Raw genomic sequence first — 61,806 nt, forward strand, 5'->3', positions numbered from 1 at the left:
AGTGAGGTGCACAAGTTCCTCTGTTAGCAGCATCTGAGTTAATGACTCATCAGTTTAGAGTAATTATTCTTTGCTTTAACATGTTCTAATTAATCAAACTATCCCCAGTGTGTGTGTGTGTGTGTGTGTGTGTGTGTGTGTGTGTGTGTGTGTGTGTGTGTGTGTGTGTGTGTGTGTGTGTGTGTGTGTTTACCGAGTTTTTGAGCCATTTTGAGCGAGGACACGTTGGAAAATGAGGTCAAACGAAGGCAGTTTTCATTTCTACTAAGGGTCAGTTTAAGATTGTGACTCTGCTTTCGGGTTAATTAGTTTAAAGGGTTTAAGAGTTAATTGTTGGGCTGAAACAATTACTGGAGTAACTCGAGTTACTCGATTACAAAAATTCAATGACAAAATCTCCGCCTCAATGATTCGTTTGATTCCTATCTGGTGCGTTCTGCGTCCTGTTCAGCGCAGGAACATCTCACACTTAGAAAAGCAGCCAAATAGGTGAACGTGTCCACTGTGAACTACAGCTGTTCCACCACAACAGCGTCACGGATGACTCAGCGTCTGGGCCGAAAGCCACTTCATCTTGAATCTTGAATCTGATCTACAAATGTCATGGAACAAATACACGGAGTGGATTTGTTTTTCATATAACAACAAATTCAATCCATGCTGGCAGCCTGGCTCTAGGTGTATCAGTGTCAGTTATTGGATGGATTACCACGACATACCGACATCGGTGAGCCCCTGACTTTTCTTCTGGCGTTACTAGAAGGACAGAGATTTCACTACGTCAGCAACAGCAACTAAAATCTGGCACAAAAGTGCAGTAACTTCAGGGCGCCCTCCCACTGTTCCTCCGTCCCGTGCCCCGTGCTTTAGGGTCCTTGTCCCCCCCTCCAGGCCCGTTTGTACTCACACCACCTGGGCCTCGGAGAATGCTTCTTGCTGCCTATACGTCATCACGCCGTAACACGTCACACGCATTGATGACGTCATGGCGATGCGTGGCTTTGTTTCCAGATCTTTCCGTAGACCTCGGAGTTTTTGTGCGTCTTGTCGACTGTTTTTGAATCTTTTCATCGACCAAATCTGCAGTAAACACTCCACCTCCGCATCACACCAACGTGAACCTTTCACCGCCATTGTTTTAAATGTCCGCGCATGGTCCCTCCTTCTTTTTTCTATGTCCCAACAGGCGCACAGGAAATGACCTCAGAACCGCAGTAGGCCTCGTGCTCGTGCACGTGTGCACGCTCGTGCTCGTACATGTGCAAACGTGCTTTACTAAAGCCCACCTCTCCCACACGGGCCGTGGACGGCAAGCGTGCCGCTCCTAGACGCGGTACAGAGTCATAGAATAACACAAACAAAGTAACTGATCGAGGCAGTGATGGACCAGCAACTTCCATGTTTTACGACGTGAAATGACTTGTATATATATATATATTTGTATATACTGTTGCTCTATTAACTATTCATTAAATGCATGAATAAAGCACGTGTTTTTACAGAAGTTGGCCACAAAGAAGCTCGATGAATGCTCAGATCAATCAGCTTCCTGTTAATATTTCAGGATATATCTTGACGGTTCAAAGTGCAAAGTCAGACTCATTGTCACGCAAACATCGGCAGCGTTTGGTTTTGTGTTCACACTCTGGGTTCAGATCAGTGTCATCGTGGTGATTGCACTTATCCAAGGTCATATTTAGGATCTGACTGTCTGCAGATGCCTCATCGTTCGTTCACAGGGAGGAGGAAGAGACACCAGAGGAAAGAGAAAGGGGCTCACATCCTCCACTTCTCTGTCTGGTTTCAACTCTCCTGCAGCAGCCCAGCTAAAAATAGACACATCCATCAGACAGCTGACACTCGGCCGATCAGATGGGAATACCATCAATAGTTTCATATTAGTTACATATTTCTGTTATATAAAAGATGCATTGGCACGTTTTCTCATTAGTTGGCATGACATTAGTGAGAACATCCATGTTTGCAGGACTGTAACGAGCGGTCTCCACTCGCCAAATGCGACTAAAATCTTCCCCTGGCGACTTCATTTTGGAGGCTCCACGCCACGGGGCGGGTAAATGTTTGTCCTCATGGTCGTGCTCGAGCAATACATTATGCAAGATATAGCAAAACATTGTAGTCGCTATAAAATGATAAATTATGACGGTAGCGAAATCGATCTACCGGTCAGTGCTGGTTCCTACCCTCACCTGTGGTCATGAAAGCTGGGTCAGGACCCAAAGAACCAGGTCCAGGTCCAAGCGTCTGAAATGTGTTTCCTCAGGAGGGGGTCTGGAGTCTCCCTTAGAGAGAGGGGGAGAAGTTCAGCATCCGTGAGGAACTCGGAGTGGAGCCGCTGCTCCTTTGCGTTGAAAGGAGCCAGTTGAGGTGGTTCAGGATCATCTGGTAAGGATGAACCCTGGGCGCCTCCCTAGGGAGGTGTTCCAGGCACGTCCAGCTGGGAGGAGGCCTCGGGGAAGACCCAGGACAAGGTGGAGAGATTCGATCTTCACACTGGCCTGGGAACGCCTCAGGATCCCCCAGTTAGAGCTGGTTAATGTGGCCCGGGAAAGGGAAGTTTGGGGTCCCCTGCTGGAGCTGCTGCCCCTGCGACCTGATCCAGGATAAGAGGCTGAAGATGAGATGACGATAGCAAAGTCTAAACCAGTGATTTGTTGCGTATCGCACTGAAGTAGGTGGTTTGGGCTACTTGACTCCACTGGGCTGAGAAAAAGACATTTGGCCACATTAGAGATAAAAAACCAAACTCGTATTGTTTTAATGTGAGGAATATGTGATTGGCATGAGGTGTATTCAGTTGTCATGAGGGGTAAGAGAGGACCTACTGACCCTGACCCCACCATCATCGACACTGGTTCTGTGGTTCCAGTTTTTACATAGGTTGTTTTGTTGTGTCTTATGCTTCATGGCAGTATTCGATCTGTTTTTTGTGTTTGTGCTGCGAAACCAGAGAAACATTTCAAAGTTTGTGTCATTGGTAGTCTGACAGCACTCTTTGTGGGTAGCTGTAACCTGTTTATATAACAAGGTTAACATTTAGCAAGGTCAGGATTTGGGCGTGTTTTATTGAATCGGGCAGTTTCTAAATTGTTATTGAGCTGGAAACTGTCAGTCTGATCTGGAAACCCCGCCCTGGGTTAAACATTGGAGATAAACTATTGTAAAAAAAGTGATTTATCAACAAAGAGAATCAACGCAAAAGGAACAAACAGACGGGAGCAATCTGTAAAGTCAGTAGTGAAGTGAGTGGATGAGTGAAACCATGTTGTCGGGGTATCGAGCTTTGCAAATAAAGGAAAAGGAAACTAAAAAGACACGGCCCAAAGGTGGTGGAGGAGTCTGCTGCAGCTGCTGCTCTGCCTCATGCAGCACGGAGCACACTGTGCACAGGTGTGTGTCCCCCGGAGAGAGAGAGAGACACACACACACCAGAGGAACTGTCACATCACTAAATATTGTGTATCTCAGGTCCCGTTTACACGTACACAGCTATTTTTAAAAACAGAGACATTTCCCTGCGTTTGTGCCCTTCGAAGCACGCAAACAGAAACAGTTCTTCCTGAATTCACCTCTGAAAACAGTTCTTTCTAAAACCTTGTGTGTGAGTGGAGATTTTGAAAAACTCTGGATGCATGTTTGCATGTAAACAGAGAAGAACAGACGTCACACTCCGCCTCAGAGCTTGCACTTGCGTCTGAGGCGTATGTTTACATTTTCACTGGGCTGTGGTGATCATGGATCATTGGCCAACGTGGTCTTGAGACACCTACAGGTTTGGTTTGCTCTTGACGGCACACAGGTTAGTGTAAACGTAAATGTTTCTGGAAAAGGGGACAGGTGTGCACGATGTTATATTTGAAAACAGACAGAGAGACGGGTCAGGACCCAAAGAACCAGGTCCAGGTCCAAGTGTCTGAAATGTGTTTCCTCAGGAGGGGGGCTGGAGTCTCCCTTAGAGAGAGGGGGAGAAGTTCAGCATCCGTGAGGAACTCGGAGTAGAGCCGCTGCTCCTTTGTGTTGAAAGGAGCCAGTTGAGGTGGTTCAGGATCATCTGGTAAGGATGAACCCTGGGCGCCTCCCTAGGGAGGTGTTCCAGGCACGTCCAGCTGGGAGGAGGCCTCGGGGAAGACCCAGGACCAGGTGGAGAGATTAGATCTCCACACTGGCCTGGGAACGCCTCAGGATCCCCCAGTTAGAGCTGGTTAATGTGGCCCGGGAAAGGGAAGAACCTCGGAGTGAGAGTCCTAGAGAAAGGTGATACAATTAGAAGAGGAAGAAAGAGAAAAAGAGGAACAGAGATTAATAAAAGGAGGATGTGAGGATGGAGAGAATCAGCAGAGGACAACTGTGTCGAAGCTTCAGTTTGTCACACGCGTGTTTTTCTACTCTTCTTGCTCCGCCTCCTCACTTCTCCTGCTTTCTCTCTACAGTTTGACATCAACCAGCTGATGACCTCAGTGAATGTAAGCCAAAGCCTCAGTCCCATCCACAAGCCGCTGGAGTCTCCCAGCAGCGTCGGCGGCAGCAGCAGCCACAGCGGTGGGAGCGCGGGCGGGGCCAGCGGCGTGGGCGTGGAGCAGTCGCCGGTGGACCGCACAAAAGGCTTCTTCCCCGACGAATCGGAGCCCCTCCTTCGCTGTGACTCCACCTCCAGCAAAGACTCCGCCCTCAGCAGGAACGGCTCCTTCATTACCAAAGGTGAGCGAGTCCGTAAAACAGCGTCCGTGGCCAGAAACCACGGTGGACTTTGATCCGACTCCACTGTCAGCATGGTGTGACAGAGTTTAACAAGAACACCTTTCATTAGTGTGAATAAACATTATCTCTCAGGGCGCACTCACACTGTGCCTCCGTACCGTGCCCGAGCACGTTCCACGGCTAAAGTCTGGTTCCTTTGACCAGTGTGAGTGCAACCGTACCGCGTCTAGGAGCGGCACGCTTGCCGTCCACGGCCCGTTTGGGAGAGGTGGGCTTTAGTAAAGCACGTTTGCACATGTACGAGCACGAGCGTGCGCACGTGTACGAGGCCTACGGCGGTTCTGAGGTCATTTCCTGTGCGCCTGTTGGGACATAGAAAAAAGAAGGAGGGACCATGCGCGGACATTTCAAACAATGGCGGTGAAAGGTTCACGTTGGTGTGATGCGGAGGTGGAGTGTTTACTGCAGATTTGGTCGATGAAAAGTCATTAAATATGAAGCAAAAACAAATGATGTTAAGCGTGAAGTTAGAGGTTAAAGGTTGAATGGGGTCTAATTGACCCTAAGGAGAAGAGGAGGGTTAAGTGAATGCTTCAGGTGTCAGTAAGAAAACTGTCTGCATACACGCGTTCTTCAGTTTTAGTACTCACAACATTTAGAGCGAGTCACACTTCGTAAGAGGTTCCCAGGTGTGACTTTAATTAAGCATCTCACATCTCCACTAAAGGCCTCTCTGGTACCCAAGAACAGTGACTGTTGAATGACTCCGACACTCACTAATGTGTCTCACACTCACTGAACATGATGATACAACAGTGCACTCAGTTTAAACGTGTGAGTGGATGCCCTCATGTGGTCACTCTGGGTATTGCTGCTACATCAAAACCACCTTCGGCCTTTCCTCACATCTGATATTTCATTAGCAGTATAGCTTTATGTAAAGTTTTGGTTAGCAAGCTTTAAGATCATCACAGTAACACTTTACCTTCTCTGTTTCCCCTCCAGAAAAGAAAGACACCGTTCTGCGGCAGGTGCGTCTGGACCCGTGCGACCTTCAGCCCATCTTCGACGACATGCTGCACATCCTGAACCCAGAGGAGCTGCACGTCATCGAGGAGATCCCGGCCGCCGAGGACCGGCTGGACCAGCTGTTTGAGATCGCAGGGGTCAAGAGTCAGGAGGCCAGCCAGACGCTTCTGGACTCGGTCTACAGCCACCTCCCGGACCTGTTATAGTGGAAGGAACAACACGGATGAGAACCGGGACGGGGCCTCAGCAGGAGGGATGACTCGGATCGTTCGGATGAAGCTCGGGTCGATGTTTGATCTCTGACTCATCACGTTACATGATTTGAGCTCGATGTTGGAGATGGTGGTTATCTGCACCGCCTCATTCAAATCATTATTGGTACTTTACTCCTCTTTACCTTCCAATCTGTGTCTCGTGTATATACACTATTACTCCATCCTCTGCCACGATACAGGGTCAACGCTCAATGTGACGTAAGCATTCCCAGTGTCGCACCAGGGAGTGATTCTTCACCTTTCCTCGAGTACGTTCAGCCTTTTTTAAGGTGGTATTTTAAGGGTGTCGTGACCTTTACAACTTAGAAAAGGCTGGTTTGAAGAAGAGCTGACTATATGTTGGAAACATAAAACGCACTTTCTTTATCTCACCTGGCCAATGCCTTCGTTTTTAAAGGGTAATTCCGGTGTTTTTTGTCGACTGTGCCAATCACCCAAAGGCTTCCCTCGCCTTTAAAGTGAGATTACGGCGTAAAATCATCCTAGCGTCTTTTTCAACGTATGCACTCATCAAATAATCCATCGAGACAGTTTTAGTGTAACAACTATTAACGGAGAAATCCAGGTGAGTGGCTAACAGGCGGACGTGGCTAACAGTGGTTAGCTCAGGGCAGTACGGTGAAGGCATTCAAAGGTCTTTTTTAACCACTAATGCTGCTGAAAATAACAGTAAACCTCTGCAGCAGCATGAGAAGAGTCCCTACACACACAACAAAGCACCAATGCGCTCCTTCCTTTGGGATTGACTTTGGTAATCCACTGTAATGGACTTTACTATGAGAGGAGCTGGTACAGGGGTCAGTAGGTAAGTCTTTAAAACACTCTTTAATAAACTCTGGCTTCACTAACTACGCTGTTGGTGCTTTGTTGTGTGTGTAGGGACTCTTCTCATGCTGCTGCAGAGGTTTGCTGTTATTTTCAGCAGCATTAGTGGTTAAAAAAGACCTTTGAATGCCTTCACTGTACTGCCCCGAGCTAATCACTGTTAGCCTCTCTCGTGGATTTCTCCGTTAATAGTTGTTACACACAAAAAATTGTCTAAATTTCTTATCTGATGAGTGTATTCGCCGTAAAAGACCCTGGGATGACTTTACTCCAGAATTACACTTTAACATGATTTCAGTATTTAAAGGAAATATAGTTTAAAATGGTGGTAACCGCTAAATGATTGCAAGAAAGGAAACTACACACAGACAATAGTAAATAAGCTATCACTCTAAATGACACTGGTATTATTCTGAGGGTTTTAAGGTGTTTTAGACTCATGTAATCCACATTCACTGATGTTTTGCCCAGGGATGCTGAACCCGGGAGTTGTGCCTGAGCTGGTCCCTTTTCTCAGCCCCTCGTTTTTTTATTTTTCCATCTCCTCCGGTTGTACCTGGAGCGGCTCATCGGTGGGTTTTAGCACTTGTTTAAGTCAGCAGCGCTCTACCAGACCAGCAGGGGGCAGTGTTAGATTAGAGGCTCGACCTGCTGCTCTGGAACCAAAGCCATATATCAAGGATACCTAATCTATGACCCTGATATATGGCTTAGCCTTTCCACTGTTTGCTTTTGGACGATGGCTCCAAAACAAACAATGAACCGAACAGGAAGGGTGCGACGTTTTTCACGCCCCTCCCTGCGTCTCTGGAACCAAAGCCATATATCTAAGACGGTTTGGATACGTCGCTTTGGGCTCTCCGTCACTGTTGGACTCACGGACAGTATCAAATAAATACTCCTTCAACTACGCACATTCAGATCTCTGCTAGCTAGCTAACCCCCGTTCGCCTCAGCAAATGTAGCGTTGATAAAGTGTTCTCGGTACATTTTGGAGCTTCATGTGTGGCCGTCTGAGTGTTTTATAGTTAAAATGATAGATACAAGATTTGTTTCCCCATGCAGTGGTACGTTGCGTCGTGCTCTGTGTGGTTATTAAAACGTAATAACGATGCACTAATTTGATTTTGTACTGGAGGCGCAGACGTGTATTCTCTGTCGTTTTCACTTCTTTTCTGAAATGCTAACGTTTGATTTCGTCGTCATGTTTTCTACATTTAGTTTGATTTACTCTGTTATTGTAGCATCTCTGTGTTATTATTATTATTTGGACTTCTTTGTCTCTCGTGTTCTTATGGGCATTCAGACGTATCCCCCCCCCCACGCTTGGTGCGACGCGATGACCTGGCTGGGATGTAACATATGCATACTCCATACTCTACTTGAAGTCTGTCTACACGCGTTACTTGATTTGAACCAAGAAGAAATAATGTATTCTCTGCGTTCCTTCCAAGTCAACGATCTTAAAGTACTTATAAAACTGAAAAGCACCAAAAACTCATCACCGGTGGGAGAGGGTTTGACAGGCGCCGTGAGAGCAGCCGACCACGGACTCTCAAAGCCTCTGTGGTGCTACATGTGAACTCTCACCAGTTGGCCTGACGCAGGGGGAGCGAACCCCAGACGAAGGACTATTTCCAGTGAAATAGATCGAGGGTTGTGCTGCTTTGCACCGTGGGATGTTGACGATGACGATGATGTTGATGGCGATGATGAGAATGTGTGAGCTTGCTCTCCGCGACGCTGTGGAGACTCAGACTGCAGGATGTGAGCTTTTTATTTTCTAAGGAAGTCCGTCAGGATGAAGGTGAGGTGTGAAATGCACATGTGGGTGGATGAGTGGATGATTTCATCAAATTTCACGTGTGTAACCAGTATGTTTACTACTATGTAACCTCTTAAAATCAACCAATTAAAGCTCAAAGCATTTGTCATAACTTTGTGTGTAGTTGTCACTCATTCAGACAGGTTTCGTACCTTTTCCAAGGTAAAGGTCAAACACTACAAGGTCCATTTTCAAGCTTTTCTAGCACCTTAGGGCAAATCTCTACAAATACATATTGAAAATTATTATTTCACCCTTTTTTATCCCATTAAAAGAGACGTTATTGTGCTGTAAACAACTATAATTGTGTTTTGTAACACCAGAAGGATAAGAAAGCAAATTACATTTCTATCCTATAGCTGTTTGTTGTGAATGAAATGCAATTAAAGCTCTTTTCACACCTTGAAACACATCAAAATTCAAGCATTTTCAAGGATTTCAAGCACCGGTACGAACCCTGTTTAGATCTTTGTATGTGATTAATACCGGAACACTTGCTTTAAACATTTAAAGTTTGTATATTAACATAAATCTGCACAGAAGAAGAAGAAGATACGATTCATTTCTGGATAACAGAGCAAACATACTGTAAATAAGATTTGCATTTTTACCTGAAGGTTTGAATCACAGAGACATGTTTGGATTGCTCAGGTCACAAAATAGGTCGACAATGAGCTGCACAACAAATGCAACAGGATCCAACTGTTTTGGATTTCCTTATGTTGCCTAGATGCCTTTTTTTTATGTCAAATTTCCTTTTAAATGTCCACCCTTTTATGTTGGATATGCCCGATTTGGTGGTTCCAACTATTACTTAAGGTGTTCACCATGGTAATACCGACTTCCTGCCCCGTTCCTGGGGTGGGAATCTTTGGGTGCCTCACGATTCAATTCCAATTCTTGGAGTCACGGATTCGATTCAGGGTAAATTTTTGGTTCAAACGATTCTCGAGTCCATGCTTCAGGATCCACTCCAGTCCTACACATTAGATTAGACTTTAATTGTTGAAAGAGGAATCAACTTACTGCAATAATGTAAACACACAAAGGCAAATCTGACCAAAGTTAATTTATTCATGCTTAACTTTCTCAATTCTCAGTGACTAAAAAAACAAAAGTGCTATTAACATACCGACTATAAGTCTCTCTCGAGTCTAAGTTGCGGCAGCTAAAAAATGCATAATGAAGAAGAAAAAAACATGTATAAGTCGCATTTTGGGGGGAAATTAATTTTATAAAATCAGACCAAGAACAGACATTTCATCTTGAAAGGCAAGTTACAGTAATAATAGAATAGAGAACAACAGGCTGAATATGTGTCTGTTATGTTAACATAACATTCATTCATCTTCAACCGCTTGTCCCTGTCGGGGTCGTGGGGGGCTGGAGCCGATCCCAGCTGACATCGGGCGTGAGGCGGGGTCCACCCTGGACAGGACGCCAGTCTATCACAGGACACATAGAGACGAACAGAGACAGACAACCATTCACACCTACGGGTGATTTAGAGTCATCAATGAACCGAACACCTGCACGTCTTTGGACTGTGGGAGGAAACCGGAGAACCCGGAGAAAACCCACGCAGACACGGGGACAACATGCAAACTCCACACAGAAGGGCCCCAGCAGGGATTCAAACCAGGAACCTTCTAGCTGTGAGGCGACAGTGCTGACCACTAATCCACCGTGCCGCCCATTTATTCAGAAAACTAAGCGTGAACGACATAAACTCTCGATCTCACTCTAAATCACTAAATCCATTCAGTTCTTCATCCTCGGAACCTCCAAAAATGTTTTATATACAAATCAAAGGGCTCATAATTATCTTCAGACTACAGAGAAAGTATGTTTTCATCGTTTAGACCCGACCTAAATGGAGTCATGTGCAGGAGAAGGAGGGTGCGCGGCTAAAAAGAGCTGTAGTGAAACACCTGCAGCAGCTTAGGTCCCGTCTCCGTAAAGGTCCAGTCCACAACTCTGCTGCTCACACTTTAAAACACTGTGCCTGATGTTTTTTCTATTGTTTTTCATGCTTGTTTCGTGTTTGGCGCTCGGGCATGGACTCTTGAACGCATCCGTTAGTCCTTCCAAGTTCTCGCGAACCAAAAATGGCGGCGACCTTAAAGAAGATTGGTCTGCTGTCCATGAGGTAACCCCATGCTGCCACTTGATGAACTGTTGTGTTTGTCACTTCCACGCTGGCTTGCAGGTTGGGTCGCTCACTGTTCTGCACCTCACACAGTGACAACAAGATAACGTTCATCCTCTGTGTGCATGTTTTATGAAGAATACCAGGACCCTGAACCTGAAGCAAGTGGAATTCCCCCATACGTTTTCCCGTCAGTCTTCACTTCTCTTCCTCATTCCTATCCAATGCATTCATGTTGTAACGTTTGTGACGTATCAGGACTTTCTATCAAATCTATTCTATGTGAAGCTCCTTCACAAACGCATGTGACTCACTTTTCTTCAAGTGTCCTCATCGTAAATCCCTCACTTTCTTATTTAACGACATAATTGGCCGCAGAGAAGGTCGCTGTGGCTCCAGTTACACAAACCCAGGTGGGTGTAGACTGTTGTGTGTCGGTGTGTGAGTGCACAGTAATAGGCCAAGGATCTGCAGAGAGCTGGAGTCACAAAGACATCTCAGATCCCCAGCGATCCACAAAAGGACGTCATTTGACAAAGAAGAATAGAGGGCGTGCAGGGGATGTAACAGATCCTCTGTCAGCCATATTGCAGGTCTCACAGTGTCCAAGGAAAGTTGATATGTGCTCCTGTTTGTACAACGTGTCCGTCTCAGGTGAATTAAATAGACCCAGACAATCGTCTCCGACAAATCCACTGTGCGAAGGCGAATCAGGTGATGGAGTGAGGCGAGTCAGGTGTGTTCTTGCTAGGTTGGACTGAAAACCTGCAGCCACCGCGGCCCTTTACTGGATCACTTTGACACTGATCATTGGGTCAATGTGGACGTTTGGGCCAAATTTGAAGAAATTCCCACCAGGTGTCCCTGAGATATGGAGATGGACGGACAGACAACCGGAAAACAAAGCCCCAGCCATGATAATAATACATTTTATTTGCATTGTACTTTACATTCAACTGCCTCAAAGTGCTACAAACAGAATAGAAACAATATAAAAGTTAAAGGTAAAATGAAAACAAGTATAAGTTAAAAGGAGAAGGATGCACAATAAAGGTTAAAGAGAGGCGCCCGTCCCCGTCCGCTGTCTTCCATGGGACCTAATGTTCAGAACAAGTATGTTTGATAGTGAGTGTGGAGAGGCAAGGCAAGGCAACTTTATATGTGTAGCACTTTTCATACACAAGGCAGACTCCAAGTGCTTCACCGCATAATGTCATGAATTCAAATGCATTACAGAAAGACAAAGAGAGACAATAATAACAATTCAACAGTGCGGACGTTAAGAGTGCAAAGGTTTAGCAGAAAGCTACGGTGAACATAGAAGTGTTCAGTCTAGTTTTAGAGGTGGTCAGAGTGAAAGTCTCACATCTTCAGGAAGTTGATTCCAGCTGTTTGTTGCATAATGACTGAAAGACGCTTTCCCATGATTTGAGTTTACTCTGCGAACCACTAACAGATTGGCGTCAGAGGATCTTAGTGATGTAGAAGGCTTATGTAGTGGGAGCATAGCAGTGATATACTTCGGCCCTAGACCATGAAGTGATTTATATGTGAGCAGGAGGATTTTGAAATCAACTCTCGGACGTAGAACTGGTTTAATGTGTTCACATGTTCTGGTCTTTGTCAGAACTCTTGCAGCAGCGTCCTGAACGAGCTGCAGGAGACCATGACAGTAGTCCGGCCTGCTGGTGATAAAGGCACGGACAAGTGTTTCTAAGTCTTGAGCTGACGTGAGCCCTCTAAGTCTTAGGTAGGCTGATGTTGTTACTGATTTGATGCGACTGTCGAAATGTAAATCAGAATCCATAATAACCCCAAGATTTCTGGCTTTATTTGAGGTTTTCAGGGACAGTGATTGAAGGTGTTGGATGACTTTAAACTCTTTCTTTCTTAGCACCAAAAACAATTATCTCAGTTTTATCCTCATTTAGTTGAAGGAAATTTTGGGAGGATAAATCATGTTGACGTTTGTGGATCCATCAAAGTCAGTTTGTCATAGTAACACACATACGACGGGGTATGATTACATAACATAACCTGCTCTACAGACAGCATCTCAGCGTCTTTACTTCCTCATGTCTCGAACGTCTACAAACTAGTTTGGCTCTCATTAGCAACGCTGATATTATCTTCACCTACTGAGTGTGTGTGTGTGTGTGTGTGTGCAACCATAGCATCCCAACCGTGCAGTCACGAAACTTAGGTGTGTAGTTGGGAACCACATGAAGCCCCCCCTCTCATAAGCGATTGTTTATTTCTCTGTTGGTCGTGTGCTTTGACTTCATGACTTGCAGGTGAAACCTTTTGTTCACATATTACTGTGGCAAACTGCTTTGATCTGGTTTCAACCGCCGGCTTGTGTTTGAATCAAACGAGAAAGCTTGCCAAATTTGTCACCGCGGACATATTTACAGTTCACTTCCTTATTTATCAAACAATTCACCTGCAGTGAAATGTGTCCAGCCCTATCCAGTCAGCCACCAGAGCTTCATTACTGTAGACAGGGGGGGAGCACAAAATTCTGGAGCCTGTACATAGGCAAGCTCCCTGGACCCCTCCCCACACCCAAAGCTATTCACAGTCTTATCTCTGTGGGCCCTCCTTACATGAGGACCCCGTATACTCAGTCACCCCACAGCCCTACGCCCTCCAACAATGACGCAATGGGAAGTCTTGTCATTGGTGCACAGTCTGGAGAATGTCCCAAACAAGTCGAAAGTGCTGATGCACTGTGTTATCATACTGTACTTTCCAGAGCTGCTTTCTGTATTTTACAAGCTCTGTTTCAGGAGAAGGGCTGGACCGTGTGATGTCATATTTCACTTTCAGATGTCAGTTACAGCCGTGGAAGTATTATAACGGGCGATGATACGGCCCTCAGCCACATCGGCTCGTCTGGCTTCCAACTTAGAATAATCTGCTTTCTGTTGTCTGATCGGCTCAGCCTGACCCTCGGCCGGGTCACTTAGGGCGCACTCACACTGTCCATCCGTACCGTGGCCAAGCACGTGTCAAGGGTAAAGTCTAGTTCCTTTGACCAGTGTGAGTGCAACCGTACCGCAGGCCTACGACGGTTCTGCGCCCTAAGGTGCAGTAGGTTTACTGACATTTGATGAAAGCCCCGGGTGCAGCCATCACAATGCAGCGCTGGCAGGACACACTGAACCAGATTCTCATTTGAACTGTTTTAGGATTTCAAAAAATGTTTGAGAAAGAACAGTACAGTACAGAAGCCTTTGTTTAAGCATTTGGATACCGGTTCTACCGCTGTTCAACCCCCCCCCCAAAGCAGCAGAAGCAGGATTACCAGAACCCAGCACAGGATTATTACCAGAAGACGCGCATCGACCTTTTGAGTTATGGTTTTTTTAACACTTCGTCTGACAGGAGCAGAAAAATGTGTTTGGATCAGGGTCGCGTCTCAGATTCTTACTGGAAGAGCAGAGAAACCTGCAGAGCGAGTACTCCAGCAGTGACACTGTGTCAGTGACTCTGTGTACAGCACGTCTGCAGCCACGGAGCCTGTTGCTGAGATGAATCAAACACAATAAAGGATCAGGTGTCACGGGTTATATTTGTGGACACCGGGCAGATCCAGGGATTAAACGTGCATGTAGTGTTGTATCCTAAACATATCCATGTACTTTAGGGTCAGAGTGTTTTCTGCTGCTTCTTTACTCTTCTTCATTAATATATTGAATAACTATTAACAGTGAAAGAGTTTGTTTGACCCATCCATCCGCCCAGGTGCCAATGCCCACATGTTCTCTGGTGACAGTAGCTGGAGTTTCCCAGGTCTGTTGGTGCCCTGCAGTGTTGATGAACATGTTCCAATAACAGCTGAGTCAGCTGTTTAATGTTACGCCCACAATAACAAAGAATCTGGCTCAGTTTTATGACCAGCAGCATATTAAAGAACAGCATACCTGATAAGTCATCAGGTATGCTGTTCATCCATCCATCCATCTATCTACCCATCCGTCTATCTATCTATCCATCTATCTATCTATCTATCTATCTATCTATCTATCAACCCATCCATCCATCTGTCTGTCTGTCTGTCTGTCTGTCTGTCCGTCCGTCCGCCTATCTATCTATCTATCCATCCGTCTATCTATCTATCTATCTATCTATCTATCCATCCGTCTATCTATCCTTCTATCTATCCATCTATCTATCTATCTATCTATCTATCTATCCATCTATCTATCTATCTATCCGTCTATCTATCCTTCTATCTATCTATCTATCTATCCGTTTATCTATCCATCTATCCATCTACCCATCTATCTATCTATCTATCTATCTATCTATCTATCTATCTATCTATCTATCTATCTATCTATCTATCTATCTATCTATCTATCTATCTATCTATCTATCTATCTATCTATCTATCTATCTATCTATCTATCTATCTATCTATCTATCTATCTATCTATCTATCTATCTATCTATCTATCTATCTATCTATCTATCTATCTATCTATCTATCTATCTATCTATCTATCTATCTATCTATCTATCTATCTATCTATCTATCTATCTATCTATCTATCTATCTATCTATCTATCTATCTATCTATCTATCTATCCATCCATCCATCCATCCATCCATCCATCCATCCATCCATCCATCCATCCATCCATCCATCCATCCATCCATCCATCCATCCATCCATCCATCCATCCATCCATCCATCCATCCATCCATCCATCCATCCATCCATCCATCCATCCATCCATCCATCCATCCATCCATCCATCCATCCATCCATCCATCCATCCATCCATCCATCCATCCATCCATCCATCCATCCATCCATCCATCCATCCATCCATCCATCCATCCATCCATCCATCCATCCATCCATCCATCCATCCATCCATCCATCCATCCATCCATCCATCCATCCATCCATCCATCCATCCATCCATCCATCCATCCATCCATCCATCCATCCATCCATCCATCCATCCATCCATCCATCCATCCATCCATCCATCCATCCATCCATCCATCCATCCATCCATCCATCCATCCATCCATCCATCCATCCATCCATCCATCCATCCATCCATCCATCCATCCATCCATCCATCCATCCATCCATCCATCCATCCATCCATCCATCCATCCATCCATCCATCCATCCATCCATCCATCCATCCATCCATCCATCCATCCATCCATCCATCCATCCATCCATCCATCCATCCATCCATCCATCCATCCATCCATCCATCCATCCATCCATCCATCCATCCATCCATCCATCCATCCATCCATCCATCCATCCATCCATCCATCCATCCATCCATCCATCCATCCATCCATCCATCCATCCATCCATCCATCCATCCATCCATCCATCTATTTATCTATCTATCTATCATCTATCTGTCACCCAGAGACGAAACAAAGTTCAGTATAATAAATAGTTAGTTAAAAATAAAGTTTGACGGCATTTCACGCAGAATTACGTTGAAACGTTCCTGAACCCTAAACCGGGCTTCGGTTCCTCCCTGAGGTGAAACAGAACCCAAGAACTTCAGCGTCCCCTCCACAGAACCAACCTTACAGCATAAATTAAACTTATTATATAAAACTGACTGGCAGGTATCTCAGATGCACATACCTGTATATGACACACAATGTAAAAATATAGGAATTTAAGGAATGTTGGCTGAAGACTTTTGCTCAAGGGCACTGAATGTTTGGGCTTGGGTGTGTGTGTGTGTGTGTGTGTGTGTGTGTTTCCCAGGAGGCTTAGTATTTATGTGTGACCTAGAAAACATTAAATCAACAATTTCCTTATTTAAAATGAATGAAAACAGAATAAAAAGGAGTGCATTAGGCGCCAGTGCGTCGGCTCCATCAGCTGCATTGTTGAACTCTGTCACTGTCTCCTTGGTGTTTTGTGTCGTCACCTCACCTTTAACTGTGTTTTTGATAATGCTGCTGTAAGGAAGCTCTTCTATGAAGTGTTTAGGGGCGGAAAAACTTCTTATTTCATGTGATAACCCATTAATCTCGCCATCTCCCTTCCTGTAAAAGCATTATCTTTGTCAACACGCTGACAAAATCAGACAAGGCACCCGAGGGAATCATTAAACCTGTTGAGCCACTGCGAGCAATGTGGGTCCCGTACTATATTTCAGGAAGTTATTCAGGCAGCGTGCTTCTCAAAGGTGACAGCCTCTGCATTCAACAGGCTCCTGTAATGAAGAGTGTTTCCTAAACACACACACACACAGAGAGAGAGAGAGAGAGAGATAGAGCAGAAGAGAGAGAGGATGGTAAGTGGCTGTGGAAGCAACGCTGGCTGATTGAAATGTCTTTAAAACGTCTTCAGGCTTGAGTGAAAAGCTGGATTTTTGGGTGTTTTTCTGGCTCACTGAAGGCTGAGCCGGCTGCTGACAGTCTGACCTCTTTTCTGATTATGTAGAAATCCTCTTTAGCGAACCGCAGCTTTGTAAACGTGTGTGTGTGTGTGTGTGTGTGTGTGTGAGCGTATGAGTGTGTGAAATGACGGTGAAGCTGTTTGCTTTGACTCCGCGTTGTTGTCGACTTGGGCAGCACAGTATTTGCCGTCTGCGTTTTCTGTGAAGATAGTGGATTTTGTTGGCGTGGTGCTTTTGTGGACTGACGGAGGTGATACTCATCATACACACAAAATAAGTCACGTTGTGTATTCGCATTTATTTAACAAGGATAGTCCCATTGAGATTTAAAACCTGGTCAAGACAGCAGCATAAAATGTACAAGTTTAACATTTAAAACCAAAAAAAATGCACAACTAAACATGATAAAATAACATTAAAAGATAAATGAATAAGCAGATCAGTGCTCAGATACAGAACATGTGCAAATTGTATTTAAAAAGTCCTTAATCTTGCTTTTGAAACGCTCCGTGCTGATGAAACGATCCTGGAGTTTATTTTAAAGATAAAAAAGCTAAATATTTAAAAGCACTTTCACCAAACACAGTGTTGCTTCGAGGTACAGCATGTTTTTCAGAGTATATTCAGTGACTGTTTGGTATTTCAGCAGGTTTACTCTAGTATATATCGTATGTATGTATGTGTACGCGGGTGGTTGACCCTCTCTCTATGCTCGGGTCCTCTACCAGAGGCCAGGGAGCTTGAGGGTTCAGCGTCTTTAGTATCTTAGCGCTGCACCTTTCTGGACCCAGACGTCCGAGGTTGTTCTTGAACCTGCTGTAAACTCCTCCAGCTCGGGGGTCACTGCCCCTGGTGCTCCGATCACCACGGGCACGACTGTCCCCTTTACCTTCCAGGCTCTCTCCAGCTCCTCTCTGAGTCCGCGGTACTTTTCAGGTTTCTTGTGTTTCTTTTTGCGGATGTTCCCATGGCTTGGTATCGCCTCATCCACCACCACGGCTTTCCTCTGTCCTTCATCCACCATCACCACGGCTTTCCTCTGTCCTTCATCCACCACCACGGCTTTCCTCTGTCCTTCATCCACCACCACGGCTTTCCTCCGTCCTTCATCCACCACCACGGCTTTCCTCTGTCCTTCATCCACCACCACGGCTTTCCTCCGTCCTTCATCCACCACCACGGCTTTCCTCTGTCCTTCATCCACCACCACCACGGCTTTCCTCTGTCCTTCATCCACCACCACGGCTTTCCTCTGTCCTTCATCCACCACCACGGCTTTCCTCTGTCCTTCATCCACCACCACGGCTTTCCTCTGTCCTTCATCCACCACCACGGCTTTCCTCCGTCCTTCATCCACCACCACGGCTTTCCTCTGTCATCCATCCACCACCACGGCTTTCCTCTGTCCTTCATCCACCACCACGGCTTTCCTCTGTCCTTCATCCACCACCACGGCTTTCCTCTGTCCTTCATCCACCACCACGGCTTTCCTCTGTCCTTCATCCACCACCACGGCTTTCCTCCGTCCTTCATCCACCACCACCACCACGGCTTTCCTCTGTCCTTCATCCACCACCACCACCACGGCTTTCCTCTGTCCTTCATCCACCACCACGGCTTTCCTCCGTCCTTCATCCACCACCACCACCACGGCTTTCCTCTGTCCTTCATCCACCACCACGGCTTTCCTCCGTCCTTCATCCACCACCACGGCTTTCCTCTGTCCTTCATCCACCACCACGGCTTTCCTCTGTCCTTCATCCACCACCACGGCTTTCCTCCGTCCTTCATCCACCACCACGGCTTTCCTCCGTCCTTCATCCACCACCGCGGCTTTCCTCTGTCCTTCATCCACCACCACGGCTTTCCTCTGTCCTTCATCCACCACCACGGCTTTCCTCTGTCCTTCATCCACCACCACGGCTTTCCTCTGTCCTTCATCCACCACCACGGCTTTCCTCTGTCCTTCATCCACCACCACGGCTTTCCTCTGTCCTTCATCCACCACCACCACGGCTTTCCTCTGTCCTTCATCCACCACCACGGCTTTCCTCTGTCCTTCATCCACCACCACGGCTTTCCTCTGTCCTTCATCCACCACCACGGCTTTCCTCTGTCCTTCATCCACCACCACCACGGCTTTCCTCTGTCCTTCATCCACCACCACGGCTTTCCTCCGTCCTTCATCCACCACCACGGCTTTCCTCTGTCCTTCATCCACCACCACGGCTTTCCTCTGTCCTTCATCCACCACCACGGCTTTCCTCTGTCCTTCATCCACCACCACGGCTTTCCTCTGTCCTTCATCCACCACCACGGCTTTCCTCCGTCCTTCATCCACCACCACGGCTTTCCTCTGTCATCCATCCACCACCACGGCTTTCCTCTGTCCTTCATCCACCACCACGGCTTTCCTCTGTCCTTCATCCACCACCACGGCTTTCCTCTGTCCTTCATCCACCACCACGGCTTTCCTCTGTCCTTCATCCACCACCACGGCTTTCCTCTGTCCTTCATCCACCACCACGGCTTTCCTCCGTCCTTCATCCACCACCACGGCTTTCCTCTGTCCTTCATCCACCACCACGGCTTTCCTCCGTCCTTCATCCACCACCACGGCTTTCCTCTGTCCTTCATCCACCACCACCACGGCTTTCCTCTGTCCTTCATCCACCACCACGGCTTTCCTCTGTCCTTCATCCACCACCACGGCTTTCCTCTGTCCTTCATCCACCACCACGGCTTTCCTCTGTCCTTCATCCACCACCACGGCTTTCCTCCGTCCTTCATCCACCACCACGGCTTTCCTCTGTCATCCATCCACCACCACGGCTTTCCTCTGTCCTTCATCCACCACCACGGCTTTCCTCTGTCCTTCATCCACCACCACGGCTTTCCTCTGTCCTTCATCCACCACCACGGCTTTCCTCTGTCCTTCATCCACCACCACCACGGCTTTCCTCTGTCCTTCATCCACCACCACAGCTTTGCTCCGTCCTTCATCCACCACCACGGCTTTCCTCCGTCCTTCATCCACCACCGCGGCTTTCCTCTATCCTTCATCCACCACCGCGGCTTTCCTCCGTCCTTCATCCACCACCACGGCTGTCCTCTGTCCTTCATCCACCACCACGGCTTTCCTCCGTCCTTCATCCACCACCACAGCTTTCCTCTGTCCTTCATCCACCACCACGACTTTCCTCCGTCCTTCATCCACCACCACGGCTTTCCTCTGTCCTTCATCCACCACCGCGGCTTTCCTCTATCCTTCATCCACCACCGCGGCTTTCCTCTGTCCTTCATCCACCACCACCACGGCTTTCCTCTGTCCTTCATCCACCACCACGGCTTTCCTCTGTCCTTCATCCACCACCACGGCTTTCCTCTGTCCTTCATCCACCACCACCATATCTGGTTGGTTTGCCGTTACCATCCTGTCTGTATCTGGGCGTCCCCCATCTTCGCTCGCTCTTTCTCCACCACCTTTGGAGGAGTTTCCCATTTGGATCTTGGGGTTTCCAGTCCAAACTCTGCACAGATGTGTCTGTACACTATGCCGGCCACTTGGTTGTGCCGTTCCATGTTTGCTTTCCCTGCCAGCATGTGTTGGATCGTTTCAGGTGCCTCTTTGCACAACCTACACCTTGGGTCTTGTCTGGTGTGGTCTATCTGGGCCTCTATCGCTCTGGTGCATAGGACCTGCTCCTGTGCAGCCATGATGAGTGCCTCAGTGCTGTCTGTATATATATATATATATATATATATATATATATATATATATATATATATATCATATATATCTCTGAGAGAGTGAGAGAGAGAGAGACAGACAGAGACAGAGACAGAGACAGAGACAGAGACAGAGAGTATGCCATAGTATCTACACTTGTGTTTTGAATGCTTGGCTGACTCTTTTGTCCTCTGTGAAAGTGTAATTAGCACAAAAACAGTATGGGAATGTAACTCGATCACCGGCATTACAAGTTTCCATTAATGCCATACGTATACACACACACACAATACAATTAAAGAGTGTTGTCTAGACCTGCTCTATATATAGATTGTCATGAGATACTGTATCTTCTATTGTGATTTTGTGCTATAAAATTGTATTTTACTCGACTAAGATGAGTTCAATATTATAGAAATAATAAAGCTCCCCAGGAAATGAGGGAAAGTCTGCATTCTTGCAGCACAGGAACAAACCAGTATTGTCAGTTCTGCCACATCCACTGGACTTTTAGGCTCCGTTCACTCGGCACTCACAAGTGACCTGATGTTCCCTCTCATGTGTGACCCATATCTGGTTTGCTTTTGTCAGTGTGAACAGCACAAGTCCCACTGAATCTGACATTTAAAAATGAAGAATTAGGACACTTTTAAATGTGCTACTGAATCGGATAAGAAAAAAGTGTGCCACAGGCGGGAGCAAGGAACAGAATCAAAACAAAAATGGAGGACAGCAGCGGGGGGAGAGGGAAGGTTTATAACTTGTTTTAGTTTTAGTTTAGTTTTATATTAAGCCATAAAGTCCTACAATACTAGTTGCCGTTGCCATGTTTGCTTCCCTAAACACTGTTGTGGCATGATGTCATCAATGATCAGCCGTGCATGCAGGTCACTTCAGGAGTGTGAGCTGTTTACACAGTAATCCGTAGACAGGACACATTTAAAGACGTGTCACGAACAGACAAGTATCAGATTTGAGCAATAAATCAGAATTGTGCGTTAAGACCTGCAGAGGGTAGAAATGCTGTTTCTCTCAGACTATAGTATTGTGATATACGATATAGTGCGAGTATTAAAGACAACAAGGTTTTAAAACACTCAGATGAAAACGAAACTTACCGGTTAAGCTAAGGACCTGGGGGGAGTCTGGTGGAGCAGGCACCAGTGGTTTTCCCAGCCACACCGGGACCTGCAGGGTATCGTGGTTGGAGGCAGCTCCCAAACCACAGTGATGCAGGTCTGAATACTCTTAATGACGCCTCGGTATAAGTAGCACATGATGAGTGCTGGGGCTCTTGCTCTCTCAAGGCCCTACACATGCTACGCGGTAAAAACACTTCAAACTGGCCGTTCCATTCATTTCCTATGAAGGAGGCGAGACAAGGTAATGCTTGGAGCTTTATGAGCATCACAGCAGGTTTGTGAATAGGCAGTTGGTTGATTTGAGCGTTTACTGGGTCTCTGCGCCCAACCTTGCAAAACGAAAATATAAATTAGCTTATTGGAATTCTTTTTTTTCCTGGCATGTGACCATGGTAGAAGCAAGTCTACAAGATGTTCTGACCCCCCATTGTCCAAAAATGCCTGATAATGGACACCGTATCAGGCTTTATCCATTGTGTGAATGAGTGAACAACAAAAAATGGTGCTAGCTAGCTTACTTGGCAACACTTAGCACCAGCCTGTTCAGCTAACTAGCCAGCTTAAGCTAACTTCGATCACAAAATAACAACAGCTTTTACTGCATTGTGTTTAGTTTTGCTATGATTGAAGGATCTTAATGTATGATGGTTATAAAAAAATATATAACTAGCTCACAACTGAGAGAAATTCGTTGCTTCCAGACAAATCAGACTGAAATCATGTGAGAAAAGTTCCTTTGTGGAGTACTGCACCTGTGAACCGGATACCGTCACACAAACAACTTCTATCCACATCGTCATGTCAACACTGTCAACTCATCATTTCTTTGTGTCGTGTTAAATTTCAGCTTTGAACCAGAAATGCACTTGTATGTAATTGCACGTGCCACTTAAAAATGTGTTTTTTTGTGTGTTTACGGCCTCTGAAAGGACACAGATTAACTCTACTAATTAGCATCTGAGCAAGGTTTATTACTAGAGAGGTGTTTTCACATTCCTCTCCATGCTATAGTTGAAACGTCACGTATCCGTCTGCTGTCTGAAACTGTGAGAAACACGACTCAACGGGCGAACACATTGGACACAACACCAGCAAAGAAACCAGTGAGAGCAGACTGTCAGTGGCCTACAGAGAGAGAACACACTGCCATCGTAGCTGTCCTGCAGTTACAAGCTAACAAACAAAAGAAACCCACACTGACTACACTTACCATTCTGATACAGGTCTGCTAGCTGCCAATTTTAGTTCAAACGTGTCTGGAGTGGGACTATTGTTAAGTATCTTCATGCATTTCTCATTCCCCGTTCTGAACAGGTCTCCGTTGTGTCATCCCAAACATGATTTATCTCCGGCTGTTGTGGCATCCAGCATCGACGGCTCTTGTTGAAACACAGCCAACGTATGCAAATGCGTGTGGAAGCTTTTCCGTCCAATGAAGTTTAAGTTTACTTGAAGAGGACCAGCCATCAAAGGTGTGTATGCTGGAAAACAATGTTAGGGTTTGGCTCGGATATGCAGCAGCACAAGTACAGGAAACATGACCTTTCAGTTAGCTCTAGCAGTACATGTCGTCTATATTAGCACTTAGCTCCCACTCAAAGCTAGAGGTCTAGCTGTACGTTGTCTAACATGGGGTGATTGGTTCAGGACTCACAGGTAGAGCTGTAACTTAAGCACCACGAGTGTTACCCTTAAGCAATAGCTCACGATAGGCTGTGTTTGTTGTTCAAAGCTGAGAGCCGTGAGATAATCCCAACATATCACGGTGTGAAGCGACATATTGCTTTTTAAAAACAGTTACCAACTATAGCGATATTAACATGATGATCATATTCCAATTTATACAGTGTCTACCCACAAAAACCATCCATTAAGAATGGTCCTTACACAGAAATAGGCCCTCCTGGCCGTCGGTTGCTAAGATATCTGCAGAAAAAAGTATTAATTCTATGCACAGATTTAGCCTCTACGCCTGTTAGCATGTAGCGTTAGCTCAGGCTAAAGATAGCACGCTGTCTTCCCCATGTCAGCGACACACCGGCCCAGCTGATTGACATTTCCAAAAACAGAGAGCGTTGTTAGAAATAAGACGAACCAATCACTTTATATATATACATATACAGTACAGAGCAAACGTTTGGACACACCTTCTCTTTCTTTTCATGACTTTTGACGTTGTAGATTCACACTGACGGCATCAGAACTACGAATGAACACGTGTGGAAATACGCCTGATATTCTAGTTTCTGCACCTCCTGCTCTGATCACTGCTTTAACACACACTCTGCGTTCTCTCCATGAGCGTCAGGAGGTCGTCACCTGAAGTGGTTTCCACTCCACAGTTGTGCCCTGTCAGCTTCAATAAGGGGGATTTCCTGCCTTATAAATGGGGTTGGGACCATCAGGAGTCAGGTGGACACACAGCTGATGGTCCGACTGAACACACTGTTAGAATTTGTGTTATGGCAGAAAAAAGCAGCTCAGTAAAGACAAACGAGCGTCTGTCATTACTTCAGTCAGTTTGGAAAGTTGGGAAAACTCTATAAAGAAAACTCTTTGACTGAGGTGTGTCCAAGCGTTTGAACTGTACTGTACGTGTATAAAATTACGCTAACCAATCACTTTATATATATGTGTAAATCTGCTGTAAGTTCATGTTTACGTCCCTTCACTGTACAGAAAGATGAAAGCCGAGTGACAGAGAACTGAGACGAGGAATCGGACGCCATAGCTGGAATTAAACCATGGCAACAACCAATCAGAAAGCTTGGTTCGATCTGTTATATAATGTGATTTGAATCATTACACAGAGTAATGCACAAAGTCACACACATGGCTTCAAATGTCGCCCAGCCCCAAAGTCACAATGGGAACTGTACTGAGAAAGCTAGATGAATCACACTGATGTAATAAGATACTTATTAAACCCTGCAGACATTAATAATTAGCCTAACTTTCATTTATTCAGCGGTGAGTTGATAGAGTCGTGACAATGGGAAACACTTCATGTGACTCTGTGATGTGTAATAATCAAACAATAGGCTGTAAAACTGGAAAGAATCAATATGTAATACTCTGTGTTTTCCTGTCCCGTCTCTAAGGAATGGCACGTTTTAAGATTGGCTTGACCGTCTTCGCTCTGCTCGTGACATTCACTGTTCTGGAAACAAGGACAACAGTGAACTTCATTGAACTCTCAGAACACGTTTTACCGGTAGGTTCACTGTATTTACGATACTGGACAGAAAATATGGGATCAGCGGTTTCCATAAATAACACCGAGCAATGCTTCTGACCCTGATATCTGTGTTTTCTCAGGTACACCACGAAGAAAAGCACCTTCTACCTCACGCCAGGGCGAAGAGGAGCGGTGAGTCCATGAATGCATATTATTAAATATGATGTGAAGATTGGGAAACACTTTGATACCACTGTCGTGTTTGCAGGGGTGTTGTATTCACTGGAGCGCATCTATATCACACGTGGACGTGCAGGGTTCAGTTGTGGCTCGTCGTGAGAGTTACGTGGTCGCTGTTCCTACGGTGGCTACATTAGTCAACTGTAACCGCCCACAACGCCAAACTTTAGATGGACTTTATGAACAGTTTCGTCACGTTGGCAGTCAGACAAACAACTAAATATTAGGCAAAATCAAGGATGTAAAAGGCTGGAAATATTCATTTCATTCTCTAAAATGTGAACATAGTAAAGAGCAGAGATTTACGCACAAACAATAGCAGCTTGATCATTTCATGAGATAAATGTTCAGTTTCCTCTGTCATTATTTTAAATAAAGTCGAAAGAACCACGTCGCGGGTACAAAATAAAAAAAATATACAATAGGCTGAGCTCTCGATTGACTGCTCAATCTTCGTTCCTACCCTCACCTGTGGTCATGAAAGCTGGGTCAGGACCCAAAGAACCAGGTCGCGGGTACAAGCGTCTGACATGTGTTTCCTCAGGAGGGGGGCTGGAGTCTCCCTTAGAGAGAGGGGGAGAAGTTCAGCATCCGTGAGGAACTTGGAGTAGAGCCGCTGCTCCTTTGCGTTGAAAGGAGCCAGTTGAGGTGGTTCAGGATCATCTGGTAAGGATGAACCCTGGGCGCCTCCCTAGGGAGGTGTTTCAGGCACGTCCAGCTGGGAGGAGGCCTCGGGGAAGACCCAGCACTGGCCTGGGAACGCCTCAGGATCCCCCAGTTAGAGCTGGTTAATGTGGCCCGGGAAAGGGAAGTTTGGGGTCCCCTGCTAAAGCTGCTTCCCCCGAGACCTGACCCCGATTAAGATGCTGTAATGAACGTCTCTAATCCTGTCCCGAAACCAAACGTGGTGTGGGATTTTCTGACTTCCAGCTTCTTGCACTCACCTCAAAGGTCATGAAATGTCTGAAAAACTGGGGCTTACCATCCTCCTTCAGACTGTCGGACCATAGTTGGACACAGGAAATACACAGATGTTGGTGCTACGTATAGGTGTGGGTGTATCCAACGTCTTCCCTGTGGTTCTGTCGTGGCGTGTTATTATTTATGTACAGTATCTTTCTATGTGTGAGGCCTGCACAAAGATACACACTTCTCTGTATCAGGACATAAAATACTCCGTCTATGTTTCCTACAGCGGCTGCAGCTGAGGTGGAGTACGTAGTGGACGTGGAGCTAAATGTGACAGACATCCAGACAGTGGAGCACCTCAGGAGCCTCCTTGGCAATGGCAGCTTTCCCCTGGCCTTGGGTCCCACTGCCAATGTCACACACATTGATATCACCACAGGTAAGAATGGAGCTGCTTCTGGTGCTGATTTGGTTTAAAGAGATGTACGGTGCCATGTGTGGTGAAGTATATTGTACTATCGCTGCATCCCTAAGCACGGGGACATGGACTTCTACTACCTGGAGTTTAAAGCTCCGACTTCACGTCCCAGAACATTTAAGTCGAATGTGAACAGAAAACATGGACGACAGCGGTCAAATACGTTCATTAACATGTCGTCCAGCAGTGGATCACACTGGTCGACGTTAGAGTATTCAGCTAAAACATCTTCATCAGCTGATCTGGAGCCGTTTATGTAAAAGCTCTGCACATGGATATGAAGTAAAACTGGGAACAATATTACAAAGCTTCAGTTTTGCTGTGACACTTGAGATTTAGATTTTTATTCCATCACAATGAAACGTTAATGTGTACAGAAAATATACTGTAATAGTCAATTATAAGAGTCTGCAAACTCATGTAGCCTATAATATATATGTATATACAGTATATATATGCTTATATAGCTTATAGAGATTATATATATATATTTATATTATAACTCATATTTTCATGCCAGAATATTCAGTGCAGTATCTAATGCACACTAAAACACTACATGCAGGGAAGTAACGTTTACAGCGTGTTCTTTGATGTTTCATCTCTCACAATCGTGTCTCCACGGGCGCCACCGTTGTTCTCCGACTTCTCTTGGTGAGGTCGGGTTGGTTTCCAGGTTATTATTGACCCCTAACCCGTATGCCCGTATGCAGCTCATACCATGCTCCATAAATCACAGCTGCATTGAGGCCGATTCATCCAATAAGTGCTGCACATGGAACCATTGACTGTGCACTGATTTACTAATATAACAGTTAACTCAACTGTTATATTAGTAAATCATCATTTTATTAACTGTTATATTAGTAAATCCTCATTTTATTAACTGTTATATTAGTAAATCATCATTTAACTCAACTGTTATATCAGGAAATCATCATTTTATTAACTGTTATATTAGTAAATCGTCATTTTATTAACTGTTATATTAGTAAATCATCATTTTATTAACTGTTATATTAATAAATCATCATTTTATCAACTGTTATATCAGGAAATCATCATTTAACTCAACTGTTATATTAATAAATCATCATTTTATGAACTGTTATATTGTTAAATCATCATTTTAGGGGTCTCATGTAAAGTCTACTCGCCCCCAGTGTGTGGGGCGACTTTCTGCATCACTGATATGGATGAATATGAAAATATGAATCCCTGTTTGTGTTTTTAAAGTCTGCTGAGTCAGCGTCTGTGTAAGAAACGTTTTGTGTTGTAGTGGAGGAGCAGAGATGGACGCGGAGTCAGAAATCTGTTTGTCAAACATCATTTCTTTTTAGATGTGGATCTAAAATGTGCAGTCTGAAAATGCATTTCTTCAATTTTGAATAATTTAGGGTGTTTTTATTGGGGGGGAAACAATTCATGTTCAGAAATTGGGACCTGCACCGATGCCCTAACCACACTACACTAAAGTGTTCAGGTTTTATTACACATTATATTAAATATTATACACTTCCTCCTCCTCACACACTGCCACTGTGAGAGGGAATTGGGACGCTGTCCAAATACTTCTCAAGTGTCTGTGTGTCAACAAAACAGTCCCTCCAGGGCTCCACAGTCAGGGCACGAGCCCGGCCATCAATGACTCATCTAATAGCTGTGGTTTATCTTCCTCATAGTTGTCGACCAAGTGTGAAGTATAAATAAATATGTGGATATATGAAACTACTGCGTATCGCTGAACACCTTTCATGTGCTTTGCCGCTCTCTCTCTTTGTTCTTATGCGTGTTTGTTCAGTGTGCTACTCAAACGGTTCCAGCGTCCAGTGCAGATGTGAGGAGCCGTTCGTGTGGTCGCAGAGAAACTGCGCCACCTACGGAGCCTGTGACGAGATCACCGACGACACGTGTGGGTGCATCAGCAGTATCCCTCCTGATGGGCAGCACTGCCAGCCAAAGAGTGGTGAGAGAGGCTTAAATTGGTATTTAATGATTATTTAAAGCTACTTATTAAAGGTGTAACTTTACCTTTTAAACAGTATGAAACACCAGAGTTTAAACTATGTCATTAATGTGTCTTGTGTGCTTTGATGGCAGACCCTGTCGCGCTGTATGAATATGTTCTTGAAGTTGAAATCAGCGTCGGTGACGTCGCGCTGATAGAACGATTAAAGGATGCTGTGGAGAACTTTAGTTTCCCGCTTAGACTCAACGACGCAATCAACATCACGCAGATTCATCTCATATTACCTGGTAAGAATGTGATTCTTGGTCCTGTAATCTGTATTTGGTCATTAGAGTTACAGGATCTAATACGTGCATCACTACATCAACTAACTCAACAGGCCACATACTTTACAACCTGTGAACCGCTACTGTGCAGGAGACCACTGCAAACACCTGTGAGTTAATGGCAACTGGACATAGGGACTAAACTTAGGGTGCCCTCCCACTGTGCCTCCGTCCCGTGCCCCGTGCTTTAGGGTACTTGTCCCCCCCTCCGGGCCCGTTTGTACTCACACTACCTGGGCCTCGGAGAATGCTTCTTGCTGCCTATACGTCATCACGCCGTAACACGTCACACGCATTGATGACGTCATGGCGATGCGTGGCTTTGTTTCCAGATCTTTCCGTAGACCTGTGAGTTTTTCTGCGTCTTGTCGACTGTTTTTGAATCTTTTCATCGACCAAATCTGCAGTAAACACTCCACCTCCGCATCACACCAACGTGAACCTTTCACCGCCATTGTTTGAAATGTCCGTGCATGGTCCCTCCTTCTTTTTTCTACGTCCCAACAGGCGCACAGGAAATGACCTCAGAACCGCCGTAGGCCTCGTGCTCGTACACGTGCGCACGCTCGTGCTCTTACACGTGCAAACGTGCTTTACTAAAGCCCACCTCTCTCAGACGGGCCGTGGACACTGCTCTGCTTTGATCTGCATCCGTTCGGGCTCAGTCTCTAACACACTTCACTTACTGGAGTGGGTTACTTAGTGGGATTTACCAGAGCTTCTCTATGGGGTTTAGATCTGGACTCCGGGCTGGCCGCTTCATTGGGCGCATTTCCATTGTGTTTCTATATATTTTTTAAAATGGCCCCAGGGGGATTTACGAGACTCCGGAGGTGACGTAGCACTGAATGGGGTTTGATCTCCTGATGATCAGTGATACAGGGTGATGGCACTGGAATGGCGCTCAGTTCGCTTCTTTCTCCAAGTGAGAAATACAGAATAGTTGCAGTTTGATTTAAGGTGGCCTGTGTGATCCACAACGTCAAATTATCTCCAAGTAACATGAAAGAAAACACCCCACCTTAAAAATTCTGTGTGCGTGTTGACAGACAGATTTGCAGCGCTGCAGACTAGACGACTAAACAGCTGATCTCACATGCAAATTAGGGGCGTTCCGGTGACGGAGACCCGCCTTATTCCGGGTATTCGACCATTATGGAAACGCCCCTACTGTATTGTTTCAATATTCTTATCCTCAAAGAACCGCGTAACCTGTTCTGCAGTGAGACGGGGGCTTTGTCTGTGTGAAACTTGCACCTGACTGGAGACAGGTGCGGTGGAGGTGTTGCATGTTGCTGAAGGAGGTTCAAAGAAACATTTGCATTCACCCTGACATATAGCTGCACAAGACGCCCAACTCCTGCTGCAGAAACCACCCCCAAACCAGGACACGTCCTCCTCCAAATGTAACTTGGGGTCCAGCAGATCCTTGCCCTGTTCAGCACTAAGCTGGCGTGCAGCAGCAGCCGCGGTTTAGCCACAGCTGATAAAAAAACAGTATTTCAGAATAAATCAAGAATGAAAACTCTGTTCTCTAACTTTGATCTCCACTGTTCATCTGAATGTAATGCAACTAAAGGCTGTTACGTAGCTGTTTATTGTACTATCAGACAAAAACACTAATATGAACACAGAAGAATAATACAACAAAACCACAATATTGTCACGTGGGGTGACGGGGAATACACGGAGGATTGGACCCAAATGCAGACACAGAACTCAGGAGACGGTATTAACAAATTTAATAAACTTATTTACAAAAAGGTGCTTTAAACACAAAGTGAACTGATACAAACTGACACGAGGAATGGACACAAGAGGAGCAGGTACGCAGGGAGACATCAGGGTGTGTTGAGGGTATGATCCGGCACCGAATGAGGCTCAGGACCGGGTTGATATACAGAGTGACAGGTGATCAATGCTAACGAGAATCACCTGCCAGGAAACAAACTCAAACCCAGAGAACAGAAAGAAAGCACATACAGAAAAACACAGACAGAGGGAGACAAAAACAACGACTAACGAGGAAAGGGGGGCTGTCCTGATCCCATCACGACACATATAAACCAAAATAATGGCAGTAATCATAGTGGGCCCTTCTTTATATAGGGCCATGGTTTGTTAATGAGCAAGTTTAGTTAACATGGACATACTGACGAGCTAACAGGACCGCTATGCTAGCTAGGTTAGCTAGGTAACGTTAGCTGTAGCCCAGGCAGCTCTTCTGGACTAAAGTTAGGGCAATGTTTGTTTCCTTGTTTATTTGTGGTTGTTTTATGTGGTCAGTTAGTTTGTTTCTGTATTTAGAATTAATATTTTATTCACAGAATACATTGACAATATACATAACTAACGCTGCCTTCAAGTGCTGTGGGAAAGATGGTGCTTTCCACTTGTGAAGTGGAAGTTACCAGTGCGTTGTGTTCAAGTGCGTCTGTCGTCGTAGTGAAATGAAACCTGGTGGACCCACAGATCCTGATCTGTTAGTTGGAGAAACCATTTTAGACTTATTCATCTGCTGCAGCGAGAAGAGGATTTATCCAAACACAAACAGCAACAATAGGAAGTGTTTTTTATATTTTTTAAAGGACAAAAGAGAACAAATGTTTCTGCTTTAGCAACATAAACGTGTTCTACCCTCATCTGAAGCACATCACCTTCTTCCCTACCAGCTCAAAAACAGTGATGTTGTAATAAAGTCGACTCCTGCTTTGTTGAAAAGGTCAAAGGTCAAAGGTTATCTCATCACGGCAACTCTAGTCTACAAACTTCCCAGTGGCTGACGTCGGCTTTTGGTATTTACCATATTTTCCATAGGACGCGAAGGCTCCATGAGTCTACTGTACGTAGGTTATACAGTATAAATGGTTGATAATAATACTGCGAAAACAACTTAATTGATTTAAAGTGTAGCCTTCACACCTTCTTTGTACATTGTTCTTTTACTGACGTTGACCTCATGTTCTACGCAGGCCTACTTTAGACCTACATACATGAAGAAATGTAAACAGAAATATGAGCATGGCAGTTCACTCCTGAACATTCAGAACAGCATACGCAGCAAATGAAGAGCATTCAGAGCTCCATTCAGCAGGTGGCGCTACGTGCTTCCCAGGGGAAATGACCATGAGGGGGTGTTCATGTGCAAATCTCACGTCGGCTTTTAGTTTTTAACATATTTACCATATTTTCCATAGGACGCGAAGGCTCCATGAGTCTACTGTACGTAGGTCATACAGTATAAATGGTAATGCTGCGAGAACCACAAACTTCATTTAAAGGGATGTTTGCATGAGCATGGCAGCTCACTCCTGAACATTCACAACAGCAAACGCAACAATTGAAGAGCATTTTGAGCTCCATTCATCAGGTGCAGTTAACTCCTGTGTCCTCATAAGACCTTAGTTTGGATCCAAATCTAATGACTCTCTCTTTTCCAACAGCACTTCCAGTTGTGTATGAATATGAGGTTACGATCGAGGTGAACACCACCGACTCAGATCAACTGAAAAACATCCTGAACAACGCACTTTTCCCCCTCCAAGTCAGCGCCTCAGTAAACATCTCAGGTGCTAACATCACCACAGGTAAGAGCGAACAGATGGTAGAATCTGCTCTAGTGTCTAGTTTAAACATTTCACCTTTTCGTGAGAGAAAACACGGTGTTCTCTTTAAAGTTTGCATCCAGGACGACACTGGGTTCCAGTGCCGCTGTGAGGACGACTACACCTGGCCGTGTGACAAGTGCGCCACCTACGGGACGTGTGGCGGTAACACAAGCAACACATGTGGGTGCATCCGAGCTATTCCCACAGACGGACAGTACTGTCAGTCAGTACACCAGCAAAGTGAGTATTACGGCTGCACAATGATCCAGGTCTTAATTCCCAAACATTCTCTACTTGATATGTTCCTATTTTGAAACTGATGTAAGCGAGTTACTCTCCTGTTCTTGTTGTAAGTTCATTTTTTAACCTCATGAATGCTTGTTGCACAAACAAGACGCGTCTTATTCGGAACAGCCAGAGGATAAAGGAAGATTAGTGTTAGTGGTGTGTTCGGTGGGATGATGAGGGTCGAGGACAGGGGTGGGAAAGAGGTCGTGACGAGGGAGGAGAAGGTTAAAGGAGAGCATTGAGAAGTAACGGCCGATGTGACGATAACAGATTGTGGAGGATTAGAACGTGTTGCCAAAGAGAGGGATCGTAGTATCGTCGACACATTCGATTCACCGCTGTTCTCTGCTCTGCACGGACGCATCAGGGTTTTTTATCCATAACCAGATCACACTTTTGACTGGTCCGCCTCATGCACCGCCCTGAAGACACGCTGAGCAACCAATCACAGCGAACTACAGGCAGTGACGGGGATGTCTCTTCCCCCATCCTGTTTGATGCAGAGAGGAGAGAGTCATGGCTGAAAATGTAAAGCATGGGTGTCAAAGTGATCCAGTAAAGAGTCGCTGTGGCTGCAGGTTTTCATTCCAACCAATCAAAAACACACCTGATCCAACAAATCAACTGTGTGAAGACAGTTCAGGTGATTGAGTAAGTCGAGTCAGGTGTGTTCTTGCTTGGTTGGCATGAAACCTGCAGCCACAGCGACTCTTTACTGGATCAGTTTGACACCCCTGATGGAAAAGGAAACTACCGTGTCCTAACTGCACACGGGGGTCGGACTGTCGCGTTGCGTCAACGCTGTCTGTCCACACTTATTGATAGAGTTTGTGGAACAAGCTGTAAAATATGAGCTTAAAAAACAGATAAATGTCCCGTGCAACCCCAGACTCCTAATGTGTTTAATAAGGAGGCAGTGCCCTCACCTCAGAGAGAAGCCTTCTGCCACACTTACACACACACACAGTCACACACGGTGCACACATCAGATGGTAACACAACGAACCTTTGCAGCCACATAAAGAGACAGAAGCCTGAACAGTGTGCTGAGAGGGAAACAGCGAGGAGTCCAGACACACCGCTGCAGCCAGCAGAGCAAACAGGCGCTTTAGGAAACTCTGTGTCAAACGTCCGTTGGCATAAGTTTGCAAAACTGCACAAACTGATTCAAACCTGTTCAGAAAGCATCTTTTTGCCTAAATGATTTGTTATATTTTTTATTTTAGGGCAAAGTTTTTACATAGAGAATACTTAGTTTTCACTGTTCAGTCACTGAATAATTTAAACTCCATGTAAAAACCGTGAAATCCTTATTGTGATTTTACTGTAAAGAAAAAGTGTGATATGATATTTGTGCCATATGGCCGACCCCCCCTGAGACGGGTCAAAGGGATGGGTGAAGGCGGTGTTGTGAGGCGGTGGTGCAAACTGCTGAACCGCTGTTGCACCCTGGTAGGGGGCAGGGGAGAAAACAGGAGAGAGCGTCTGCACCGGTGGTCGTGTTGATGATGAAGCCGAGCGCATGAGTGGGAGAGAGCAGCACCGTCCTGTTCCTGAAAAACTGCATCTTAGAAAAGAGCCCGGACAACTTTTCACCAGCATCTCTTTGTTTCTCCCCACAGACGTTACAGCGTGTCCTCTGACCACAACTTCACCAACAACTTCACCGACAACTTCACCGACAACTTCACCGACGACTTCACCGACAACTTCACCTTCACCTTCACCGACAACTTCACCAACAACTTCAGTGACGACTTCACCAACAACTTTTCCGACAACTTTACAGACGGCTTCACTGACAAATTCACCAACAATTTTAATGACAACTACACTAATGACTTCACCGACAACTTTACTGACGACTTCACCGACGACTTCGCCAACGACTTCACTGACAACTTTACCAACAACTTTACAGACAGCTTCACTGACGACTTCACCGACAACTTCACCAACAACATCCCCAACGACTTCACCGACAACTTCACTTTCACCAACAATTTTAATGACAACTACACCGACAACTTCACCAACGACTTCACCGACAACTTCACCAACAACATCCCCAACGACTTCACTGACAACTTCGCCAACAACATCCCCAACGACTTCACTGACAACTTCACCAACAACATCCCCAACGACTTCACTGACAACTTCACCAACAACATCCCCAACGACTTCACTGACAACTTCGCCAACGACTTCACTGACAACATCACCGACAACTTCACGGAGAACAGGTAAAGATGAGAAGACACTGCTTGTTTTAATCAGAACAGCAAACATGACCAATAATCTTGATTTGTGTTTGCTTTTCTTTTCTCGTGTTCGTTTTCCCGACTGTTCTTACATTTTCTGCTCCTGCAGCTCCTCCGGTTCTTTATGAATACATCATTTCTGTTGAGTTGAGCACCGCAGACGTCACACCGATTAATCAGCTGAGGACCACCCTGAGAAACACCAGTTATCCCATCAGCATCAACAACGACGCACAAATCTATGACGTCAACATTTCCACAGGTAGGAATGCTGACTTAGCAAAAACCGGTCTCTCGCATTATTTTTATGCTCTCTTGTGTTTTCCAAGCATTGCTTCAAAGCGGTGATCGGAAAGCACTTCTTGCCTTACCTTGCCATCATTGGAAAACACTCCAGAGCGAAATAGTTGTTTCTTTTTGCTGTACATCAAATGTCTATCACAGGTAGGGAATGAGTCCTTACCCCAAGTGAAGGAGTTCAAGTACCTCGGGATCATGTTCACGAGTGAGGGGACGATGGAGCGTGAGTTTGGCCGGAGAATCGGAGCAGCGGGGGCGGAGCTGCAGTCGCTCTACCGCACCGTTGTGACGAAAAGAGAGCTGAGCCGGAAGGCAAAGCTCTGGATCTACCGGTCAATCTTCGTTCCTACCCTCACCTGTGGTCATGAAAGCTGGGTCATGACCGAAAGAACGAGGTCGCGGGTACAAGCGGCCGAAATGTGTTTCCTCAGGAGGGGGTCTGGAGTCTCCCTTAGAGAGAGGGGGAGCAGTTCAGCATCTGTGAGGAACTCGGAGTAGAGCCGCTGCTCCTTTGCGTTGAAAGGAGCCAGTTGAGGTGGTTCAGGATCATCTGGTAAGGATGCCCCCTTGGCGCCTCCCTAGGGAGGTGTTCCAGGCACGTCCAGCTGGGAGGAGGCCTTGGGGAAGACCCAGGACCAGGTGGAGAGATTAGATCTCCACACTGGCCTAGGAACGCCTTGGGATCCCCCAGTTAGAGCTGGTTAATGTGGCCTGGGAAAGGGAAGTTTGGGGTCCCCTGCTAAAGCTGCTGCCCCCGCGACCTGACCCCGGATAAGCGGATGAAGATGAGATGAGATGAGGACACATAGAGACAAACAGAGACAGACAACCATTCACACCTACGGGCGATTTAGAGTCATCAATGAAACACCTGCACGTGACGCTTTATAATAAACAAAGACGTGGGATTTTAAAATATGGGTCCACCTAAAAACACTGACACATATCTATGTTGGCAGTTTGCTCTCCGAGCAGCGGTGGTTACCAATGCAGATGTGAGGATCAGTACCGATGGTCATGTGACCAGTGTTTCCTGTTTGGACCCTGTGACAACATCACCGATGACACATGTGGATGCATCAACACCCTTCCTCCTGATGGACAACACTGCCAGCCTGCTCATCACAACAGTAAGCTGTGCTGAAACATTTGATTAAGACTCACAGTGATGGGTGTTCAAGTGTATTTGTTACAGAGTTTTTCTCTTTCTCCTGATCAGACTTCACCTCCTGTCATGTTACACCTGAACCAACCACTCCATCACCAACAAGTAAGGCTGAAAAGACAACAGTGATCACCCTAACCCCACTGCAGATCAGAAATGATAAGAATGACTGTCTTTATCTGTCTCCACAGCTCCTCCGGTTATCTATGAATACCTGATTTCTATTGAGCTGAACACCACAGATGTTTCGGTTATAGATCTACTAAACTACATCACTTACCCAGTCACCATTACAGACGACATTCAAGTCTTGGACCTTAACATTTCCACTGGTAAGAATAACGCAGTTATGTGATTCCCTCAACATGTCCTCCCACAGAGAGAGCCACCCACTGTAGGCTGTTGTTGTTCCTCCCAAAGACTGTATAAAACATGGACGTAGCATGTCTGGGGTCCGTTCTCTCACGTTGATCTAATCGTCCTCGCCTACAGGAGTCTCCATCTTATCAGACTTTGACTCCGCCTCATTTCCTCGGACCAAAAAAGGGCATGTATGTGACGTTGGGTGGAGGGGCGTACGTCCATCTGGCTGACGTTTACCTCCGAGGAGAAGTGAGGGCCAGAGGCTAGCTGTCACTCAAGAGGCCACGCCCCTAATTATTCATAAACTTTAACCTCCAATAAAATAAAAACTAGCCCCTCCCCCTCAGTGTTGTCATGGAGATCTGAGCTAAACACACAGACTAGAATGTTCTTTTGTCCTCAAACAGGTTTAATGATGCTGTGTAAACGGCCTGTTTAACATGGGGCTCAATGAGAAACTGCTCTGTTATCAAACCTGCCCCTAGTGGACACTCAGAGAATTGACGCTGACGGAGCTTCCTGATTGGATCAGACAGGAAGGAAGCTGTGGGCGGGGCTTGGTTCCTCCCCTCTAATACTGAATGATGCATGGGACATTTCCTAAATTAGTGCCCCTACTGCACATCCACACATCGTTATACCTAAACATAACGGTTTCAAACACATGGTTAGTTGTGAAATGGCCACAGTTTGGTTTGATTTAGGCAACAAAACCAGGAGGAAAAGATCATCGTTTGGGCTAAAATGAGAACGTTTGTTACGTGTTTTAACTAAGATACGTACTGGACATAAAATGTGATAAACCTATGTCATGTAGAACTAATTTAAAAAACGTCAATGTTGACTTTTGGTTTCTGGACACACATAAAATGTCAGGTTGAACAAACAAAACGCCCTTTTCTGACATTGCATGATTGAAACAATGGTCATTTTGGTTCTAAGTGTAGTATAAGTAAATATTCGGGCTGTTCCAATGCAGTTTTCGTAAATATAACAACGAGAAATAACGCGCAGTAATTCATGTGTATTCCGCGTATTCATTGTGTGTGTAATCCCCACAGTGAAAGCATGTGACGTAGTATAAGACAGCGAGCCGCCGGGGCAGGAGGCAGGAGGCAGGATGGGGTGGTGACACAGGACTTTAAGCAAGGGGAGCAGGGTTCAATTCTCCTCCGTCCTAAACCAATCCACGGCCTTTTTTCTCATCCTAACCAAGTGTTTTTCATGCCGAACCATAAATGTCACCTTTTTTTGGCTTTAAATCAGCCACGTAACATTTTTTGTGCGTCGTTGCACTTCTGGTTTGGCGTGTTTTGGCTTATGTTCTGGTCCTGTGCTCCGTCAGCGTGTTTTTTCTGTGTATGGCTTTACCTACGATTTGCTACGGACGTCTTCATGAGAACATGTTTCGGGGCTGGTCATCATTTCAGTCTTTCACTATGTTTACATAAACCATCTCTTTGAAATGTGTTACTTTTGCACATGTTCACACAATTTACCGTATTTGATGGTTTGCAGTTTGCTCTCCGAGCAGCGGTGGTTACCAGTGCAGATGTGAGGATCAGTACCGATGGTCATGTGACCAGTGTTTCCTGTATGGATCCTGTGACAACATCACTGACGACACATGTGGATGCATCAACACCATTCCTCCTGACGGACAACGCTGCCAGCCCGCTCATCACAACAGTAAGTTGGTTTGTAGTGATGTTTGCATTCAAACCAGCACACGATGGGCCTCATTGGACAAACACGTGATTTAGGATTAAAACAAATATGAAGACGAGACAATTTTAAGTAAAAAAAGATAGTTTTGAGTGTCATATCTGAAGACATCACTGCAAATAAAATGAAAATATACAGTAGTGGTCACATTTGTTCAATGGAGTTTGAGTTATTACAATTTCATTCAGCTGTACAAACCATTTGCTTGGTTGTCTGAGCCCACTAGATGGAGCTCTTGGTTTGAAGAGAAAGGCTCAAGGAAAGGTGATTAGTTGTGCTTTCAACCCTTCCTTGAACATGGAGCACCATGTCATGGGCTCAAGACATAAAGAAAAAGGATTTGTACAGTTGAATAAAACTTCCACATCACTTCTGTTCCTCAAATTAAAAATGAATCCACTCTTTCAAATGTAACCTGTGGAAACATATATACAGTTATGAAGCTTACATACCGTATTTTCCGCACTATAAGGCGCACCGCATTATAAGGCGCATAGAACAGACGCTACAGTGGAGGCTGGGGTTACGTTAAGGACCGCCTCTAAGTTCATTGATGCTAAGTTGGCGTGCTAGCGCTGTTGCCTTCAGTGGAACAGTGATCGTACGGACTCTTCTACTTGCTGCTCTCTGTTCAACAACCCACTGTTGGAGTTTGTCCTCCAGCTGCAGCCGTCTCGCTCTGTTCCCTCTGAACTCTGTTTAGTCTTCTTTACTTGGCGCAGGTCGTCTTGTTGCTTCCTCCACTTCGGCACCATTGATTGGTTCATGTTCAACTCTCTGGCTGCTGCTCTATTCCCGTGTTCTACTGCGTGACTAATGGCCTTGAGTGTAAACTCTGCGTCGTAAGCGTGTCTCTTAACAGGAGCCATTTTGGGCTCTTTACACAAACACACACATGGAAATGAAACGGCACGCTTCACACAGTCGTATATCTCAACATGCACCGCGCGTTACTTCTTCTACGGGGGAAAATAGAGTCGGCGGCTGCTCACCGTAGTTGGAGACCTGTTGTGGCTCAATATTGGTCCATATATAAGGAGCACCGGATTATAAGGCGCACTGTCGGCTTTTGAGACATGTGAAGGTTTTTAGGTGCAACTTATAGTGCGGACAATATGATAAGTACAGTGGTATTTATCTCATGATTGTCTCTATAATTGTTTATATTCAGCAGCGTCTCCTCTCTTTCGTCCGGTTTACAGACTTTACAGCTTGTCCTCTAACAACAACAACAACAACAACAACAACAACAACAATGACGACGACGACTCCAGCAACAAGTCCGAGTGAGACGACAGTTTTTCATCCATGAACACACAAAAAGACAAGTACAGAACAGATTACAAGTGATACAGCAACCGTCATTAATCGCAGCATCTCTCTGTTGAATCTCTCCCTGCAGCTCCTCTGGTTCTTTATGAATACATCATTTCTGTTGAGTTGAACGTCTCAGATGTTTCACTCATAAATCAGCTGAGGACCCTTCTGAGAAACTTCAGTTCCCCCATCAGCATCAACAACCACACACAAATCTATGACGTCAACATTTCCACAGGTGACAACAACAACAACACATCGGCAGAATGAATTAGCACGCACGGACAATCACTGCCAATTATGTCAACAGTCATCACATTTTATACGCTAATGTGTCGGTTTGATGTATTTTAACTTTGCTTGTAGTTTGTTACCCAAATGGTACCACATACCGATGCCGATGTGAAGAACAGTACGGTTGGCCTTGTCACCTGTGCTCCACTTTTGGCAACTGTGGTGATTTAATCAACAACACTTGTGGATGCATCAATGCCATTCCTCCAGACGGGCTTTATTGCCTGCCACTGTCCGGTAGGAGCTGAAAGCCTGTTTGCCTCTTTGACATTTAAGACGTGAGCGCTTGGGCATAGTTTTTAGAAATGTCTCTTTGTCTCAAACAGATCTCGCCATTTGCCCGTCGCCAACGCCTCCAAACGGTACGAAATAGCAATGTCGTTTTCAGACCTGTATGCATCGTGAAATACTTATTCCACACCCGCTAAATGTAAATACCATAAAGTGTACGACTTCTTCTACCTCTTTAGTCAACCTGTCTCTTCTTTTACCACAGAAACCACAACTGTTCCAACAACGTTGAACGCTACAACGATTGTAACCCCAACCCCTACTGTCCTAACTGGTATGTAGTCGAGTATATTTGCTATAAATGAATTACTAAATCTGGTAAGGATGAACCCTGGGCGCCTCCCTAGGGAGGTGTTCCAGGCACGTCCAGCTGGGAGGAGGCCTCAGGGAAGACCCAGGACCAGGTGGAGAGATTAGATCTCCACACTGGCCTGGGAACGCCTCGGGATCCCCCAGTTAGAGCTGGTTAATGTGGCCCGGGAAAGGGAAGTTTGGGGTCTCCTGCTGGAGCTGCTGCCCCTGAGACCTGATCCAGGATCAGAGGCTGAAGATGAGATGAGATGAGATGACATACTCAATAAAATCAAAATGATCGGAGTGAGAATCACTTTTCTATTGTCAGCTGTGATTTCTGATTCTGAGATGTTGTTTGCAGATTCAACACCTACTGCTACACCACCTGTGAACGCTACAACTGCACCACCTGTGAACGCTACAACTGCATCACCTGTGAACGCTACAACTGCACCACCTGTGAACGCTACAATTGCACCACCTGTGAACGCTACAACTGCATCACCTGTGAACACTACAACTCCAACAACGTCACCAGCAAGTAAGTGTTTCAAAGTCATTCTTACGTTACTCTTCCTGCTCATAACAAGGGTCACATCGTGTTCTTCAACTTAAACAAACATAATCATGAAATGCTCTTTTCAGACTCAACAACAGTTGCTACAACAGCTGTGAACACAACAACAACAGCTGTGAACACAACAACAACAGGTGTGAACACAACAACAACAGGTGTGAACACAACAACAGGTGTGAACACAACAACAACAGCTTTGAACACAACAACAGCTTTGAACACAACAACAACAGCTTTGAACACAACAACAACAGCTTTGAACACAACAACAACAGCTTTGAACACAACAACAACAGCTGTGAACACAACAACAACAGTGACCACAACTCCAACAATGTCACCAGCAAGTAAGTGTTTACACTTTCTTCCAATTCTTACCAGATACATATAGAGACGGTGCAGCATTTCACCCTCGCTATCGATGAACTAGTTAAAAGATGGTCGTTGCAGATTTAATTCAACCAATTACCACAACACATAAAAACGGCACCAACGCCTGCATTTACACAACAGGTTCATGTGGAGATGCTGCAGCATTACATGACAAGTTAACATTTTTTCTTAACTTTTTAGGCGCTTGTATCTTCACTTTAGGGTTTTTACTTTGGGCTTCAAAATAATTCCTAGATTACTCTTCGTTGTTATAACACAGCAGCTGTTATCTTAATAACTTATTATTAATTATGAAATGCTCTTTTCAGACTCATCAACAACTGCAACAACAGGTGTGAACACAACAACACCAGTTGCTACAACAGGTGTGAACACAACAACAACAACAGGTGTGAACACAACAACAACAGGTGTGAACACAACAACAGCTGTGAACACAACAACAACAGGTGTGAACACAACAACAGTTGCTACAACAGGTGTGAACACAACAACAACAGGTGTGAACACAACAACACCAGTTGCTACAACAGGTGTGAACACAACAACAACAACAACAGGTGTGAACACAACAACAACAGGTGTGAACACAACAACAGGTGTGAACACAACAACAGGTGTGAACACAACAACAGTTGCTACAACAGGTGTGAACACAACAACACCAGTTGCTACAACAGGTGTGAACACAACAACAGTTGCTACAACAGGTGTGAACACAACAACAGCAGGGGTGAACACAACAACAACAGTTGCTACAACAGGTGTGAACACAACAATAGGTGTGAACAAAACAACAACAACAGGTGTGAACACAACAACACCAGTTGCTACAACAGGTGTGAACACAACAACAGGTGTGAACACAACAACAGGTGTGAACACAACAACAACAACAGGTGTGAACACAACAACAGGTGTGAACACAACAACACCAGTTGCTACAACAGGTGTGAACACAACAACAGGTGTGAACACAACAACAGGTGTGAACACAACAACAACAGCTGTGAACACAACAACAACAGGTGTAAACACAACAACAACAGGTGTAAACACAACAACAACAGCTGTGAACACAACAACAACAGGTGTAAACACAACAACAACAGGGGTGAACACAACAACAACAGTCACCACAACTCCAACAATGTCACCAGCAAGTAAGTGTTTACACTTTCTTCCAATTCTTACCAGGTACATATAGAGACGGTGCGGCATTCCACCCTCGCTATCGATGAACTAGTTTAAAGATGGTTGTTGCAGATTTAATTCAACCAATTACCACAACACATCAAAACGGCACAACACCTGCAACGGCACCAACACCTGCATTTACACAACAGGTTCATGTGGAGATGCTGCAGCATTACACAACAAGTTAACATTTTTTCTCAACTTTTTAGGCGCTTGTATCTTCACTTTAGGGTTTTTACTTTGGGCTTCAAAATAATTCCTACATTACTCTCCATTGTTATAACACAGCAGCTGTTATCTTAATAACTTATTATTAATTATGAAATGCTCTTTTCAGACTCAACAACAACTGCAACAACAGGTGTGAACACAACAACACCAGTTGCTACAACAGGTGTGAACACAACAACAACAACAGGTGTGAACACAACAACAACAGGTGTGAACACAACAACACCAGTTGCTACAACAGGTGTGAACACAACAACAACAACAGGTGTGAACACAACAACAACAGGTGTGAACACAACAACAACAACAACAGGTGTGAACACAACAACAGGTGCAAACACAACAACACCAGTTGCTACAACAGGTGTGAACACAACAACAACAACAGGTGTGAACACAACAACACCAGTTGCTACAACAGGTGTGAACACAACAACAACAGGTGTGAACACAACAACAGGTGTGAACACAACAACAGGTGTGAACACAACAACAGTTGCTACAACAGGTGTGAACACAACAACAGTTGCTACAACAGGTGTGAACACAACAACACCAGTTGCTACAACAGGTGTGAACACAACAACAACAGTTGCTACAACAGGTGTGAACACAACAACAGCAGGTGTTAACACAACAACAACAGTTGCTACAACAGGCATGAACACAACAACAGTTGTTACAACAGGTGTGAACACAACAACAGGTGTGAACACAACAACAGTTGCTACAACAGGTGTGAACACAACAACAGGTGTGAACACAACAACAACAGTTGCTACAACAGGTGTGAACACAACAACACCAGTTGCTACAACAGGTGTGAACACAACAATAGTTGCTACAACAGCTGTGAACACAACAACACCAGTTGCTACAACAGGTGTGAACACAACAACACCAGTTGCTACAACAGGTGTGAACATAACAACAACAGTTGCTACAACAGGTGTGAACACAACAACAACAGGTGTGAACACAACAACAACAACAGTTGCTACAACAGGTGTGAACACAACAACACCAGTTGCTACAACAGGTGTGAACACAACAACAGTTGCTACAACAGGTGTGAACACAACAACAGTTGCTACAACAGGTGTGAACACAACAACACCAGTTGCTACAACAGGTGTGAACACAACAACACCAGTTGCTACAACAGGTGTGAACACAACAATAGTTGCTACAACAGGTGTGAACACAACAACAACAGTTGCTACAACAGGTGTGAACACAACAACAACAGTTGCTACAACAGGTGTGAACACAACAACACCAGTTGCTACAACAGGTGTGAACACAACAACAGTTGCTACAACAGGTGTGAACACAACAACAGTTGCTACAACAGGTGTGAACACAACAACAGTTGCTACAACAGGTGTGAACACAACAACACCAGTTGCTACAACAGGTGTGAACACAACAACACCAGTTGCTACAACACGTGTGAACACAACAACAGTTGCTACAACAGGTGTGAACACAACAATACCAGTTGCTACAACAGGTGTGAACACAACAACACCAGTTGCTACAACACGTGTGAACACAACAACAGTTGCTACGACAGGTGTGAACACAACAACACCAGTTGCTACAACACGTCTGAACACAACAACAGTTGCTACAACAGGTGTGAACACAACAACACCAGTTGCTACAACAGGTGTGAACACAACAACAGTTGCTACAACAGGTGTGAACACAACAATACCAGTTGCTACAAGAGGCGTGAACATAACAACAGTTGCTACAACAACAGCTGCTACAACAGGTGTGACAACAGGTGTGAACACAACAACACCAGTTGCTACAACAACAGTTGCTACAACAGGTGTGAACACAACAACACCATTTGCTACAACAGGTGCTACAACAGGTGTGACAACAGCAGTTACCACAACACCAACGACAATTGCAACAAGTGAGTGCTTAATGGATCTGAACTTGTTTTACTGTCTGCAATAATACGGCTACAGTTTTTTTCCGTTACAACAAATTGTTGTCCGTCCGCCTTTCTTGGAAGACTTAAATGTCTCGAGCAATTGGGAGGAAGTCTGGTCAAATATAATCTGTGTTTGTTGAGCTTTAAAACAACTGATAGGTGTGTGAATAACATCGTCAGGGTGTGAAGATTTATATTATTTGTGTTAAAGTATTATTTTCCAAATCAGTCCCATCAAAAGATGTGAACGCATAAGAACACGATTTGAGAAAAAACCTCACACCCACAAAAGATGAGACGGGGTCCATGAGACGGGGTCCATGAGACGGGGTCCATGAGACGGGGTCCTTGAGACGGGGTCCATGAGACGGGGTCCTTGAGACGGGGTCCATGAAACGGGGTCCGTTAGACGGGGTCCATAAGACGGGGTCCATGAGACGGGGTCCATAAGACGGGGTCCATGAGACGGGGTCCATGAAACGGGGTCTGTTAGACGGGGTCCATGAGACGGCGTCCATGAAACGGGGTCCGTTAGACGGGGTCCATGAGACGGGGTCCATAAGACGGGGTCCATGAGACAGGGTCCATGAGACAGGGTCCATGAAACGGGGTCCGTTAGACGGGGTCCATGAGACGGGGTCCATGAGACGGGGTCCATAAGACGGGGTCCATAAGACGGGGTCCATGTTTCAGGATGGTCGGGTCGCCTACACTGCCTCGGACCACTGACGCACTGAGAACAGGGAAGGGAGGTCGGAGTGAGAACAAGTCCACGGCCCCGCGAAGCAACTAGATGTTGTTGGTGTTCCGATACCATTTTTTCCCTCCCCATACCGATTCCGATAATCATGCTGTGGGTTTTCCGCCCATCCGCCGAGGCACAGATACCGATACCCGTGTGTTAAAAACAAAAGAAAAAGATCTTAAGATCCATCGCCATGACGTCATCAATGCGTGTGACGTGTTACGGCGTGATGACGTATAGGCAGCAAGAAGCATTCTCCGAGGCCCAGGTAGTGTGAGTACAAACGGGCCTGGAGGGGGGGACAAGGACCCTAAAGCACGGGGCACGGGACGGAGGCACAGTGGGAGGGCACCCTTCCTGGACTTCAGTACTCACCGACACCGATGTCAGCATTTTCGGCAGTATCGGAGGCATTTCCGATACTGGTATCGTATCAGAATCGGAACAACTCTAGAAGCAACTGACCTGTGAGTCGGGCTAACCCTCTCCCTATACACGGCTGTGGCGGTCTCACAGCGGCTCCATGCTGGACTTTATGATTAAAATGCGTCAGACTTCCCGACAAAAAAACGACAATTACCTGAGCACCCAAACCCAGATTGTTACAATGTTCTTTCTCATATCAAAGCATTTAATGTTCATGTTGCAGACGTACTTGTCCAGCAAATATGTATTGAATCTTGGTTTGAATAATTTGTTTCCATTTCCAGCAATAACATAGACTTATATCTGTCTTTGCAGGTTCAACACCGAGTGCTACAACACGCACAAACACTACAACACCATCACCAACAACTGCAGTTACCAGTGAGCTTTCAGATTTAGCACCAATGGTTCAGTAATAACTCACCTGCTGCTTTGTTTTATCCTTTTTCTTAACAACTGTATAACTGCAAACGGTTCTGTCCAGACTCAACACCTGTCGCTACACCGGATGGGACCACTACAACGGCTGCAACCACGACTACAAGTTAGTGTTCAATCAATTATGAAGGTGAAATATGTGCTTTAGCGAATTTAGCAATAAGTATAACAGAGATAATTGCATTTTTCAACAGTTACCACAACACCTACAGCAACTGTAACAAGTAAGTGTTGGGAAATATTTGTGACGGCATAAAAATACAATACAATAACTAATCCAGGCTTAAATAATATTTGTTTTTATGTTGTTTTTTCAGCTTCGACGCCAACGACTTCACCGACAACTGTTGTCACACCAACGACTCCAGCAACAACTGTTGTCACACCAACGACTTCAGCGACAACTGTTGTTACCAGTAGGTTTTTAGGAACAAGGCATGACCCACACTTGGTTTACTTGGAGATGTGTAACCTATTTAAACTTGAGGGATTTCACTTTTCTGCGTATGCCCTAAAAAGCAAGGCTTCGCTCCCGGAGGTTTCCTGTCCTGCATGTTTTAGGGTTTCTCGCTGCTCTAACTCACCTGATTTTAACGATTTTCAAACGTGTGACGACCTTCAGCTGCTTGATAACGAGCACGTCTTTAGAATCAGGTGTGTTGGAGCGGAGACAAACCTAAAACATGCAGGACAGTGGCTCGCCGTAATCAGGGTTGGGCACCCCTGATCTACACATGATCTAGGTTAACCATCTTATTTGTAGTCATCTTAGAAGGTAAAACATTTTGTGCATGTTGCATTTGCTGAACTTTCCCTTTGTCGTTCGCAAAGCACTTAATTCAGCATGGTAAATTTGATCCCCTACGGAAGACATAATATCTCGTACATATGAGATAAACTTGGGTTTTGGACAACAATGCTAGAAAAAAGTTCCCCCTTGCCTTTCAGGGCTTTCGTACCTTTCAACTGGAATTTCACTGTTCTTTTCACACCAACAACTGTCGTTAAAATGGAGGTTAGGCAAAATGCACATGTTGTAACCAAACCCACTGCTGACTAAAAACATAATTATAGCTATAATGTTAAGCTTTACATTTCTGGATAATTTTAAGTACAGTATTTTCCGCACTATAAGGCGCATAGAACAGACGCTACAGTCGAGGCTGGGGTTACGTTAAGGACCGCCTCTAAATCCATTGATGTTAAGTTGGCGTGCTAGCGCTGTTGCTTTCAGTGGAATAGTGATTGTACGGACTCTTCTACTTGCTGCTCTCTGTTCAACAACCCACTGTTGGAGTTTGTCCTCCAGCTGCAGCCGTCTCGCTCTGTTCCCTCTGAACTCTGTTTAGTCTTCTTTACTTGCCGCAGGTCGTCTTGTTGCTTCCTCCACTTCGGCACCATTGATTGGTTCATGTTCAACTCTCTGGCTGCTGCTCTATTCCCGTGTTCTACTGCGTGACTAATGGCCTTGAGTGTAAACTCTGCGTTGTAAGCGTGTCTCTTAACAGGAGCCATTTTGGGCTCTTTACACAAACACACACATGGAAATGAAACGGCACGCTTCACGCAGTCGTATATCTCAACATGCACTGCGCGTTACTTCTTCTACGGGGGAAAATAGAGTCGGCGGCTGCTCACCGTAGTTGGAGACCTGTTGTGGCTCAATATTGGTCCATTTATAAAGAGCACCAGATTATAAGGCGCACTGTTGGCTTTTGAGACATGTGAAGGTTTTTAGGTGCGACTTATAGTGCGGAAAATAGAGTAATTACGCTAATGCTTAAACTGTTTTTGTTTCTTAACTTTAGCCCCCAGTATAACCAGCCCCACAACAGAAGTTGCTTCTACCACAGCTCCAACCACAGCCCGAACAACAGCCACTAGCACCAAGGCTACAACCACAGCTACCACTATCCGCACAACGACCCCTTCCAGAGTGACACCTACTACCTCCACCCCCACTACTGTGGAAATACCGACCCGTCCCAGCACCCTTCCAACAACCAGGGCAGCTCCTACTACACCTGCAATTCCAACCTTGGGTCCTACTCCAACTGCTAGAGGTATTATTTTACTGACAAGAGGGGGTAAAGAGGCATCATGCATTAGTAAATATATTACTAATTACCTTAAAGGAGATGTTTTAAACCACTTTTCCAGGCGTGACGTATGGTGACCAATGACACTGAGGGGTCAAACTTAGAATTGCTTCATTTATTCAGTTGCTCTTTATTAAAAGCAGATTAAGAACTAAAAGCTTGTATGCACTAGAAAGCCGTACATACATTACCAACAATAATACAATCAAATTTCAGTTTCCATATCTTTCAGTCTAAGACGCCAAAATTGCGCTGCTCTGTGTAATTTTGGGACCTAAAAGTGAAACAAAATAAAAACGTTTCATTATGCTGTAACGTCTTTGAACTGCAGCTTTTACCTTCACATTTTTATTAAATATACTAACTTCAATGTGTCAGACCGGGGCAGGAATGAGGACTCAGATGGGGAGGTTCGCAGATCAAACAAAAGGTATTTATTCTTAAAATCCAAAGCGTGAGGCACGGAGCCGATAAACCACAGAACCAAAGGTTCAAAAAGGGTTAAACTTAATATGAAACAACAGGAAATACAAACACCTGAGCAAGGACACTAAGATCTCTATGACATGAACAAGGCTGTGGAAACGGGCTGGAAACAATCGGCATAACGAACGAAATATTCTGGCAACAAGACGAAGACACGGACTATATACACATGAAACATGTGCAAACAATCAAGGATCGGGGAGGACTTCAGACACAAGAGGAGGGGCAAGTGACCTGAAACAAGACTTTTCAAAATAAAACATGAAAACCCAAAGACGGGACAGACCTCACCGCGGCGTGACTACTTACCAGTAGTCTGCACTTGTCAGTCATGATCTACAATAGTCTCCTCTCTGTTTTGTCTTTTGTGTCCTGCCTACCTTGTGTCACTTTTGTTCCCTGGTCTTCAGTTGTTTGTTCACGTTACAGAAAACCAATGCTTTTGCCGTCACCTCATTGATATATTTCATCTCCTTCAAAATAACAGCATTCGATGTGGAAATGTCAGTGAGATTAGACAAGGAATACACGCCAGACTATGACGATCCGACGAGTTCTGCATACAAGGATCTCGAATCAACGATTAATTCAGTGGTAAGTAAATTGATGACACCGTATCCAGTTTGAACTTGTTTTATTTTCAGCTCTTCATGATCCAGTGTTGATCTTATTTAACGTATCTCTCCCACAGTTAGTGGAACAGTATAAAGGAATCACCGGGTTTGTCGATGTCTTCGTGAGAGGGTTCAGGTACGGTGATTCTGTCTTTAAAAGCATTTGAAGGCAAGAATCAGCACACAATTTACACCACAACTGCTTTTGTTCTCACACAACTTTCACTTGTTCTCACAGTGAAGGAAGCATCGTTACAGACTTCCGTGTCCAGACGACCGAAGTTGATTCGAAGCAAGTGGCTGAAGCGAATCAAAAACTTCCTGAAGCGTTGCTGCCTGTGGCCCCTGTCATTGGCTCAGTCACTGCATCTTTCAATAGTAAGTTTAAAAACGTTGTTCCGGTGTCAAATCTTCCCAGGGTCTTTTAAGCAAATTAGCCATGTAGTGTACAGTAATGTGGCTAACAGTGATTAGCTCGGGGCAGCACGGTGAAGGCATTCAAAGGTCTTTTTTAACCACTAATGCTGCTGAAAATAACAGCAAACCTCTGCAGCAGCATGAGAAGAGTCCCTACACACACAACAAAGCAGCATCAGCGTAGTTAGTGAAGCCAGAGTTTATTAAAGAGTGTTTTAAAGACTTACCTACTGGCCCCTGTACCAGCTCCTCTCATAGTAAAGTCCATTACAGTGGATTACCAAAGTCAATACTTGGATTTGTTTCTTATAAAATGTCTCAACATGGTGAAAAATGTCTTTAAATGTTAAAAATATTCAGTTTAATGTGAAATCAAACAGAGAAAATCAGAGATTTCAGGTTTCAGAGGCTGAAAGCAACTTTTTCTGATGAAAACTAAAGAAACAAAATGACTTCATGGGTGAATTCATATGATATTATACAAACAAAAATCATATTAAATCAGTTAATGGATCCAAATGTGACCGAAGAACGTGTTTGAATGTTCTGCAGCTTTGACTAAAGTAACATTCAAGCACTTTCCAAACATTTCCAGGTGCATTTCCAGTCTTTTCCACATCAAACCAAAGTCAATCCCAAAGGAAGGAGGCCATTGCTGCTTTGTTGTGTGTGTAGGGACTCTTCTCATGCTGCTGCAGAGGTTTGCTGTTATTTTCAGCAGCATTAGTGGTTAAAAAAGACCTTTGAATGCCTTCACTGTGCTGCGCCTAGCTAGTCACTCAATCGGTGTTAGCCACATTTGGTTGTTAGCGAACGAAATTGTCTTGATGGATTATTCGATGAGTGCATTTGCCGTAAAAAGACCCTTGGATGATTTTACACCAGATTTCCCCTTTTAGGACCTTTTGCCTGACTTGGTTGAAGTTCAAACTGATCGATTTTACTTCCTCCCAAAGGTCTGACTCCGATCAGCTTCCCACGCCTCACTTACACCGGTGGAACCATGACCCTGACGTGCGGGCCGCCTGAAAACCTTAACGTGGAATCAGTTTCTGGTTCTGAGTGGAAATTTAAAGGACGGAAAATTAAAGCGAGTGGAAGGTTTGACGTCACTACTACCCCCAGCAGGCAGTCTATACTCACAGTTAAGAACGTCATCCCTGCGGATATTGGTAAGTCAAAGCTTAACATTGAAACATGTTTACCAATACGTAATCAGTAACCATGCAAGCACGATGTATTTAACAATGCAATAGTTAACCTAGATCAGGGATGTCAAAGTCAAATACATCAGAGGGTCAAAAAAACTACTTTGCTACGAGCCGAGGGATGGACTAATCAAACATCATCCCGGGGGTCAAGATCATTCATTTGCGGGCCGGATCTGGCCCGCGGGCCTTTACTTTGACACCCATGACCTAGTATATTGTGGTGTACTGTGAGATACTGTGAAATGGGATCAGATATGTCATAGTCTGGGATTGTATTAATGTTAGATTTCCTCAGAATATCGTGGGAAAAGCACCAAAATGACAGTTTTCTGGGTTTGCTTTGACTTTCAGATCTGTATTGTTGTACAAATAAAAGGCAACAGCGTTTACTTTTACTGTATCTTACATAAAACGTTGCACTTTATGCACAGTGATATACAAATATTGTCAATGTATCAGTATCTAGCCACACTTACTGTGAAATGTTGACATGTTAACGACACTTACCTCTCTTAATCACAGGACGCTATGAATGTATGATGACGGACGGAGTCATAAGGTTCGTCCAAACAGGAGATGTGACAAGAAATAATATCAAACAAGCTCCAATTGTACGACTACAGAGTAAAGTTAACGTTCGATGCGAGGGAACAGCGGGACAGACTCAACCACTCCGGTGTTGTGTGCAGTCCTCCTACAGAGTCAGGTGGTTTAGCTCAACTGGTTTAGCGTTAGGTAAGTATGAAGTGACGTCGATATTCCTCTATTTGATTCTATTGAAATCCAGCATGGTTGATCTTATTAAGGATGCTGTTCGTTCACAGGTTTCACAGTCAGTACTAACGATGGAGACTACTGCATCACACATGAGTACGATCTGGGGAGCTGCAGCGGATCACAGGAAATCAGTTTCACTTGTCGAGTAGATAATCCAGCGGGTTATGAGAAGAAGACCCAAATGATCATTTTCAAAGAAGGTAAGAGCAACATTTGACGTGTGTTTATACAGTCCCGTTGCTGTCTTCCTGTGTAACTCTTGTTTATCTGTTAAGAGGTCACATGTAACGATGCTCAGTACGGGACTGGACGACCAGGCGACCGATCGACTTTAGGATGTGAGAAAGGTCTTGATGGGAAAATTACTGCAGAGTGTCAGGAAACAGGAGAGTGGAAGCTTTTGACGGACACCTGCATCGTAACAGAAATCAAGGCGTTATTAACTGAATCTGAGGTAGGTCTGCTGGGGGTAACGAATCCTCCCTATTAGACATCTCTAAAACATCGAGTACACCATACCGGCAAAGTCAGTGATGTCACTAATATCTAGTTTAACATCTAGAGTTTATTCCACAAAGTGAATCTTAAGAGGAGAGACTCAAACACACCTGCACACTGGCAGGTTTTATCCAACATATGCTCTGTGTCCTCCCTCTAACAGAGTCAGACGCGCTGTATTATTTCCTCAGACAGTAGCAAAGCGCATATCGAAGAGCATTTGTTGCCTCCCTAAACTTGTATGGCAAGGGAAACAGATCATTTATATGGAAAAGGTCCACACTACAAGCCCCGAGCCTCATCTCTGAGCTCCGTTGTATTTTAAGTTTGTTTGAGCAGTTTGAACCAATCAGCGTTGGTTTCTTTGGTGGATTGAAGTGAAACAGAAGAGACTGTTGAGTGTAAACAACATGGAGGCTTCCACGGATGAGATGAGCAGCTATGGAGCGAGCCGCTCACTAACTCGTTGTTCTCTGGATCCTTCTGTTGAATATGGACCGGGCTCCTGAAATTGGGCCTTTGATCCGTAAATTCACGTTAAACACAAAGGGAAAATCTCCTTTACCCACATGTTGTTTCCTTTCTGAGCTTTGCCTCCATGCTGTTAGCACGTCACACGCTTCGGTCATCTGATTGGTTGGTTTGGCCCGTATGTTGGTGACAGACAGATGGTTTATCCAATCAGAAACCAGGATTTTCACCCCTTCACAAAAGACTTCCAAATGACAGTTCCCCTGAACAAATGGCGGAGTCAGGTTACCACACTATGGCTATGAAGCAGATTTTTTAAGGTTGTCCTGCCAGTTTCTAGAGCCAGAAAGAACATCTTTGCCTCCATCATGCATAGTTTGTCATACTGACACAACGTGGTATCATGCTTTTGTGATTTTAATATTTAATTTTTCTAGGAATTGGTTGTGGACGAAGTGCCAGAGTTTGTGGCGAATCTAAGTAGCACTGTCAAAGACGAAGAAGCTGACATTACAAACTCATCGGCAACCGTCCAAGCCATCGTTGACATCGTAAGCAACATTGCAAATGTTAGCACTGGTGAAGTCAGTGAAGTTGTCATCAAGGTAGGTTCCCATAGTAGCTCTTTACTAAAGGTTGTGTGTTATGTCACCAAAAAGTACTTTTTGATGAGGTGGTGAAATGAAATGTGTCTTCATCTGCAGGATGTACTCAAAACAGTTGATGTCATCATCGGCGAAAATTCAAAGGAGTCCTGGGCAGTCCTGAATGCTAATGAAAGCCGCAGTGCGAGCTCAGAATTACTAGCGTCCCTAGAGTCCCTCTCTGAAAGGCTGGTCGGAGAGATCGAGTTTGCAACGCAGCGGATCCTGCTCAACAGAGCCACGTTCAACAACTCCTTCATGGCAGATCTGAACAACAGCGTCGTCATAGACATTCCCAACACTGACTTCTACAACGTCTTTATCACCACCATCACCTTCTCTACCCTCAATAACGTTATGCCAGCGAGGAACTCCAGCTTTGACGTCGGCCTCCTCAACACTACCAGCAATGAAACTCTCACCAATGATGCCATCAATGCTGTCGTGGTGCTGGTCAACGTTAATGCAACAGTCGACAATGTAACTCTGAGCTACGACAAGCTAAACACGTCGCTGTCGCTGAACCCGCAGTGCGTCTTTTGGAACTTCTCACTCCTTGGTAATCTGGGCGCTTGGGATGATGAGGGGTGCTCGTTTGTTTCGGACATAAACGATACTGTAACCTGCACCTGCAACCATCTGACTTCCTTCTCACTTCTGATGGCAACAGACATCCCTCCTGACCTGAAAGAAACCCTGGATATAATCACATATGTCGGAGTTGGAATATCTCTCGCGAGCTTAGTTATATGTCTCATTATCGAAGGGTATGTTTGGAAAGCCATAACAAGAAACAGCACCGCCTTCATGCGTCATGTTTCCATCATTAACACGGCCCTGTCCTTGTTGATCGCCGACATTTGTTTCATCATCGCTGCCTCTATTGCTGATAACCCCCTCGAAAATCCAGGGGAGGACTATCGAATCCCAGTTGGGCCGTGCAGTACGGCGACATTTTTTATGCACTTTTTCTACCTTTCGCTGTTTTTTTGGATGCTTGTGTCCGGCCTCCTGCTCTTTTACCGGACGGTCATGGTCTTCTCCCACATGTCCAAGTCAATCATGTTAGCAATTGGCTTCCTATTAGGCTATGGGTGTCCTCTGATTATAGCTGTTATTACTGTTGCGGTCACGGCACCTGGTGATGGGTACATCAGGAAAGAAAAGGCTTGCTGGCTCAACTGGATTGAGACAAAGGCACTACTGGCTTTGGTAATACCTGCCCTTACTATAGTTTTGATCAACTTTATCATCGTAATCGTGGTCTTGTTCAAAATGCTGAGAAGAGGTGTGGGAGACGTGGCTCAAGCAGATGAAAAGCATACGCTGGTGGTCATTCTAAGGTGCGTGGTCATTTTGACGCCATTATTCGGACTTACCTGGGGTTTAGGAGTGGGAACCATGGTATCGTCAGAAAACAGGGGAATCCACATCGCCTTTGCCTTCTTCAATTCACTACAGGTATTTGCAAATACTGAAACACATGGTTGAATGTTGTTATGCTTACATGACAGTGCTTTTTGTTATAAAATATTATGTCCTATTTTCTTTCCTCAGGGTTTCTTCATTTTAGTGTTCGGGACACTGTTTGATTCAAAGGTACGTTGAAAAAAGACCTTTTGGTGGAATGAACTTATTTGCTTTGTGGAGAGCTAAATGGAAAGATCCATAACACTAGTGATAGACCGATACACCTGCCAGATGATATTTGTGTTTTTCAGGTGTATCGTATCGGCCGACGCGAGCTGCTGCGTTCATCGATAGTATTTTCCCGCCATTATTCACAGACAGGCGTCCACAGGCAGCTCCGTGTTGCTGGAGGCGCCTTTTTTAACTTCAATAAGTGTTCTTTTTTTAAACGGAGACGCGTAACATTTGTAATCATCGAGTGATTTTTATGATGTAAATTGAGGGAGCAAAAGTAGAATCTGCTCCAAGTATCGGAGAAAATCGTCATCGGTCATCGGCGAAGGCTGATGAAAAAAAAGAAAATCAGTATCAGCGTTGGCCAGATAGCAACACCACAGTATATAAATACTCCGATATGTCCAGCATATCAAAATTCCTCTCAAGTGTAAATACTAGAGTATCGTCAGCAAAAGAAAAACAAATCTGCCTACCATCAACTCTAAATCTCACCAATTAACAGGTTATTCAAAAGCAGCGACCACGCTTGTTTCCAAAAATGTCGCTGTTCAAAATTCTGAAGTGTTTATTTTGCCAAACATTTCCCACATTGCATATTAGTTGACTGTTTCAACACTGACATTAATTTGATTGTGCTTGTAGATTCGTTCTCTTCTCTCGAGAAAATCCCCAACATCGAGCAAACGTGTACTAACGTGCCCTCTAGGAGCTAAACATGTGCGCTAAAGTGTCCTCTAGGAGCCAAAGCATGTGCTATAGTTCCCTCTAGGAGCCAAAACGTGTGCTCAAGTGTCCTCTAGGAGCCAACGTGTGCTAACGTGCCCTCTAGGAGCCAAAGCATGTGCTAAAGTGTCCTCGAGGAGCCAAAACATGTGCTAAAGTGCCCTCGAGGAGCCAAAGCATGTGCTATAGTGCCCTCTAGGAGCCGAAAATTGTGCTAACGTGTCCTCTAGGAGCCAAAACATGTGCTAACGTGCCCTCTAGGAGCCAAAGCATGTGCTAACGTGCCCTCTAGGAGCCAAAGCATGTGCTAACGTGCCCTCTAGGAACCAAAACATGTGCTAAAGTGTCCTCTAGGAACCAAAACGTGTGCTAAAGTGTCCTCTAGGAGCCAAAACATGTGCTAAAGTGCCCTCTAGGAGCTAAACATGTGCTAAAGTGTCCTCTAGGAGCCAAAACATGTGCTATAGTGCCCTCTAGGAGCCGAAACGTGTGCTACAGTGCCTTCTTAAGTAGCGAGGATGCTCTATATGTGCCCTTTTTCTTCCTTTTTGCCCCTGCCCTACAAAAAGCCTGTGCACGCCACTGCTGTAGGCTGTGTTTCATACCAACATTGGTATGAAAGCATAAATTCAGTTTTGTCAGGGGTGTAGCTCTTTATTGCACAATAGTTGACTGTTATCAATTTCAACACTGACATTAATTTGATTGTGCTTGCAGATTCGTTCTCTTCTCTCGAGGAAATCCCCAACATCGAGCACCGGCTCTAATCCAACAAGAGTAAGTGTTTCTTTAACCCATTTATCCCAAAACCACTGCAGGTTCTCTTTGTTATCCAACCCATGTTTGAATCTACAGACCTGCTCAACGCTACAGACATTATCATTTCTTGCAATTACTTCATTTTACGCAAATGTATTGTTTTTAAACTACAGAGTACAAGTGGTGGCATTTCCTCTCACAGTGGACTAAACTGGATCAATCGACTGCGTGGAAAAAGAAGTAAGTTGTTTCAAATCAAGCATTGTTTTCAGTTTACTTGATTAAGCTGTTATTTATGGATTGATTTGTTTATTTTGGGCGTGTCAGTTAGAGAAACCATCATCACGCATTATCTTAGTTTACAGTTCACATGATGAATGAATGAACGTCTCACAAGCAGATCCTGAACAACTTTGAATCAGTCAGTAATCAATGTGTAGGTGAAATGTTATTATTTCTATGTACATGCAACAGAGAATCATCCCGACTGTCTGGGTTTCTCATGATTACCTTAATGATCATGTCCATGTCCCCTGAAGTGAGAACATCATCATACTCCAGTAACAAATCACAGTCTGTAGGCCACTGGCGTGCACCACTCATGGCCCAATGGTTAAAAAACATTCGCTATAGTGCCCTCTAGGAGCTAAACATGTGCTAAAGTGCCCTCTAGGAGCCAAAACATGTGCTATAGTGTCCTCTAGGAGCCAAAACCTGTGCTAAAGTGCCCTCTAGGAGCCACAACATGTGCTAAAGTGTCCTCTAGGAGCCAAAACCTGTGCTAAAGTGTCCTCTAGGAGACAAAACGTGTGCTAAAGTGTCCTCTAGGAGCTAAACATGTTCTAAAGTGCCCTCTAGGAGCTAAACATGTTCTAAAGTGTCCCCTAGGAGCCAAAACATGTGCTAAAGTGCCCTCTAGGAGCCAAAACATGTGCTAAAGTGCTCTCTAGGAGGTAAACATGTTCTAAAGTGTCCTCTAGGAGCCAAAACCTGTGCAAAAGTGTCCTCTAGGAGCCAAAACACGTGCTAAAGTGTCCTCTAGGAGCCAAAACATGTGCTAAAGTGTCCTCTAGGAGCTAAACATGTTCTAAAGTGTCCTCTAGGAGCCAAAACATGTGCTAAAGTGTCCTCTAGGAGCCAAAACACGTGCTAAAGTGTCCTCTAGAAGAAAAAACATGTGCTAAAGTGCCCTCTAAGAGTCAAAACCTGCTAAAGTGTCCTCTAGGAACCAAAACATGTGCTAAAGTGCCCTCTAGGAGCCAAAACAGGATCTAAAGTGCCCTCTAGGAGCCTTATGTCCTTTGATTTAACATGTCTCAACAGCAGGTAGTTACAGAGCTGCAGTCTAGCTCTAGACTAGGGGTCTGCAACCCGCGGCTCTGGGGCCTCATGCAGCTCTTCAACGTGTAAATAACGTGTTTTTTTGCACAGTGTGAACGAGGGAACACATTTTATCTTGGAGGTGAAAAAATATTAGGTGAAACTAAAATATGCGTCACATCCTTGGTGTACGGCCCGGCGCCTTTCCCTGATCTGGAGTTGGTGACCTGCACTGATGCTGGATTAACCCCCCCCAAAAAATAGTGTTTCGTGGACGTAGTGATTTGCTTTCACATGATGGTGTCTTACCTGTGTGCTTGATATGTGGTGAGCAATGAGCGAACAACCACAATTTTAGGACAGGTAACAATGGCAGGTAACAGTAACTTAATATAAACCTTTATAAGCTGGGACATCAAATACGTTTTGCAGCTCCAGACACATTTTATCCAGTGGAAGAGGCAAAAATGGCTCTTTTGATAGTAAAGGTTGCAGACCCCTGCTCTACACAGACAGACAGACACAGTGTCCATATCAGTCCGCCATGAGTGAGCACCAGTCCCGTCTTGTTGCCCGTCATACGTGTTTCAGATGCTATCGACTTGTTGTTTGTCTTTCAGACGTCTACCGCGTGTCCGAAGCTGCAACCTCGAGCAGCACCGGTGCATCGGAGTCATTCGTGAATATCTAAAAGGAAGCATCAAACCTGTGCACATGTGATTCATTTCATTGCTGATTCAAAAGGTTATTGTTATTATTATGGCTTTGATTTATACAGCGTCAGTGCTCAAGGCGCTTTACAGAGTCCAGGTTCATTCACACACACATGGATGGTGGTGGTAAACTACGCAGTAGTCACAGCTGCTCTGGGGCCGACTGGCGGAAGCGTGGCAGCTAATCAGCGCCTACGCCCCCTCGACCACCTCCTCACACATACAGCAGTCACACACATTCACACGAGGCAAGGTGGGTGAAGTGTCTCGCCCATGGACACAACGACCATGACACAAGTGGAACCACCGACCCTTCGGACATTGGCCGACACGCTCTACCAACTGAGCCACAGTCGACCATTATTGTGAGATTTTACATTGCAAAAATTAAAATCATTAGTTTCATTGGGATGATTTTGTAAAAATCTGGAGCAATAAACATGGTCAGTAGGAAAAAGTATGGTACTAAATGAACAAACAGCGTTACAAGTACTTTGCCTTTTCACGGCGATGTCACTGTTCCCCCCTCTGTGACGGGAAGACCCAGGAAGAAGTCCGGTGGTTTATGGCAAATGAAACTGAGAATGTATTTCTGTCTTTTTAAGTTGCCTGATGATGCTTGTTTTTAAGTCTTGTGCTGCTTTGTATGGTAACACTTGAGATGGAAGCCAGATGAACAAGGGAAGAACCAAATTAATAATGAATGAACGTCTCACAAGCAGATCAACTTTGAATCAGTCAGTAATCAATGTGTAGGTGAAATGTTATTATTATGTACATGCAACAGAGAATCATCCCGACTGTCTGGGTTTCTCATGATTACCTTAATGATCATGTCCATGTCCCCTGAAGTGAGAACATTATCATACTCCAGTAAGAAATCACAGTGTAGGCCACTGGTGTCCACCCCTCATGGCCCAATGGTTGGGAAACCTGTGCTAAAGTGCCCTCTAAGAGTCAAAACATGTGCTAAAGTGTCCTCTAGGAGCCACAACATGTGCTAAAGTGCCCTCTAGGAGCCAAAACATGTGCTAAAGTGTCCTCTAGGAGCCAAAACGTATGTTAAAGTGTCCTCTAGGAGCCAAAACATGTGCTAAAGTGTCCTCTAGGAGTCAAAACATGTGCTAAAGTGTCCTCTAGAAGCAAAAATGTGCGCTAAAGTGCCCTCTAGGAGCCAAAACGTGTGCTAAAGTGTCCTCTAGGAGCCGAAATGTGTGCTAAAGTGTCCTCTAGAAGCAAAAATGTGCGCTAAAGTGCCCTCTTGGAGCCAAAACGTGTGCTAAAGTGTCCTCTAGGAGCCAAAACATGTGCTAAAGTGCCCTCTAGGAGCCGAAATGTGTGCTAAAGTGTCCTCTAGAAGCAAAAATGTGCGCTAAAGTGCCCTCTAGGAGCCAAAACATGTGCTAAAGTGCCCTCTAGGAGCCAAAACGTGTGCTAAAGTGCCCTCTAGGAGCCAAAACGTGTGCTAAAGTGCCCTCTACGAGCCCAAACACTTGCTAAAGTGCCCTCTTAAGTAGCGAGGATGCGCTATATGTGCCCTTTCTGTTCTTTTTCGCCCCTGCCCTACAAAAAGTCTGTGCACGCCACTGCTGTAGGCTGTTTGATACCAACATTGGTATGGAAGCATAAATTCAGTTTTGTCAGGGGTGCAGCTCTTTAATGCATGTTCACTAAACAGCAGCCAAAGTGCAGAGTCAGGCTCTGCCATCTTTGCTGTAGTTCATAAAATAATTTCAAACGTTCCACCATCGGCCGAGGGCTGTGGTGCATTCTTACAATGCAAACAGAAATCCAAAAAGAAAGGAAATAAGACTAAACTGTCCACTGGCCTGAAACTGTAAAGATGAACTTGTGCACGAACGATGTAAACTGTTCATTGAGCTGTGAATGAACAATAGATTTGTTTTTTAATTGTGTATTTTTTAAATTATAAATAAAACGCTTTAACAGACTGAATGTGTTTTTTCTCTTAATGTTAAACTGTTGCTTTCCCATTATGTTTACTACGACTGTACATGTTCAACCTGTCAAACTAACAGGTTTATATAGTAGTTTTATAAAAATACCACCATCTTATGACTGTCTGATACTCAGCCATGTTTGAAGCTCACTAGAGAGCCCACTGTCTGCAGATCGGTTGGTAACGCATCCATTAAACTGCCGCTGAATAGAAAAAAGAGCAACTTTTAAATCTAAACACCACTAAATCAGCAGCACGTCTCCTTGTGGAGCAGCTGTGTGTGTTCATATAATTCTATGCACCATACAGGGGTGCACGGTGGTGTGGTGGTTAGCACTGTCGCAGAGAGGGATCCTGGTTTGAATCCCGGCTGGGGCCCTTCTGTGTGGAGTTTGCATGTT

The 61,806-nt window shown here is 44.9% G+C and overlaps 2 protein-coding genes across 2 annotated transcripts in view; both read left to right on the forward strand.

Annotated features, from left to right (window-relative positions):
• tnfrsf21 (tumor necrosis factor receptor superfamily, member 21) overlaps nt 1-8,785 on the forward strand; it is a 48,705-nt gene extending 39,920 nt beyond the window's left edge. Inside the window, exons 5-6 of the mRNA XM_083933989.1 lie at nt 4,452-4,719; nt 5,725-8,785. Coding sequence (XP_083790115.1) covers nt 4,452-4,719; nt 5,725-5,954 — 498 coding nt within the window. The 3' untranslated portion in view covers nt 5,955-8,785. The remainder of the gene's footprint in view (nt 1-4,451; nt 4,720-5,724) is intronic.
• A 16,417-nt stretch (nt 8,786-25,202) lies between these two features.
• LOC310961735 (adhesion G protein-coupled receptor F5-like) lies at nt 25,203-59,442 on the forward strand (the record flags this gene model as incomplete). Its single annotated transcript, XM_083933946.1, has 27 exons — nt 25,203-25,313; nt 25,418-25,469; nt 26,713-26,865; nt 28,706-28,870; nt 35,469-35,621; nt 36,619-36,789; nt 36,879-36,929; nt 37,016-37,156; nt 38,706-38,876; nt 45,083-45,171; nt 45,240-45,436; nt 46,944-47,009; nt 47,113-47,172; nt 47,384-47,482; nt 50,062-50,245; nt 50,343-50,401; nt 50,504-50,643; nt 51,639-51,854; nt 52,416-52,628; nt 52,718-52,870; nt 52,946-53,124; nt 54,077-54,244; nt 54,344-55,744; nt 55,841-55,882; nt 57,371-57,430; nt 57,586-57,652; nt 59,353-59,442. 27 exons carry the CDS (start codon nt 25,203-25,205, stop codon nt 59,421-59,423), a joined length of 4,632 nt encoding a protein of 1,543 aa, XP_083790072.1. The 3' UTR covers nt 59,424-59,442.
• Between the last annotated feature and the right edge of the window lie 2,364 nt (nt 59,443-61,806).

Source organism: Echiichthys vipera (genome assembly GCF_963691815.1).
Source record: "Echiichthys vipera genome assembly, chromosome: 19".
NCBI lineage: Eukaryota > Metazoa > Chordata > Actinopteri > Perciformes > Trachinidae > Echiichthys > Echiichthys vipera.